The sequence below is a fragment of the Stegostoma tigrinum genome, chromosome 1 (genome assembly GCF_030684315.1).
Source record: "Stegostoma tigrinum isolate sSteTig4 chromosome 1, sSteTig4.hap1, whole genome shotgun sequence".
Classification (NCBI taxonomy): Eukaryota; Metazoa; Chordata; class Chondrichthyes; order Orectolobiformes; family Stegostomatidae; genus Stegostoma; species Stegostoma tigrinum.
This window is the reverse complement of record NC_081354.1, coordinates 3243506-3315063: the sequence shown is the minus strand read 5'-3', so window position 1 is coordinate 3315063 and position 71558 is coordinate 3243506. Positions and strand designations below refer to the sequence as shown.

The window sequence follows — 71558 nt, the reverse complement described above, 5'->3', positions numbered from 1 at the left end:
AGGGTGTTGAGCACAACAATTGCGCTGGTTCTCTCTGAGCAGGCTCTCACTTTCCATCGGGACAGGAGATTGGGCTGGGGGGCTCCGAATGAATGGCCAGATATGCAGTTCATTTTCAATTCTTCCTTTTAGCTCATTTCTAATGGAGGCAGAGAAGCGGAAATTTTGGAAGGAGTGTGGAGAATGAATGCTTCACGTTCCAGGGAGACAGTTGCATATGGTTGGGAGATGTTCTGCAGAAGTATTTGGAGCAGTGAAAGATACAGGGATGTGGGAGGAAGCGGGACAGTGGGGATGCATTTTGGTGATGGTCCTAGCAAAGAGCCAGCACCAATGTGTTGGGCTGAACAGCCTCTGTTGCTGGTTACAGGTTTATCTGCAGCATGGTGACAGCGGTTATGTTTGTTTGCAGATGTCAGAAATCCAAGCCAATCTACAACAAATGCTCTGTGGAGGCAAGAGTCTGAACTTCTGTGACTGATGCCGGTGACAAGTGGCAAAATAATTGTTGGTGCTTTTATTGATGAACAGCGTGGTGCTTTGGTGAAACTTCTTCAACGGCAAGAATTAACCTACAAGAGAACTCTGTCTATTTGCGTCAACACACAAACATGGTGTACCTTCATAAACTGGCAAGAACTGAGCAAATTACTGAGCATCACTTGTTGGATTTGTGGCCTTGAGTTCCTTAGCCAATGCGTGATGTTTAAGAAGATAATATTTCCATAATGCTGAGGCTAACTACAGTCTGCACATCAACTTCAAACAGCAGGCTGACAGGCCAGAACAACCCTAGGCCAGGTTTCCTTTCCTGGTCATGTTGGTCACAGAAGGAGACTCAGTGTGTCTGACCAGCCAATCGAGATTGAAACCAGTTCCCAAACGCTATCTGATCGTTCTGCTAGAAAGCCCACTTTTGAGTTTCTGATGGATGAGCCTGATCTCTTGAGGCCCAAGGTTCGATTTCCAGCTGCCACATGTCATCTGACCTCTGTAGGACAGGTCTTGCTTATCCTGGACTTTGGAGAAAACAGTCAAAGTTCTTACTACAGAATCCTGAAGAGGGAAAATGTTACACAACAGGATCACCAGCAGCCCAGGAGCACTCAAGATGCTGAGCAAGAGAAAATGGAAAAAGGGGAGGCCATTTAGCCCATCAAGCCGCTTCCCTCCAAAATGATCTGTATCTTAACAGTAGCTACAACCCTTTTCCCACCCCCCCGCCCCATTTCCATAGCCCTAAAGAACCTGACCCAACAAAAGATTTGTCAAGGTGTAGAGCTGGATGAACACAGCAGGCCAGGCAGCATCAGAGGAGCAGGAAGGCTGATGTTTCGGGCTTAGGTCCTTCGTCATTTTCTGATTTTCTGAAGAAGTATCTATGCCCAAAATGTCAGACTTCCTGCTCCTCTGATGCTGCCTGGCCTGCTGTGTTCATCCAGCTCTACACCTTGTTATCTCAGATTCTCCAGCATCTGCAGCTCCTACTATGTCTGAAACAGTTTTGTCAATCTTGGTTCTGGTTTTTTTTACAACTATCCTCCAACCAAAGCAACATTTTGGGGGAGACTGAGTGTACCAAGTCAATGAGCCTTCACTGGGACTGGAATGTATTGGAGATGGAATAACTTCTGAGCAAGTAAGGGAACGGGAAAAAGAGGAAGGGAAAAAACAGATAGGAGGATTAGGGTTAGGGGTGCAACAGGATGGAAAACCTGACAGATTAAATGCTGAAGGGATAATTTTGCAAGATAACAAGAGAGTAACAAGTCAAGTGAAGAAATGTAAGAGGGATGCAGGGACTAGAGATGTAAAGGGCAACAGCAAGATCATTACCAACAGCAAACAGAAACACGTTCCCTCTGATGTATCCTATGAAACCTTGAGCAGACCATCCATTAAAACCAGCCCTGGGGAGGTGGGGGGGTGGTGGTGCCAGAGGTGGTAAGGTTTTGTGGAGGAATGGGGTGCTAGGGTTATTGGGGGGAGGTGGGAAAATGAATTTGAGGCCAGAATAGATCAATCCTGACCTTATCGAAATGAAGAGCAGAACTGAAGTGGCTGATTGGCCTCCTTGTGCTGCTAACGTACGTTTGTGTGAACCTTTATCACTCTGGTCTGCTGCTGGTTCCGATGGAGTGCAGCTTTTGTTTGTCCCTGCTCCAGACAGTCAGCTCTCACACAGTCAGCTGTCCCATCAAAGCGCCTGGAGCTTAGCTTCCTGAGCAATGGAGTTGTCTAGTGCGTGGGAATGGGGAGAAAGATTGGAATCTGGCAAGTGAACAAACATATCTCTTCTCTAAAGAGTACTGAGGGATCAAAATGTTTCCAAGCTATCTCAGTTGCCAGAATTGATTTGACACTGCGAAACGGAGGGGGATGTTAGACCAGGTCTGCAGGTGTTGTAAAGAGGAGGGAGACATGGGAGGGTACAGAGCTTCAGTGAGACCATATGAAACAATACTATCTCAGGAGTGAGAGACACAGTGCCAATGATGGAGTGGAGGACTGGGAATGACTAAAGAGGACAGAACAGAAGAAGAGCCAAGCTTTCAGAATAGGGAGGGGGTGTAGGTGCTGGAGGAGGTGACAGAGATAGGGAGAAGGGTGTAGGGGCTGGAGGAGGTGACAGAGATGGGGAGGGGGTATAGGGGCTGGAGGAGGTGACAGAGATAGGGAGAAGGGTGTAGGGGCTGGAGGAGGTGACAGAGATAGGGAGAAGGGTGTAGGGGCTGGAGGAGGTGACAGAGACAGGGAGGGGTGTAGGGGCTGGAGGAGGTGACAGAGATAGGGAGGGGGTGTAGGGGCTAGAGGAAGTGACAGAGATAGGGAGAAGGGTGTAGGGGCTGGAGGAGATTACAGAGATGGGGAGGGGGTGTTGGGGCTGGAGGAGTTTGAAAGCCAGGGTGAGAATTGTAAAGTTGAGGCACAGGGTGTGATGAATCGAGCTGTTTTTCCAGGGCTGCTGACAACAGCCGATTATTTTGAGCGTACATGTGGCGCACTTCAACATCTAACTGTAAGATCGTGGCCTCCTGCAGACAGACAGAACATTACTTCGGTGGGAGTGGGCTGTATGTTCCTGGGGCTTTGGGAGCTGCCTGGTGGGCCTCCCTGCTGCAGGGATCAAGTGGTCTCCCTCTGTAATGAGTTCCTGGGATGGTCTAAGGATGGAGTTGGGTAACTCATTTGGGAAACTGCTGCCATAGTTTCCAGCTCGAATATCCTGCCCTAAATCCTTCAAACATTGCGGGGGTTTCTCACCTCGATCCCAACTGGTGGTTGCTCAGCCTGAGCTCCCTTGTGTGAACACAGGAGTGTAGCTGTCACCTCAATATTTGACTGAAATAACCTCCCTTTGTTTTCAGTCAGTGCCAACCTCTGTCCTCCTTTCACTTACACGCACAGAACGTCCGCTACTCACATTATATCAAACTGAAGACCATGATATCTTACAAAAACAACACAAATGAAGCTGTCAACAAACTTCATGCATTGTCAATATTTATTCATTGGAAAGATATAATTTATTTCTATTAATGTATAATCAATTTGAAGTGAAATAAACTACATCACAATATGTTTGTCATAATATTCCTACAAAATTGATTTATATGTGATGGAGCAGTATTTACACCATGGAACCAGAATCTATTGTGAACGCTGTACTGTTTGCAAAGGCTAGCTCTACAGATATGGTGTTAATGTTCACTCTTGGGTTAGTAATGTCACTGGTAAGAGTGTCATTTACTGAATATCCCCAGTTGCTCTTCAATGTTTTGGTGAGCCATCTTCTTGAACCTGCCAAAGTCTTCTAAACATCGGACATAGGAGCAGCCTTAGACCATTCGGCCCTTTGAGCCTTCTCTGCCATTCATTATGATCATGGCTGATCATCCAACTAAGTCGCCTGTTCTCCCCATAATCCTGGATACCTTAAAAAGCTAAAAATGTATTCTCACATTTTATTATCTTAAATGTATTGATCTCTTTCTCCAGTATATTCAGTAATTTGGCCTCCACAGCATTCTGTGGTACACAATTCCACCAGTTCGTTGTCTTTAGTCTCAGAGTAAAGAGGCACCTATTTAAGACTGAGATGAGGAGGAATCTCTCTTCTTTCAGAGGGTTGGGAGTCTTTGGAACTCCTCGCCACAGAGAGCTGTGGGGGCAGAGTCCTTGTGTCTATTTAAGGCTGAGAGAGAGAAATTCTTGATCATTGGGGAATCATGGGTTATGGGTTAAGGGCAGCAAAGTGGATGTGAGGAATGTCTGATCAACCATGACCCTACTGAATGGCAGTGCAGGCTCAAGGGTTGAGTGGCTTTCGCTTCTTACTTCATATGGTCTTATGTGCTAGAGTGAGCAAATGTTTCCGTAGTTCAGTCACAAATGGTCTACTCTGTATCCTGACACTGTGGGCCCTAGTTCTAGACTCCCCAAAACAGGGAAGCATCTTCCCTGCACTAAGTCCATTCAGGCCCATTAGAATCTAATACATGTCAACCTGATGCTCTCACATCCTTCTAAACTCTAGAGAACACAGGAGCAGTTGGTCTGGGTGCAGTCACGGTGCTGCTCGTAAGGGGCTTCCAGGTTTCAGATCCAGGGACGCTGACACATGTCCAGCATCCAATTGGACAAGGCAATCGAGTTGTTATTTCACTGAAGTGCCTGGTACTTCATTGCCCCCTGCACCATTTTCAGCTCATCCCACCAGTAAGTTACACTGAAGGGTGCTGGAGAAATTCAGACAACTGGTATCGCTCAATAGATAGTGATAATGGGAACTGCAGATGCTGGAGAATTCCAAGATAACAAAATGTGAGGCTGGATGAACACAGCAGGCCCAGCAGCATCTCGGGAGCACAAAAGATGACGTTTCGAGCCTAGACCCTTCATCAGAGAGGGGGATGGGGAGAGGGAACTGGAATAAATAGGGAGAGAGGGGGAGGCGGACCGAAGATGGAGAGTAAAGAAGATAGGTGGAGAGAGTATAGGTAGGGAGGGGATAGGTCAGTCCAGGGAAGACGGACAGGTCAAGGAGGTGGGATGAGGTTAGTAGGTAGATGGGGGTGCAGCTTGGGGTGGGAGGAAGGGATGGGTGAGAGGAAGAACAAGTTAGGGAGGCAGAGACAGGTTGGACTGGTTTTGGGATGCAGTGGGTGGAGGGGAAGAGCTGGGCTGGTTGTGTGGTGCAGTGGGGGGAGGGGACGAACTGGGCTGGTTTAGGGATGCGGTGGGGGAAGGGGAGATTTTGAAACTGGTGAAGTCCACATTGATACCATTAGGCTGCAGGGTTCCCAGGCGGAATATGAGTTGCTGTTCCTGCAACCTTCGGGTGGCATCATTGTGGCACTGCAGGAGGCCCATGATGGACATGTCATCTAAAGAATGGGAGGGGGAGTGGAAATGGTTTGCAACTGGGAGGTGCAGTTGTTTGTTGCGAACTGAGCGGAGGTGTTCTGCAAAGCGGTCTCCAAGCCTCCGCTTGGTTTCCCCAATGTAGAGGAAGCCACACCAGGTACAGTGGATGCAGTATACCACATTGGCAGATGTGCAGGTGAACCTCAGCTTAATGTGGAATGTCATCTTGGGGCCTGGGATAGGGGTGAGGGAGGAGGTGTGAGGGCAAGTGTAGCATTTCCTAAATTTCCTGTTTCATTTCCTGTTCATCCAGCCTCGCATTTTATTATCTTGGTATCGCTCAATATCTCACTGAAGTGTTCAGTTAGTCATCTGGGGGGGTGTGGGTCTCTCTGGCTGGGCCCAGCATTTATTGCCATGTACCTAGTTGCCTCTTGAGAAGGTGGGGGTGAGCTATCTTCTTGACCCGCTGCAGTCCATGTGCTGTAAATAAAGATACAATGCCCTTAGGGAGGGAATTCCAGGATTGTGACCCAGTGACACCAAAGGAACGGTGATATATTTCCAAGTCAGGATGGTGAGAAGATGGTGGTGTCGCCATGTATCTGCTGCCCTTGTCCTTCTAGATGGTAGTGTTTGTGGGTTTGGAAGGTGCTGCCTGAGGATCTTTGGTGAATTTCTGCAGCGCATCTTGTAGATGGTACACACTGCTGAGACTGAGCGTCGGTGGAGGAGGGAGTGGATACTTATAGAATTGGCCCCCTAACTATATCTGTTGAATTTGTGTCTAACAGTGCTAGCTTCCTGTAGTAGATTCCTTCCTACGTTGGAAAAGAAATCATGGCTTCTGTTGAATCGTTTAGTTAGTGGGAAAGGCAACATTTATTTGACCTGCTTGTGAACCAGAGACTTGCACAATTTACAAACTGAAGCTTATTCTACAAGCTAAAATTCTGAGTGCTTTAAAACATTTCAAACTTTAAAACCTAACTGTGTCACACAGCCAAACTCCGATTTCAGTGACAGTCACCATCTGATAAAACAGACAAACCCCTGCACATTTCACTCTGAAGAGGAGTCATCTAGGCTCGAAACGTTAGCTTGCTTTCTCTCCATGGATGTTGCCTGAACCGCTGTGATCTCCAGCTTTTGTCATTTTCTGGCAGATCTCTGTCTTTTCAGTTCTGTGCCTTGATTTGGCTTTGTCACCGAAGTGTAGCAGGAGGCCATTCGGCCCGGTGAGTCTGAGCTGGCTATTTACAAGACCAAAGCAGTTCGCCAACCTCCCAGTCCCCATTTTCCTGTGAATCTTTCCTCATCAAATATTTATTCAACTTCCTTTTAAAGGCTGCTGCAGAAGTTATTTCTACTCCCCCATCAGACTTCACATTCCAAAGTCTAACCACTTGTTGCATAAAGGAGTTTTCCTTCATGTTGCGGCTGGCTCTTTTCCTCGTCATCTCAAATTGTTTTGCTCTGGTATTCAACCCTTCCACCATGAGAAACAATTTCCCTTTGTTTAATACCTGTACCTGGTATATTGTGTGCTGTTTTGGTCTCATTATCTGAGGAGGTATGTTCTGCCTATAGAGGAGTGCATCAGAGGTTCACCAGATGGATTCCTGGGATGGCAGGACTGACGTACAAACACAGGGTGAGTCGGTTAGGACTATACTTTAGAAGAATGAGACAAGATCTCGTAGAATCTCTACAGTGCAGATAAAAGCCATTCAACCCATCGAGTCTGCACCAACTCTCTGAACAGCATCCCACCCAGACCTACACCATCTCTGTAACCCTGCATTTCCCATGGCTAATCCAGCTGGCCTGCACATCCCTGGACATTAGCATGGCCACACAGACAGTGGCCTGAGGATGGAATCAAACCCAGGTCCCTGCCTCTGTGGGGCAGCAGTGTTAACCACTGAGCCACTGTGCCACCCCATAGAAACCCGTAAAATTCAAACGGGATTAGACAGTGTAAACACAGGAGGAATATTCCTGATGGTGAGAGAGGTACAAAACCAGGGTTTACAGTTTAAGGATACGGGGAGGCTGTTTAGAACTGGGATGAGGAGTAATGTCTTCACACAGTGAGTGGGGGACCTGTGGAATTCTCTGCCACAGAGAGCAGTTGAGGCCAAAACACTGAATGCATTCAAGAGGGAGATAGATACAGTTCTTAGGCCTAAAGGGGTCAAAGGATATGGAGGAGAAAGCAGGAACAAGGGACCGCATTGGATGATAAGCCATGATCCTATTGAATGGGGGAGCAGGCTGAAAGGGCCGAATGGCCTACTCTTGCTCCTGGTTTCCATGTTTCTATCTATCAGAGCTGTTGATGTACATGTTGAGCATTGAAACCTGGGGAAAGCCCCTCCCAATGCGGGGTCAGCTCTTACGCTGAGGATAGGAGTATGTGAGCAGCCAGCTCATGTCTGATTGGTTGCCATGTTGAAGTGTATAAAAAACAGGGGTCAATGTGACACTGCGACAAGGTTCATTGAACAAATTAAGTGTCCAAAGATATTTTTAACAATAATCATTTTAAAACCTTTCAAGTTCATTGTCATTGACATCCAAATCAAACAGGGAGCATGGCTTAAACTCCTGAGCATCTTCATGTCGAAAACCATATTGCCTGCTTGACCCTCTGTACCAATGTACACATCGCTGCTAAATCAACCGTGAGATCTTGAGGCTGACTATTGCTTTTCTTTGAATTGTGGTTGAATTATCCTTTACATCCATTTGGAGTGGGAAGACGGGATCTCCATTTAACAGTTCTGGTCGTCCAGTCATAGGAAGGATATCATTAAACTGGAGAGGGTTCAGAAGAGATTTATCAGGATGTTGCCGGGTATGGAAAGTTTGAGTTATAAAGGAAGGTTGGATTGTCTGGGACTATTTTCACTGGAGCGTAGGAGGTTGAGAGGCAACCTGATAGAAGTTTATAAAGAGAGGTAACGATGGAGTTGAGGGTAATGGTTGTCTTTTCCCAAGAATAGGGAATTTCAAGGCTAGGCAGAACATTTTTAAGGTGAGTGGAGAGAGAACTAAAAAATACGTGAGAGGTAACTTTTTTACACAGAGAGTGAGTCATGTGTGGAATGAATTTCCTGAGGAAGTGGTGGATGTGGGTACAGTTACAATGTAAAAGACATTTGGATAAGGGCAGGATTAGGAAATGTTTGAAGGGGTATGTGCCAGGAGCAGGCAGGTGGGACCAGTTTAGTTTGGGAATATGGTTGGCATGGGCCAAAGGATCTGTTTCCATGCTCTATGAGTCTATGAGGGTAGTTCATGAGTGGAATGAAGTATCAGAGTAAGTTTAGGTACAGGCACAGTTACAACATTTAAAAGACATTTGGACAGGAACCTGAATAAGAAAGGGTTAGAGGGATACGGGCTAAACGCAGGCAAGCAGGATTAGTTTAGGTTTGGAAACTTGGTCAGCATGGATGGGTTGGACCGAACAGTCTGTTTCCGAGCTGTATGACTCTATGAGTAATGTCAATATAAGAATTCTTGGTTGAAAGGTAGAAAGTCAACTCAAAAACCAAGAATATAAAAAAAACATGTGTTCTCGGAGCAGAACATTGGATCTCTCTCATATGCCAGGTTGGCATTTTCAAACATTTCTACCAAACCTCCAAGGACAGGGGCAGCAGATGCACGGGAACACCCCCATCCCCTCCACAAGTTCCAAATTGCTCCCCTTCCTGTCTTGGGAATATATAACCATTCCCTCAGTGTCACTGCACCAAAATACTGGAATTCCCTCCCTAAGGGCATTGTGGGTCTATCTACAGCAGGTGGACTGGAGCGGTTCAAGAAGGCAGTTCACCCCCACCTTCTCAAGGGGCAACTAGGGATGGACAATACATAATGTATTGTATATGATGGAGCAGTCTCGTATGGTTATGGTCCCCTTCCTTGAGGAAGTGTGTAGTTACGTTGGAAGCAGATCAGAGAAGTCTCACTGGATTACTAGGAATAGGCCATTCAGCCCATCGAGCCTGCTCCATTAGTTGACACAATCATGGCTGATCTCATTTTTGTTTTAACTCCACTATCGTGCCATCTCTCCAATCCATCATGAATTCCAAACCTGTGTTTCTCCTCCTTAAGTTTATTTGGTGTCCTGGCATTCACCTCACACTGAGGGAGTGAATTCCGCAGATTCTCATGATTTGTGCCAAAGGGTAGCTCAGTGGTTAGCACGGCTGCCTCACAGTGCCCAGGATCTGAGTTCACTGCCCATCTCGGACAATTGTCAGCGAGCAGTTTGCATATTTTCCTTGTGGCTGTGTGCGTGTCTTCCCACAGCCCAAAGATGTGCAGGTTAGGGTGGGTTAGCCATGTTAAATAGTGTCCAGGCATGTGTTAGCCACAGTGAATGTGGAGTTACAGGAATATGGTGGTGGGGGGGTGCATCTGGATGGGATGGTCTCTGGAGGGTAGGTGTGGACTCGATGAGCTGAAAGGCCTCTTTCGACCCTGTAGGAATTCTGTGATTCTTCAGAAAGTCAATTCTCCCCACCTCTATTTGAAATCTGTCACCTCCCTTATACGAAGCCATGACCTCACATTCTAGCTTGCCCCACAAGGGGAATTATCTTCTCTACATCTACTTTGTCAGTCCCCTTAGCATCTTGTAAGCCTCAATTAGATTTCCTCTCATTCTTCTATATTCCTGGGAGTATTGCCCTAAATTCTTCAATCTCTCTTCATAAGACAAGCATTCATCTCTGTAGTTAATCTGTAAACCTTCCCTGAACTGCCTCCAATACAATGATATCCATTCTGAAGTGGGAGGACCAAAACTGCATGCAGTACTCTAAATATCATCTCACTTAGACATTATAAATCAGATCATAATGCACAAATCTCATCCTTCTTAGCAAATGCTTATAAAATAGAAGTTCAGCCTCAGCTCAGAGAAAAACAGGCTACGGTGAAGTGTACTGGAGGGGTTCATATTGCAAGAGGGTTTCGATCAAATAATTCAGGGGAAAGTTTCTCCAGACGGAGCAGATACAAGTTTAATTTAGTTACCAAAATAACCGGAAGATATCTTGTTTGTGAGTCACTGTGATCTGAGAAGGTGATGGATACAGATTCAGTAGACACTAGCAAGTTTTGAGAAGATTTGTAGCTCAGCTTGAGGTTCTGGATATGAGTTTGCTCACTGAGCTGGAAGGTTAGTTTTCAGACGTTTCGTCACCTTTTTTTTAATTTGAAAGAAATATACTTTATTCGTAAAATGTACAAAAAATAAAACATATTTACACACCTACCCAGTCATGCAAGCCGCTCTGGGTTACCCAGGGGGTACATACACCAACTAAAGGAAAAAAACAAAGAAGAAAAAGAAACAAAGCAAAGAAACCGCCCCGGCAGTCGTCACCCCGCACAGTCCCCGCTGGCCCCCTGACCAGTTGGGGAAGGCACCAGCTGGGCCCAGTTACCAGATAGGATTCTTTTCCCTTTTCTGGACGAGGGGGCTCATACGGTGGTCTTTCCCCACCGTGCCTTGGCGGCGGAAGCCCCAAGCTTTAGCGCATCCCTCAGCACGTAGCCCTGGACCTTGGAGTGCGCCAGTCTGCAACACTCGGTCGGGGTCAGTTCTTTCAGCTGGCAGACCAGCAAGTTGCGGGCAGACCAAAGAGCGTCTTTCACCGCATTGATGGTCCTCCAGGCGCAGTTGATGTTGGTCTCGGTGTGCGTCCCCGGAAACAGCCCGTAGAGCACGGAGTCCCGCGTCACGGAGCTGCTCGGGACGAACCTCGACAAATACCACTGCATCCCCCTCCAGACCTCCTGCGCAGAGGCACACTCCAGAAGGAGGTGATCAACAGTCTCGTCCCCCCCGCAGCCACCTCGAGGGCAGCGTGCGGTGGTGCAGAGATTCCGGGCATGCATAAAGGATCTCACTGGCAGAGCCCCTCTCACCGCCAGCCAAGCAATTTCCTTGTGCTTGTTTGAAAGTTCTGGTGATGAGGCATTCTGCCAAACGACTTTGGTTGTCTGCGTGGGGAACCACACGACGAGATCCACCCTCTCCTTTTCCCGAAGGGTCTCGAGGATACTATGTGCTGACCACTGCCTGACGGCCTTGTGGTCAAAGGTGTTTCCTTTCAAAAATTTCTCCACGAAGGGCAGGTGGTACGGAACGGTCCAACTACTCGGAGCGTTCCGCGGCAACGAGGCCAGGCCCATCCTTCACGACACCGGGGACAGGTAGAACCTCAGTAAGTAGTGACACTTGGTGTTTGCGTACTGAGGATCTACGCACAGCTTGATGCAGCCGCACACAAAGGTAGCCGTCAGGGCGAGGGTGGCGTTCAGTACGCCCTTTCTCCCATTTCCCAGGTCTTTGTACATGGTGTCTCTGCGGACCCGGTCCATCCTCGACCCCCAAATGAAGTGGAAGATGGCCCGGGAGACCGCAGCGGTGCAGGTCCAGGGAATAGGCCAGGCCTGCGCCACATACAACAGTACCGAAAGCCCCTCGCACCTGACAACCAGGTTCTTACCCGCGATGGAGAGGGACCGGAGCGTCCACCTGCCCAGCTTCTGCTTCAGTTTGGTGATACGCTCCTCCCAAGTCTTAGTGCACGCCCCAGCTCCACCAAACCAAACACCCAGCACCTTCAGGTAGTCTGTCCTGACGGTGAAGGGGATGAAGGAGCGGTCGTCCCAGTTCCCGAAGAACATGACCTCGCTCTCACCCTGATTGACTTTGGCACCCGAGGCCAGTTCAAACTGGCCGCAGATGTCCAATAGTCTACTCACCGACCGACGATCGGTGCAGAAGACGGCGACATCGTCCATGTACAGGGAGGTCTTGACCTGAAGGCCTCCGCTGCCTGGGATAGTCACGTCCTTCAGGCTCACGTCCTTCCTGATGGATGCGGGGAAGGGCTCCACACAGCACACGAACAAGGCAGGAGAGAGCGGGCAGCCCTGCCTGACTCCAGATCTAACAGGAAAACTGTCTGATTCCCACCCGTTGATCAAGACTGCGCTAAAGATGTTGGCATAGAGCAGCCGGATCCAATTGCAGATGCCCTCCCCGAACCCCAATGTGGAGAGGACGTCCCTCATGTAAGCATGAGAGACCCTGTCGAAGGCCTTCTCCTGGTCCAGGCTGACGAGGCAGGTGTCCACCCGCCTGTCCTGTACGTAGGCAATCGTATCCCTGATGAGCGCGAGGCTCTCAGCGATCTTCCTGCCCGGCACAGCACAGGTTTGGTCAGGGTGAATCACCGACTCCAGGACAGACCTGACCCGGTTGGCTATGACCTTGGCCAGGATTTTGTAGTCCACGTTCAAAAGTGAAATGGGACACCAATTCTTAATTTCTTCCCTCTCCCCCTTCCTCTTGTAAATGAGGGTGATGATGCCCTTCCTCATGGACTGGCACATTTCCCCTGCCCGAAGCGCACTATCGTACACTTCCAGCAGGTCGTGGCCGACCAGGTCCCACAGAGCGGAATACAGCTCGACCGGTAAGCCGTCGCTTCCGGGAGTCCTATTCCTGTCCAAGGACTTGAGGGCTCTGATCAGCTCGTCCAGGGATATCGGCCGGTCCAGCCACTCCCTCGTGCCGTCGTCCAAGACCCCCATGATAGATGACAGGAATGACTCAGAGGTCGTGCTGTCCGTGGGCTTCGTGTCGTACAGTCCGGCATAGAAGGATCTGCTGATCCTCAAAATGTCGGGCCAAGACGACGTCACCGAGCCGTTGTCCTCCTTCAGCCGGCTAAGCACAGAGCTCTCTTTGTGCACCTTCTGAAAGAAGAAACGCGAGCACGTCTCGTCCTGCTCCACGGAGCGGACCCTGGACCGGAAGATTATCCTGGAGGCCTCCGCGGAGAAGAGCGAGGCTTGCTGGCCCCTCACGTCGCAGAGGTTCTCCAGGGCATCGACCCCCATCAACTGTAGAAGGAGCAGGTTCTGCACCCTTTTCTGGAGTCGCGACAGCTTTCCCAGCCTCTCTCTCGCCTTCCGAACACCCTTGAGGACAAAGAACCTCTTGATGTTCTCCTTCACCGTCTCCCACCAGTCGCCCGGAGACTCAAAGAGGGGTTTCACGGTTCTCCAACCGGCGTACTCCCTCTTAAGCTCCTCGACGTTCTCTGGGGTCAACAGAGTCGTGTTGAGCTTCCACGTCCCCTTGCTGGCCGGCTGGTCGTCCTGTAAGTGACAGTCGGCCAACAGGAGGCAGTGGTCAGAGAAGAACACCGGCTCGACGCCGGTGAACCTGACCGAGAACGTCCGTGACACAAACAGGAAGTCTATCCTTGAGCGGATAGACCCGTCTGGCCGCGACCAGGTGTACCTCTGCTGCACTCCGTCTGCAGGGGTGCTGAAGATGTCGAGCAGCTTGGCGTCCTTCACCGTGCCCATCAGGAATCTGGACGTGACGTCCAGTTGACTCCCCCCACCCGCTGTCCCCACGCCGGATCTTCCATCTGCATCAATGATGCAGTTGAAGTCTCCGCCTAGGATGACCGGCCTGGACGTAGCCAGCAGGGGTGGAAGCCGCTGCAGGACGTCCAACCGCTCACTCCGTACCACTGGGGCGTACACGTTGATCAGCCTCAGGGGAGCGTTCCTGTAGGTGACGATAGCCACTAGGAGGCGCCCCCCCCACCCACCACCTCCTGAACTTGAGAGATGGTGAAGTTGTGCCCCCGCAGCAGAATAGCCAGGCCCGAGGAGCGACAGTCGTTACCCCCCGACCAGATCGAAGGCCCACAGGTCCAGGCGCCGGACCATTTCCCGTACCTGCCGAGGTGCGGTATCCTGCAGAAACAGGAGGTCCGCCTTGATGGTGGTCAGGTAGGCCAACGTGGACACACATCTCGCGGTTGACTTGACGCTGCGCACATTAATGCTCGCAATTCGTACCCCCATTGTGGGCAGTGGCCGCAGTACCCTCCCCAAGTCCAAGGTCCAGCCCCTCCATCTGTCCCTTCATGCCCATTGCCCGGGCTAACTGCTGGACGTTCTCTGGGCTCAGGAAACCGTCTGTGCTGCCTTCCGGGTGGCATCCCCCCGTCAGGGGTGCGGAGGCAGGAGGGTCCGGCTCCGGATCAGGCTGGGGACGTGCTGTTTCCTCCTTCCCGCCTGGAAGTTCCGGGGGGCCCTCCAGTGCTCCAGCGGCACTTGACCGGGTGTCGGAGTGAGCCTCAGGACGCCTCCCGTCACCTGGAAGCGGGGTGCTGCTTTCCTTCCCCCTCGAGACCTTTAACTTCTGCTTCGGGTGGGCCCTCTCCGAATCCTCCTCGTCAGAGGAGTTCTTATAGCCCCCTCTGTAGCTGTCTCTTCCCGCCTGATGGTTGCGGTTCCTGGGCCCGTCGACGCACCTTCCTCCTCGCTTTCCGGACTGTAGTCCACTCCCCTGGGTCGCCTGTCGCCGCCTCCATTGGCTCCGGGTTGTCGGGGGGGATCGGAGCCTGCAGGGGTGCTTTGCTGGCCTCGGGCCCATCCTGCAGGGCTGGGCCCTCCTGTACGGCCTGGCCCTCCTGCACATTAGTGGGGTCCTTGCTGGGCCCTGGTGCCTTCCTCTCCTCCGGGGGGGCTGGCCCCGCATTTCCCCTGCCGGCGACCTGGGCGTAGGTGGTACCCCGCCGCGGGCATGCCCTATAGAAGTGGCCCGCTTCCCCGCAAAGGTTGCAGCTTCTCTCTCGTGGGCAATCCTTTGCAAGGTGTCCCTCCTCCCTGCAGTTCCTGCAGATGGTGGCTTTGCAGTCGGCCGCCACGTGACCTGACCTACCACAGGCATGGCAGACTTTAGGTTGCCCTGCATAGTCAGGTAGCCCCTGCTCCCGCCGATCGCGAAGCTGGACGGTGGGTGTGCGACATTCCCGTCTGCGCCCATCCTCAGCGTCACCTTGACCTGCCTCTTACTCGTCCAGATGCCAAAGGGGTCCACGATGTCAGTTAGGTCCCCTTCCACCTTCACATACCTTCCAAGGAAAGTCAGGACATCAACTGCTGGCACATGCGGGTTGTACATGTGTACAGTCACCATACGGCTCCTCTGTGCTGGCATCACAAACAGCGGGACAGCGGTCAATACAGAGAGGGGGCCCTCACCTCCTTTCTCCTTGAAAACCTCCAGGAAGCGCTCGCAAAGCTTGGCACTCCTGAAGGTCACGTTGTAAAAATCTCCTCCGGGGAAATCCTGCAGGCAGTAAATGTCCGCAGCAGCAAACCCACAACAGTCCAACAGGACCCTCTTCACGAAGAAGGTGCGGTCCACAGGTGCACCTTCATCCATCTTCTTTACAGAAACACGGATGGTGTTCCGGACCCCCTGACCTGGGGCACGAGCACTTGCCGCAGCCATCATTGCAGGTTGGCTGCTCCCCTGAACCAGCGTTAGGCCGAAGCCAGCATTAAGATCCACTGGTCGCAAGGGTGCATAGCCAACCCGACGTCCTCCTTTCACCTCCAAGACAGCACTCTCCTCCTCTCGGTCCACAAGAGAGTGGGTCTTTATTGTGTTCGAGATGTAAGCTAGTTCACTGAGCTTGCCGGTTTGTTCCCAGATGTTTCGTCACCATTCTAGGTAACATCATCAGTGAGCCTCCGACGAAGCGCTGGTGTTATGTCTCGCTTTCTATTTATCTGGTTAGGTTTCCTTGGGTTGGTGATGTCATTTCCTGTATTCGTGATGTCATTTCCTGTTCCTTTTCTCAGGGGATGGTAGATTGGCTCCAAATCAATGTGTTTGTTGATGGAGTTCCGGTTGAAATGCCATGCTTCTAGGAATTCTCGTGCGTGTCTCTGTTTGGCTTGTCCTAGGATGGATGTGTTGTCCCAATCAAAGTGGTGTCCTTCCTTATCTGTATGTAAGGATACGAGTGATAGAGCGTCATGTCGTTTTGTGGCTAGTTGATGTTCATGTATCCTGGAAGCTAGCTTTCTGCCAGTTTGTCCAATGTAGTGTTTGTCACAGTTCTTGCAAGGTATTTTGTAGATGACTCTTGTTCCTTTTCTCAGGGGATGGTAGATTGGCTCCAAATCAACGTGTTTGTTTAGAGGAGTTCAGGTTGGAATGCCATGCTTCTAGGAATTCTCGTGCGTGTCTCTGTTTGGCTTGTCCTAGGATGGATGTGTTGTCCCAATCAAAGTGGTGTCCTTCCTTATCTGTATGTAAGGATACGAGTGATAGTGGATCATGTCGTTTTGTGGCTAGTTGATGTTCATGTATCCTGGTAGCTAGCTTTCTGCCAGTTTGTCCAATGTAGTGTTTGTCACAGTTCTTGCAAGGTATTTTGTAGATGACTCTTGTTCCTTTTCTCAGGGGATGGTAGATTGGCTCCAAATCAACGTGTTTGTTTAGAGGAGTTCAGGTTGGAATGCCATGCTTCTAGGAATTCTCGTGCGTGTCTCTGTTTGGCTTGTCCTAGGATGGATGTGTTGTCCCAATCAAAGTGGTGTCCTTCCTTATCTGTATGTAAGGATACGAGTGATAGTGGATCATGTCGTTTTGTGGCTAGTTGATGTTCATGTATCCTGGTGGCTAGCTTTCTGCCAGTTTGTCCAATGTAGTGTTTGTCACAGTTCTTGCAAGGAATTTTGATTGGGACAACACATCCATCCTAGGACAAGCCAAACAGAGACACGCACGAGAATTCCTAGAAGCATGGCATTCCAACCTGAACTCCTCTAAACATACACGTTGATTTGGAGCCAATCTACCATCCCCTGAGAAAAGGAACAAGAGTCATCTACAAAATACCTTGCAAGAACTGTGACAAACACTACATTGGACAAACTCGCAGAAAGCTAGCCACCAGGATACATGAACATCAGCTAGCCACAAAATGACATGACCCACTATCACTCGTATCCTTACATACTGATGAGGAAGGACACCACTTTGATTGGGACAACACATCCATCCTAGGACAAGCCAAACAGAGACACGCACGAGAATTCCTAGAAGCATGGCATTCCAACCGGAATTCCATCAACAAACACATTGATTTGGAGCCAATCTACCATCCCCTGAGAAAAGGAACAGGAAATGACATCACCAACGCAGGAAATGACATCACCAACCCAAGGAAACCTAACCAGATAAATAGAAAGCGGGACATAACACCAGCGCTTCATCGGAGGCTCACTGATGATGTTACCTAGAATGGTGACGAAACGTCTGAAAACTAACCTTCCAGCTCAGCGGGCAAATTCACATTCAGTAGAAACCATCAAAAGAGTATAGGATACATCATATCGGATACAGAGACAAAAGGGTATGGATGACGTAAAGGGAAAGGGACTGGAGAATGGAACAAGGAGATAGCTTTTACAAAGATAGACACGCACATGATGGGCCAAATAGCCTCCTTTGAGATGGTCCATGTTATCACCCATCTTAGCTATAACCCTTCATAACTGAGCAAAAAATAGAAGCGCTCTAGTCGCCTCGTTCTCTGTGCTGAGGACTAATAGAGCCTACACTCCCCATTATAGGATGTTTTTGTTCAGTCAATTGCCTAATTCAGAGCTTCCAGGAACAGTCTCATGGTGACTCACCAATCATTAAGCTCCTTTCTGGCATGACATGCAGAACTGATCTGGGCTTGAGCCACAGGTCAACAGAGAGATCTTCTTTTTACTACCAGCTGTGTGTGTTCTTCGGTCTTCCCTTTGATCATTTGCTACATTACAATCTGGGGTGATTTATGGACAGCGCAGGAGGAGGCTATTCGGCCCATCATTGTTATACTGACTCCTAGAAGGAACTGTCCAATTAGTCCCACACCCCTGCTTTTTGAACCATGCAAACGTTACCTCTTGGTAGTGTAGATCATTGGGTCATACAGCATGGAAACAGGCCCTTCTGTCCATCTGACAGGGTCAATGACCTAGCTGCAGAGAGTGCTGGAACGTGAGCATGGTACACACTGCTCACACTCAGCGCCCTTACAAAGCTTTCCCTTTCGATTTCTGATGATGCCGAGGGAGGCCTCAAACAATCACCTGTCTTATCCCCCGAGGGGAGCTGCCTCTGTTAACAACCCCCCCTCCCATTTCCTTGTTGTCTGCCCTCTAGCCTTTGGATGATTGACACATTGTCCCCTCAAACACTGTCATGCCGCTCTGACATGTGAGGCTTCGCCACAAATGGCAGCTGCTTCCTCAGGTTGTAAATGACCACACATCTCTACCCTCCCTCAACCCCTAGATTCTTCTTTTGCTCATCCTTTCGACTGAAGGTATTTCCCCACCTGAACTATTTCCTTGTTTGTTCAGCTCCTGTTGCCTGCATCTGATTCCACTCCTCCGAAGTGTTTAGGAATGTGTCGCAGCATGAATTGACCCATTAGGGTCACCAGAGGTCATTGTTGTGATTGTACTGTCTCTGACAAATGGATCCACTGTGGCTCTCTCTCCTAAAGTTTAGAAATACCTTACGTTTTCACCGCCAGTCTCTGGCGTTTGAGGATGAAACTTGAAGCTGAGGGGAAATCTTCCAATCTCCTACCCCCAGTGTGCAGACCCAGCACAAGCACACGAGGGGGTGCAAGCAGAGCCCTGGGGTTTTACTGGGAATCAATTGAAATGAACATATGAAAATCAGGATCTTTCTGGGCACTCAGCTCCTGCCCAACTACTGCTGGTGGGGTTAATCTGCTCACAGGGAATTAAATTGAAACAAAAATAGATCTGCCTTTGCATTGCATCTTTCACAATCACAGCCACTGAAGTGCTTTTGGAAGTGTAGTCACTATTGTTATGCCAGAAATGCAGCTGCCCAATCTAAGCACAGCAAGATCCCACAAACTGAAAGATAATAAACAGCGAGGTCATTTGTTTTGAGTATTTGTTGGGGAGATAGTTATTGGTCAAGAGGCTAGGAAGAACTTCTCTACTCTCCCTCAAAATAGTGCCGTGGGATCTTTTATGCTCATCTGACAGGGTCATTAGGACCAGGAGCTAAGGGACGCTATTTCACTGGAGTTCCAGCTTAGGTTCTGGCTAAAGCCTTGTAGGGGACTTGAACCCAAAGTCTCCTGAGTTATAGGCCGGCATTCCTCCACTGAGTCACCCTGGCCAGGTCCACGTTTGTAGATTGAACATGCTAAGGAGCAAGACAACAATATGGAGCAACTCCATAAGAATCCAGTCATTGAGGATTCGGAAGAAAGGTTCTTCTGGAGGAGTGGGAATGCCAAACGTCATGTGCAACCTCCTGTATTTCCCAAAAAGGGTCCAGTGGAAGAAACAGCTCCAACACATGGGAGGGACTGACCCTAAAACCCACAAACTGGACAAGTTGCAGCATCCAATCAGTGAGTGGATCACGCGGAGGCAGGGGCCAATCAGCAGAAAGAGTGGACGGAAGAGTGATCACTCCCCCACCCTCTCAAACACCATCTGTAACCAACCTGCCCAAACCCCCAGGGGCTGTCTGCCACTCCACAAGTGGTCCATTCCACCACAACAAAACCCCCCAACCCCACTGTGGAAGCAGGTTATCGTCACCCCCCCACCCCCCCCAACCCGAGGGGATTCCAGAGAAGGTGGTGATGATGTGATCAGTCACTATATACAGCCACTATAACATTATCCCGTGTGTTTCCTGTTGATGTTCCTGCTGCTCCTTGTTGTGTTTTGTTTCTCATTTCTTATCATTACAAAGGAAATATACAGATTCGTCCACACTTCCAATCTACGTGACAAAAAAAACCTACACCTAGAAATGTCTCTTGTCTGTTTTGAATTTATCTGAGATAAGAGGGAACTCTTTGTGTAGAATGTACTGCACAGAAGTAGCTTATTCTCGGTCAGTGCTCGTGCTCAATCTCTACCTCCATCATGTGCTTCCAGCTTCTCAGCTTCCCTGGCTTACCATCAACAGTCACTTTGTCTGCCTACTTTTCTTTGTCTTTCTGTCTCTGTCTCTCTGGCCTCTGTCACCAACTACATACCCACTTGCCCCCAACCCCCAACCCCTGTACTCAGGGTAAATATTACTGTTGCCCAGATGTGATCAGTTTTGAAGAAGGGTCACTGGACTCAAAACATTAAGTCCGTTTCTCTCACCACAGCTGCTGCCAGTCCCGCTGAGTTTCTCCACCATGTGGTTATTGATCTTCAGGTTAAATGGGGAGAGAGTTCCAGATTTCTGTTCTCATTTGTGTGAGCAAGGTCTTCCGGACATCACCCCTGAGTTGGCTGGTTTGGGTCTGAAGGCTTTGTCCCTTGTTCTGGGATCTCCCATCAGATGAGACAGCTTCTTTTTCTCAAATCCTTGAATCTCCCTGGGTTTAACAGGATAGCACACAATAACCTGCCCTCACAACTTGACCCTTTTAGCCCCAGCTGCCAATCTGTGCTGCACTCCCTGGAACACCCTCCCCAAGAAACAGAGCTCAGAGCACACAAAACTGAACACAGCTGGAGTATGGAATAAATGCAAGAGAACTTCCAATCTCTAAAACAGCTCAATTGGGATAAATGCGAACATTCCATTAACCCTTTAACTTATTCTTTGTTCAATGTAAACCATTTGGCAAGTGCTGTAAATTTTGATGTGGGTGTCATTGGCTGGCCCCAGCATTTATTACCCTTCCCCTTTGAGAAGGTGGGGGTGTACTGCCTTCTTGAACCATTGCAGTCCATGTGCTGTGGGTTGACCCACACTGCCCTTAAGGAAGGAATTCCAGGACTTGACCCAGTGATCCTGAAGGAACGCGAACTATGTCACTGTTCCTTCACCATCATTGGGTCAAGACTTGCAAAGTCTTCCTCAACAGCATTGTGTGTTCTCTGGGGGTATACTCCAAGAACTGAAGAGGTTCAAAAAGGCAGCTCGCCACCGTCTTCCCAAGGGTCAACTAGGGATGAACAACAAATGCTGGCCAGCCAGTGATACCCGCATCCCATAATTGATTAAAAGAAAGATGTTAGGGAAATGGATGGGACGTATAGAGAAAAAACATTTCCTCTGGTGGAAGAGTCTGGGGACAAGAAAATTCACTGACACACTGGAGTTAGAGCTTTCAGGGACGAAATGAGAAAACGTGTTTGCGAGTAAAGTGTGGTGGTGGCAATTTTAGAATTCTCTCCCACAGAGACAGAGCCCAGCAGAGAGACCAGCTCAGCTGGTTTACCTGAGGCAGGATCCAAAGTGGCTGGGTGGGTGGCCGAGACCCGTGGTCCACTCACAGCACTGCAGCCTTATGGCAAGCCTCACCAGATTGGGGAGGGGGTTCACTGAAATGGCAGGGAGGAGGGTTCTTCTAGAGAACAGGGTGGTACTTAACAGGCGTAAAAGACAAAAGTGCTAACCAGTACAAAGCCCCCTCAGTTCGGCACAAAGTCTCCGCTTCAATTGGCTGCCCAGGTCCCTGGAGTGGGACTGAGCTGAGGAGAGACAGAGCCCTGGCCAGTGACACACCAATCAGGCAACACACACTGTCCTGGCTCACAGGGGAAGGGCCATGCTATGGCTCAGAACATATTATACATGGACGTTTAGGGGAAAGGTTACAAACACTGAGATACACACTCACCAGAATTATTTCTTGTGAAAAAAATATTCATTTCACTCAAAGTCTGAGGATATTCATCACAAAGGAGCAGAAAATGTTTTCTTTTACAGGCATGATTAATAGCTTGGCGAGAATGAAATCTGTAAACATCCATTTGGAATAAGGAACCTCTTCACTCTCTTCTATGCTGCTTAATATGGACTCAGCATGTAGCAGAGTCAAGACTTCAAAATTCTCATTCTCCCTATCTCTGTCACCTCCTCCAGCCCCTACACCCCCTCCCTATCTCTGTCACCTCCTCCAGCCCCTACACCCCCTCCCTATCTCTGTAACCTCGTCCAGCCCCTACACACCCTCCCCATCTCAGCCACTTCCTCCAGCCCCTACACCCCCTCCCTATCTCTGTCACCCCCTCCAGCCCCGACACCCCATCCCTATCTCTGTCACCTCCTCCAGCCCCTACACACCCTCCCCATCTCAGTCACTTACTCCAGCCCCTGCACCCCTTCCCTGTCTCTGTCACCTCCTCCAGCCCCTACACCCCCTCCCTGTCTCTGTCACCTCCTCTAGCCCCTACACCCCCTCCCTATCTCTGTCACCTCCTCCAGCCCCTACACCCCCTCCTTGTCTCTGTCACCTCCTCCAGCCCCTACACCCCCTCCCTGTCTCGGTCACCTCCTCCAGCCCCTACACCCCCTCCCTGTCTCTGTCACCTCCTCTGGTTCCACAGCTGTCTACACCCTATACTCCTTTAGATCTACTTAAGCTTCTTAATGTCAGCACTCCCCCGTTGATAGATGTTCCTTCGGTGGCCTGGTCCCTAAGCCTAGGGCCAGACTTATACGCTTAATTGTATGGTCCTGCGGAGTGCTGCCTAACAGAGACCTTAGAGTGCAGGTTCAAAGTTCCTGGAAAGTGGAGTTCCAGGTAGAACAGTAAAGAAGTTATGTGCCTTTATTGGTCAGTGCGTTGAGTATAGGAATTGGGAGGTCGTATTGCAGCTGTACAGGACATTGGTTAGGCCACTTTTTAAAGTATTGCATGAAATTCTGGTCTCCGTGCTATAGGAAGGATGTTGTGAAACTTGAAATGGTTCAGAAAAGATTTTCAAGGATGTTGCCAGGGTTGGAGGGTTTGAGCTACAGGGAGAGGCTGGATAGGCTGGCGTTATTTTCCCTGGAGTATCGGAGGCTGAGGGATGACCTTATAGAAGTTTATAAAATCGAGAGGGGCATAGACATGGTGAACAGCCAAGGTCTTTTCCCCAGGGTGGGAGAACCCAAAGCTAGATGGGAAAGATTTAAGGTGAGAGGGGAAAGATGATAAGTGGGACCTAGGAGGCAACTTTTTCATGCAGAGGGTGGTGTGTGTATGGAATGAGCTGCCAGAGGAAGTGGTGAAGGCTGGTACAATTACAACATTTAAAAGGCATCTGGATGGGTATATGAATAGGAAGGGTTTACAGGGATATGGGCCAAACTGGACTAGGTTAATTTAGGATATCTGGTCAGCAGGGATGAGTTGGACCCAAGAGTCTGTTTTTGTGCTGTGCAGATCTTTGACCTTTGTGGCTATGGAATTCCCTCCAGTAACTTCTCAATCCACAGAGCTAATGTTTTTGTCACCTGCCCTAATAATGGCTGAATGAATCCTGTGAAATGCTTTGCTGCAGTAAAGGCGCTATATAAATATGGTCAGAAATCACACCAGACCAGGCTATTGTCCAATTGGTTTATGTGTAAACAGTAGCTTTTGGAGCTTCAGTCCTTCTTCAGGTGTTAATGAGAGAGAGAGCATCAGACATAACATTTATAAGGGTGACATCACTGATGAGGATGTACTAAGCAAACCTAAGATGCTGTTAAATCTTTAATCAGTTAGAAAGTTTAACTGATTAACATGTATATGCAAATCCCCAAATTCCTCTCAAGCCATGGTCCAGAGAGAGAGAGCCTTTGATCCTGTGCTTATAAATTCTGTGATAATAAAATGTGAGGCTGGATGAACACAGCAGGCCCAGCAGCATCTCAGGAGCACAAAAGCTGACGTTTCCGGCCTAGACCCTTCATCAGGTCTCTGATGGCCCGAAACGTCAGCTTTTGTGCTCCTGAGATGCTGCTTGGCCTGCTGTGTTCATCCAGCCTCACAGTTTATTATCTTGGATTCTCCAGCATCTGCAGTTCCCATTATCTCTTATAAATTCTGTGTCTGGTACTTGGTCTCTCACTAACACCTGAGGAAGGAGCGAGGTTACCAAAGCTTGTGTTTTCAAATAAACCTCTCGGACTCTGACCTGGTGTGGTGTGATTTCTGACCTTGTTCCCCACACTCCCACACGATGGCTACGTGAATACAACCGTATTCAGTTGGTTTGTTTCTGTTTTGCACATCGGAAGTAAATCCTTTCAGAGTCGGCTGTGTTTTCTTCGGTTTGAACATGTACGGCTTGATGCGCTGGACGTGGTTTTTGAAGGGTTTAGAGGGATATGGGCCAAACGGGACTAGGTTTGACGAGCAGCTCCGGGTAATTCCGTGAGCAATCCTGGCTGCGAGTTCGGTCCCCACGTCAGAAGTCCAGCAATGTTTAGGCTTTACCATTCCCGAGTAAGGTGCACGCTGTTTGTTTGGCACACGTGAAGGAAATAAGCAATTTCCATAGTACAGACATGAAGATTACACTCAGAATGTTTACCGATGTAGCAATTTCCGGCGTTAACTATCTGCATGCAAATACCTGGCAAATAAAAGTGGGCAGGGCAGGGAGGACTGCACCCGGGCCAGGTACTCTCCCTGTGTAGTGTAGTGCTTCAGGAACCTAGCACTGTCTGCGTCTCTCCTCCTGCCCATGGCCACCAGCATGCTCCTTCTCCCAGGTAAGGGCTGAGAGTGGGCTGTGTGAGGGGGGCTGGGTTGGTACGGGCTGGCATGGACTGCCTGGTGTTCCCTGGGGGAATGGGGCTCTCTCTCTGCCCACTCTGTGGCTGGGGGAGAGGGCTAGGCTGCTGGATGGAGGCATGTTTGGCATTGTGAGGGAGAGGTCCCGGCCCGAATCGCTTTCCATTTCCCTCGCCATTTAAAAAGAAAATTCTAAACCAGAATAACGAAAGGGTTTCCATAAGAAGGTATTCTCTGGAGAGGGGATCCCTGTCGGTTGGGGAGGGAGGGGGTCGCCGGACGGTTAGGATCCATCTCTATCTCACATTTCACAATTTCGGGCGATCCCGTGTCTGTTTGGCGCAGCCCCACCATAAACGCGGATATATTCGCCCGGGAGAAGACTGAGGGGGGCATGTTCATGTAATCCAGAGTTTAAAGTTTATAATCCCCTCTGCTGTCACAGAGAAATAGGGGGGGGGGGGAAGTCTTTGCATTTATCTAGCGCCTCTCTGGACCCTTGACAAGGAAGGTCTTTGAAAGTATTGTTGCAACTGGAGAGTTCCAAACGCAGCAACCGATTTGTGCGCAGTAAGCTCCCACAGCGTGAATGTGATCAGGGGCTGGGTCGGATTTGGCGATGGTGGGTCAGGGATAGATGTGCTGACTATATTCCCCCCTCCCTGCAATAGCCCCCAGCATTTTGAACGTTCATCCCAGACAGCAGGCACATCCACGGTGCACTGACTTATTCAAAAGATAGCATCTCCAACAGTGCACAATTCCCTCGGGATTAAAGATGATGGGAACTGCAGATGCTGGTTACCTTCCTCTAATTCTGGCTCTTAGTGTCACAGAGTCAAACAGCATGGAAGCAGACCCTTCGGTCGAACCTGTCCATGCCGTCCATAATCCCAAATCTGCCTGCGTTTATCCCATGATCCCTCCAAACATTTCCTATTCATGGACTTATCCAAATGTCTTTTAAACATGGTAACTGTACCCACTCTCACCAGTTCCTCTGGCAGTTCATTCCACACATGAACCACCCTCTGCATAAACAAGAATCGTGCCTTGTGTCATTTTTAAATCTTTTCTCCCCTCACCTTAACAATATGCCCCTAATCTTGAAACCCCCACCCCAGGGAAATGACATCTGTTATTCATCTTATCAATGCCCCTCACTATTTTATAAGCATGTGCCAGTGGTATGTATGTATTCCCTGGAGGCCACTGTCCTCATGCTCCAAAGCAAAGAAGTAATGTAGGTGCTGTGTATGTTAAACCAAGGAATCCAGTGGCTTTTAGTTTATGAGTCAAGGAATGACATTCAATGTGGAAGACTTCTCATGACACAGCCCAAAGATGTGCAGGGTAGGCAGAGAGATAATGGGAACTGCAGATGCTGGAGAATCCAAGATAATAAAGTAAGGAGCTGGATGAACACAGCAGGCCAAGCAGCATCTCAGGAGCAGTTTGGCCATGCTAAATTGCCCATAGTGTTCAGGGGTGTGTAGATTAGGTGGGTTATAGAGGGATGGGTCTGGGTGGGATGCTCTGAGATCAGCGTAGACTTGTTGGGCTGAAGGGCCTGTTTCCACACTGTCGGGATTCTATGATCTATAAGGTCACCTCTCAACCTCTTACATTTCAGCGAAAAAGAAATGTCCCAGACTCTCCTTATAATTTGTAGCACCTCAATTTCCTTCAGATGTCTGAGCTGTTTAAGATCCACAATTCCCTCCCTAAACACCTCCGGCTCTCACCTTCACTCTCTTTCTTCAAGTTGCTCCTGTGAATGTCTTTGTTTTACATTTGGTCACCTGTCCTAATGTTCTTCCTGTGGTTTATATCTTTTTTTTTAGCCTGAAAATTCCCCTGTTCAATGACTGTGGATATTTTACGGCATTAAATGAGCTATTTAAATGTGAATTGTTGTTGTTGCATCAATAATTTACTTCAATTTGAATTTTTGCTTTTTTTTTCCCCCCATAATCATTTTCTTACATTGTTTCAGATTTCAAGTTTCCAGCACTACTAAAATGAGGGACTTAATAGTGACAGGAACGCTGAAAAGGCAAGGCTTAAATTCACCACAAAAATGATCAGCTTTACTCTCCGCACTTTGGGACATCCTGAAGTTGTGGAAGGTGCTAGTTAAATGCAATTTCATAGCTGCTTCAATGCAAAATCAGAATATTGCACATATTGGAAATCTCAACCACAACAAAAAGCCCCAAAAAATGTTGAAATACCCAGCAGGGAGGCAGTGTCTGTGGAGAGGAGGACGTTTTGCAGACAGGGAGAGAGCTAATGTTTCAAGTGGATGACCTTTGTCACTTCATGCTTTCAATTCATTTGAAATAATATTGTTTATCTTATTTCATATTTTGTAAATGCTGATAAGTGCTCCCCTTAGCTACCTTCCTTTGAGAGAGTAGTTTTGAGATCTTTTCCCCATAACCTAGTCATTTTACCATGAGGATTAATGTTTTTTCCACTCTCTCTTCAATATGTGTACATTACCTTGTGAAATGGTGATCAACTTTGCTTACAATGTTCTAGCTCTGCTTTGTCCCATGTGCTGCCAAACCCCTCAATGACTTCTGGTGAACTGGGCCAAATATTCCTGAACTCTATTCATACCTGCAGCTCTTGACTGCTTTGTGTTAGCACTGCTATTGCTACGTTTACTGTTCCATCCAGATCTTTCTTCAGATCTCTCTGGACTCAAGATTGTTTTCTTTTAGATTTATGAAGCATTTTGCACAGCAATGTGTACCTGGTGTGAGCTACTTAGCCTTAAATAGAAGCCTCCATCAGTTACGTTGCCATTCAGTTGCATGACTCATTTATTCAGTCAATTGCAAAATCTATTTGTTCCATCCAATTGCAAAACCCCTGATCTATATCCTCCATCTAAACCAGAGCAGCAGCTACTCCTGTTTCAATTTAACAACTTCCAGATCGAACACTGAGTGCAACAATGTCCGATCATAATCACCACTCTTTTTTTTTAACCTGCACTTGCTATTTCCACCTCCTCCAAACCCATCTTGTTCCATTCCCAGGCCCGTCTGTCCTTCATGATAACTGATCCTGGTCTATCATGGACATTCTTTTTTTGTTCACCACATCTCCTTCTCTTGCTTCCAATTCTGGTGAAAGACTGTTGACATTTGATTGGAGTTTTCCGTTGGCTTTGAGACACTGAGTTTTGAAGTACATGGGTGTTTGTATTCTGTGCGTACCAGCAGCTCGTCTTCCCAAACCCCCATTGGCTGGTACCCTTCTCAGTTTGCCCATTTCCCAGTATCATCCCCAATTCCCCCACTGGCTTGTTACCTTTCCTAATTCCTCATTGGTTGGTGTCAGCATCAAACCCCCATTGGCTGATGCCCTTTGCAATCTCTTATTGGCTGGTGGCCTCCTCCAATTCCTACTTTTACTTCATTGGTCCCAGACGTAAGTGACTTCAGTTCCACTGAGTGACTGGAGAAACAATGCTTTGCTGCTTCAGGCGGAGAAGGTTAAGAGGAAATTTAATAGAGTGCTCAAAGTCATGAAAGATTTTGATGGGGACAGACTGCTTTCAGAGGGTTGGAAGCCAGAGGTCATGGTTTTAAGGTGATTGATAAAAGCAACTGAGGTGAATGCTAATCAGTGTAAGTTCGGGGATAGTGTCAAGCTAACATTCAATAGGAAATAGTGAGATGATGTGTCATGGTAATGTCATTGAGCTAGTAACCCAGAGAACCATGGATCAGCACAGTATTAATCAAATCTGGACCATAACTTCAGTAACTGTGACCCTGAACCTATCATTGATAGTTGTCAAAACCCAAGTGGGTCACGAATGTCCTCGAGGAAAGGAATCTGCCACTTTACCTGATCTGTGTGAGTTTCACTTGACTATAGGGCTGTTCTCTCAGGAGAAGGAGACAACGGGTGGTGGTTTAACCCGAAGGTCACCATGCTTCAGGCGAGGGGGGAGATTGAGAAGGAGAGTCCTTCATGGCAACCTCAGCTGGTGATGGAAATTGAACCCACGCTGTTAGCATTACACTGTTTTTGCAAACCAACCATCCAGCCAACTGAGCTGAACCAATCTCACTGCATGAATCCAGACCCACTGCCATGTGGTTATCTCCTAACTGCCCTCTGAAATGGCTGAGCGAGACACTCAGTTCAATGGGGAAATTAGGGATGGACAAACATCAGCTGGGCCAAATCTCAGGCAAGAATAAAAAACAAGAAAATCCCAGAGCAGGGCATTAGAAGGCAAGAATGAAACTCCCAAGCCTTTGTTGACCACGCTCTATGCAACAGTTTTGTTGCTACTTGTAAGATGTGAAGGGAAAAATGCTGCATTTTTGTTTCAGCAAGGTGTTTGTGGAATGCAGAGCCGCACCCATGGTGAAACATTTACAACCTTCAACAAACAACACAACAACGGGCTCAGATCTGAACTGAACACAAGCAATTGAGAGTTAATGATTATAACATAAGTGGGCAAGAAGGACTTCTGTGGCACACTGGCAGTGTTCCTACCCCTAAACTAGGAGAGCCAGGTTCAAGTCTGCCCTCCTCCTGAACAGGTTGATTCAGGAAACATGTGTAAGGTTGAAAATGATAGTGCTTAGAAGGGCTGTTCTTGTGCAATGGTGGTATTCCTGCCTGAGCTATCAGACCAAAATTCAATCTCACATTCTCCAGCCGTGTGTATTGACAGGTTGAGCAGAAAAGGTTGGGATTATTGTTGATCACATTCCATGGATTAGGCTGTCAATCCCAGGCATTGTAGAATTTAACCCTTCGTTCAATGGACAGCCATAGAAGGCAGTAAGCGTTAGACTGATTGGGTAAGAGAAAGGAGGCTCATGTGAAATCTAAAATCTGGCAAAGCCCAGTTGGCTGGACTGTTCCCTCACTGCAGCATGAGAGCAGTTCTCATTGACAGACATTCACTCCAGGTCTCAGGGTATCGCCGACTGGTGAATGGCCTCACCTGGTGGAACCTTAACGCTGAGTGCTGGCTAGCTCAGTAGCTACAGAGGCATAAATGCCGAATCCTGAAGCTACCCACAGCTGAGGAGCTATTTCCTCGCCACACTATCCAGTAAAGAGTTGGTGCTGGAAGGTAACCACATACTGGTTTCACTGAATATCCATCTAAATTGTGACAGAACCCAGCAAATGACTGCAAAAAGCTTGTGGGATGTGAAAATTACAATTTGGTTATGCAGGGTGATGGCAGACAGAAATTTTCAAAAAGGCTGAGCAATGTAAACCTGCAACTGTCCCCTGACAAGGGGAGCTCTGGGTCTCCATCTTACCGGAAATGAGGGGGGGGAGGGGTTAAAGATTCACATTACCACACAATTTTAAACGTTTCAGCCTGATAGTCCCATTGCAATGCCGAGGGAGCGCCGCACTGTCGGAGGGTCAGTGCCGGAGGGGGCGCCGCACTGTCGGAGGGTCAGTGCTGAGGGGGCGCCGCACTGTCGGAGGGTCAGTGCTGAGGGAGCGCCGCACTGTCGGAGGGTCAGTGCCGGAGGGAGCGCCGCACTGTCGGAGGGTCAGTGCCGGAGGGGGCGCCGCACTGTCGGAGGGTCAGTGCCGGAGGGAGCGCCGCACTGTCGGAGGGTCAGTGCCGGAGGGAGCGCCGCACTGTCGGAGGGTCAGTGCCGGAGGGGGCGCCGCACTGTCGGAGGGTCAGTGCCGGAGGGGGCGCCGCACTGTCGGAGGGTCAGTGCCGGAGCGGGCGCCGCACTGTCGGAGGGTCAGTGCCGGAGCGGGTGCCGCACTGTCGGAGGGTCAGTGCCAGAGGGGGCGCCGCACTGTCGGAGGGTCGTTGCTGAGGGAGTGTGACACTGTCGGAGGGTCTCACAATAAGAACACCTATTTGTGACTTTATTAAAACATACAATGAAACATTGTAAAGCACATTTTGAATCTGAGCTTTAGGAAAAGCTGTTAGTGCAGTTGCCAGAAGAATGGCAGAAGTGGGTATTTTAAGCAGAGTCTGATAGAAGGAAGAGAGGTGGGGTAGGTGAGTGGTTGAAATCCCAGCGTGCATGCACACAGTTGCGCTATTTAATACTGTTGATGCACATGTGGATCGTCGAGTCTGGAGGAGGTGACAGAGACAGGGAGGGGGTGTAGGGGCTGGAGGGGGTGACAGAGATAGGGAGGAGGTGTAGGGGGCTGGAGGGGGTGACAGAGATAGGGAGGGGGTGTAGGGGCTGGAGGGGGTGACAGAGACAGGGAGGGGGTGTAGGGGGCTTGAGGGGGTGACAGAGACAGGGAGGGGGTGTAGGGGCTGGAGGGGGTGACAGAGACAGGGAGGGGGTGAAGGGGGCTGGAGGGGGTGACAGAGACAGGGAGGGGGTGAAGTGGGCTTGAGGGGGTGACAGAGACAGGGAGGGGGTGTAGGGGGCTGGAGGGGGTGACAGAGATAGGGAGCGGGTGTAGGGGTCTGGAGGGGGTTACAGAGATAGGGAGGGAATGTAGGGGTCTGGAGGGGGTTACAGAGATAGGGAGGGAATGTAGGGGCTGGAGGGGGTTACAGAGATAGGGAAGGGTGGAGGGGCTGGAGGGGATTACAGAGACAGGGAGGGGGTGTAGGGGGCTGGAGGGGGTGACAGAGACAGGGAGGGGGTGTAGGGGTATTGAGGGGGTGACAGAGATAGGGAGGGGGTGTAGGGGCTGGCGGGGCTGACAGAGATAGGGGAAGCCATTGGGGATCTGAAAAGGAAAATGAATTTCCAATCATGATTTGTTTCACTGGGAGCTGAGCTCTGCAAGCATAACCATTTTGACTTCACCCTCTCGTCAGTCAGATTTAATGAAGTGCAGTTTTTGAGTGAAAGATGAAAGGATATTTCCTAGAAGTTGAGCAAGCTGAAAGGGTGTACTGGAATTAACCAACATTGAGATGCCTGACTTTCTCCTGCAACTGATGTGTTTTAGAAACTCGAAGATCTTATTATCTCAAGGGCTTAATCATTTTCAGCCAAACGTACACAGCCTGTTAGTATGCAAATAGTTTATATCACGTCAGCACAGAGCTGGGACTGTCACCTCAGGCAATTCTGATTGTTTAGTAACTTTCAAATCTTATGTCTGTCGTGGGAGCGTGCTTTCAGCCTTGCCTCGAAATGCTGCTCCGCCAAACCTGAGAAAGTTCACGGTGGGTTCAGGCCCCGTAGTGTTTTGTTGACTTGGCAAATGAACTGGAGTAGGGGAGCAAGGAGAATTATTTTAATGCGGTCAGTTACTGTAGCCGGGAACCTGCTGCCTGACAGGGAGGAGATTCAGTAATAACTTTCAGAAGGGAAATGGAATAATTGCTGGGAAAGGATAGAAAGGGAGGATTTGAGTGTGGGAATGTTGAGGAGATGTTTGAAAGGTTTGAGACAGGCACAATGGGCCGAATGGCCACTGTCTGGACTGTGTAATTCAGAAAGAAACAATCTGGGATAATCTCAAAATAAGTTCACCTAGTCACCCTTGATCTTGACAAATCTTGTCTATTTTTTTGTCAACAGTGTTTTGTCTGTATCACTTGTGTGATGCTGGAACAGTCATTCCAAGATGTGCTCCCGGACAGCTGACTGGTCAATGCAACAACACAGGTAAAGTACTTCTATTGCCACCTATTTACACTTTGTTCCGTATCCAATTTGTCTCCATGCAGGTTAGTTTGAGAGAAGGATCCATTGCAAACATGTGCTCTATCTGATTGGCTGTCTCTCTCTTCAGTTCTGAAGAACAGTCACTGGGGCTTGAAACATTAACTCTGTTTCTCCCTCTACAGATGCTGCCGGACCTGCTGAGTTTCCCCAGCACTTTGTTTTTATTTCAGATTTCCAGCATCTGCAGTTCTTTGTTTGATTGTAGGGTGTGCTGTGTTTGGGATGGCACACTTGATGTGGGCCCTAGGAGCCTGCTTTAGAGCCCATAGTCTTTGTGTTTGAAGAAGAACAGGGAATTCTTCCTAGTGTCCCTGCTAATAACAATCCCTCAGTAAATCAAATCATTTAACATTACCTCTTCCAAGGTGTGGGAGCCTGCTCTATGCCACCTCCTGCTGCATTTCTGTTGTAATTTTGGACCAGATGAGGTGATGGCCTAGTGGTTTATTGCTAGGCTGTTAACCCAGAGACTCAGGGAATGTTCTGGGGACCCAGGCAGATGATGGAATTTGAATTCAATAAAAGTCTGGAATTAATAGTCTAATGATGACCATGAAACCATCGCCAATTGTTAAGAAAAGCCCATCTGGTTCATGAATGCCCTTTAGGGAAGGAAATTGCCATCCTTACCTGGTCTGGCCTACATGTGACTCCAGGCTGACTGCAATGTAGTTGATACTTAACTTCCTTTTGGGCACTTAGGGATGGGCAATAAATGCTAGCCAAGCCAGCGTTGCCCAAATCCCATGAATGAATGAATTAAAAAGAATTTATATCCCCATCTGTTGACATACCAGTTATGTTTCTTTAAAGTGGACAAAGTACGAAATCCCCGTACTTATGAAAAGGTTCATGGTTTGGAATAAGCAACACTAAATTTTACAATACAATGTTATAATAGTAATATCTATACACACAACGTGTGCTGTAACATCCACAAATAACCAGAGGTAACTCACTGTGACGGAGCACATCAGATTGTCAAGAGCGTCAAGAAAGATCCTATGGATTTCCCAGCAGCTCGCAGGTGTCAGTGACATTATGTGGCACCAAACCTAATTAAAACCTTCACAAGGAACCATGATTCTTTGTTTTCGATCTCCTGGCCTTGAAAGTTCCTCAGGATCCACTCCGTCAACATCTGCTTAAATGACTGCTCATATTCTGGAATTTCACCTTCTTTTCTACGATCAGTGTTTCCTTGGATTCAGAAATTGCCCCCCAGCCCTTGCTCACGCGTACAACGCCAGGTCTTCACAGGCAATTGGTGTCACCAATGGGTGACACAAAGCCCCTGGATGTTTTTCCTGAGCTTTAATCTTGCTGGGCTGTACCAATTCAGTCCCAGAACTTCCTTGGGGCATTTTCCAGAACCCGAACACACAGGAATGGTGTAGTTCAGCCCCTTCTCAACAGTGCAACAGTAGCACTGATTACTATGGACTACGTCTCCGTCTCTCTCTCTCTCTCTCTCTCTCTCTCTCTCTCTCCTTTACACACTGCCTTACGGTCTCTGACTTCAACTGCCTCCCTGAACTGGTTTGAGTGACCTATTGAAATCTGTGCAACAAGCCCATGCTTGTTTCTTGGCAATATTGAATGTAAGTACTATTTTGGAATAGTCAAATGCAGCAACGCCTCCAAACTCTCTGTTGCTTGAATATTGAAATTTTTTTATAGACTGCTGGCTTAAACAGGACAAATTGCATTAAAGAAAAAGAGGATTTTGTTACAATTTCAGACCCGCTAGGTGGAAATAAAAAGTATCTCGGTAGTTTAATGATGCTTGTGTTTTGCTTTGACTTTTTCCTTAAGTCCATGTTTTAAACCTCTAATGTAATTTCAGATATTAAGGATATTTTATTTTAACTTTGCTATGTCATTAAAGCTTATTCTTTATCACAGAGGCGCCAGTTCCAGCTTCTCCAACCCCTGAGGTGAAGCAATCAAAGTGTCCTCTCTCCATGGAAAATTATTGTCTTAATGGAGACTGTGTGTACATTCCACACGAAAACATACACTACTGCAGGTGAGGAACTGTGAAGCACAATGAATGTGTCTAATTCCTCTCAGCGATTACTCACTCGTGCTGAATGGTATGTGCAGCTGCTGTGAAACACATGGGAGGGGAAAAATTCAAATCAGCAAAGTTAATACTTTAGACCTTGATGAGGCCACACCTTGAGTATTGTGTGCGGTTTTGGTCTCCTGGTCTGGGGAAGGACACTCCTGCTGTTGAGGGAGTCCTGCGAATCACCAGACTGATTCCTGGGATGGCAGAACCAGCATATTGAGAAAGATTGGATCCATTGGGCTTGTACTCGCTGGAATTTAGTAGAATGAGGGAGGATTTCATTGAAACACATAAAATCCTCATGAGGTTGGACAGGCTGGATGCAGGAAGACCATTCCCAGTGCTATGGAATTCCAGAACAAGGGGTCACAGCCTAAGAAGAAGGGTTAGACCAATCAGGACTGAGATAAGGGAAGGCCCCTTTACTCAGGAAGTTGTGAACCTGTGGAATTCTCTCCCACAGGAAGCTGTTGGGGCCAGTTCATTAAATATATTCAGGAGGGAGCTGGACATGGCCCTTGTGGCTAAAGGGATCAAGGGGTACAGGGAGAGGGCGGGAATGGGATACTGGGATTGCAAGATCAGCCATGATCATATTAAATGGGGGTGCAGGCTCGAGGGGCTGACAGCCTACTCCTGCACCTATCTTCTATGTTTCTGCGTTAAAATGACAACCGAGAGGCAGGTCAGTCATAGACTGGCATTTTGGTGATCTTAATGCCCAATGCACCAATACCAAGTGTTTCCCAGCAACAACATTGTTTTATTCAACAACACTCCTTCATACTCTGCAGCATTCCCCAGAGGCAGGCAACACAAAGGGTCACCTTCAGGTGAAGTAGCGTAAGAATGTGACACAACTGAAACAGGGTAGACAGACACATGACAATCTTAGATTGAAATTCATAACCTCTGTTCTTGTCTAACAGGATGCTGTCTTAGACACATACAGGACTGTGACATACCTAAAGTTTCCAGAAAGTCTCTCCACCCACTGATGGGAATCACAAATGTGCTCAAGCCGTGCACTTTGAAGATTCCTGAGTTTCACAAATCCAGCCTTCTCTGAGCCAGCATTTCATAACCTGGTGAAGTGAGAAAAGTTGGAGACTGCGGGATCTGTAATTTGTACCGATCCTGTATAAGCATGTTTTGAAAGCAGATGTCGTGCAACATAAGCCGCACTAAACCCCTGGGATGCTTCTCATTTCCATCCATGTCGCCTGAATTTGGAATAAAATCCTCTCTATATGCAAACAGTTGGCACTATATAACCCAGCCGTGTAAAAATTGTAATATTCAGGGAATAGAGAATCCAAAGAGGTTGTCACATTTGACTGTTTCAAAATACTGGTCACTTTCAACATTTCCTCGGAACTAGAGTGAGGCTTGTTGCAAAAATTTTAACTAGCCATTCACAAAGCTCCATGGGAATGGTCCCAAGATTTCCGATTTTGCACTTATTGTGTTAAAATACCTCTAGAGGCACAAGACGCTTATGCACATAGAAGCAAGATGAACCAGGAATTAACTGCACCCATCTGCATTAGTACTGAGGAATGGAACCAAGGATTTCTCTGGTGAGTTGGTGGTGGGTGTGAGGAAGACCTTGTAGTTAATTCTACAATTTTACTCCTTCAGGTGCACAAAAGGATACAGTGGTGCTAGGTGCATGCACTTCGAACTGGTCCAGCAGCCAATGAGCAAACAAGATGTGGCATTGACAGTGGCTCTAACATTCCTTGCTGCCGTGGGCCTGCTGATTGTCTCGTACTTGATCTACATGAGGTATTTATTGACTGCCCAGTCTTCAACATCTAAAGCATGGCAATCCCTTGCTTTATTTAATTGTACAAAGAGAAAAGTTGTAGAATTACACAAGATTTGCAGCACATATGTAGGTCCTTGTCAGAAGTAGTGTTTGCATGCTATATGACCTCCTTTTCACCCTTTATCCCACCCTATCAATATACCTTTTTTCTGCATTCTACCCCATATCAATAGCTAGTTTCCCCTTGAATATATCTACATTAGTCATAGACTTTTAGAAAATAGGAGCAAGAGTAGGCCATTTGGCCCTTCGGGGCTGCTCTGCCTCTCCGTGTGATTATGGCTCATTCTCTATCTCACTACCATGCCCTCTCTTGCTTTCCATCATCCCTTGATACTTTTAACATCTCAAAATTTATTCACCTCAACTATTCCCTGTGAGATCATGTCCCACATTCTGATTTATTGTCGTATGCATTCTCATCACTCTCTGGCTGAAGGAATTTTCTTTGAATTCCTGGTTAGATTTCTCCTGTCATTATCTGATATTGATAGTGTCTGGTTCTGTGGATGAAAATTCTAATTGTAGCATCTGGATCATATCTTTGCGTGTAAAGCCATGCTCACAAAGCTGGTGCACTGAGCTAATATTTTTGATGCTTGCATTTTATTCACGCTTTTACCGTCTTTGAATTGCACAGCGCTTAGAAGGGATGGCTCTGACTTTTGTCCTCATTGTTCCATAATCTATGACATCCACCACCCAGAAGGACAAGGGCAGCAGATACATGTGAACACCACCCCCTGCAAGTTCCCCTCCAAGTCACTCACCCTCCTGACTTGGAAATATATCGCCCATGCCTTCAGTGTCGCTGGGTCAGAATCCTGGCATTCCCTTCCTAAGGGCATTGCGGGTCAACCCAAAGCAGGAGGACTGTAGCAGTTCAATAAGGCAGCTCACTATCGCCCCTGGAGGGCACTTAGGGATGGGCAGTAAGAGTTGACCCAGCCTGTGATGGACCTTTGCTAAGAAATTAATTAAAAATAATGACCAGAAAACTATTTAGCATTTGTTGGTATTGTATATAGGCCTCAGATTAACATTCACGTCAATTAAGATTCACATTAATGGTAGGGCTGATTCCTACATGTGGCCCAGGTGAACAGGAAGATATTAGAATCAGGAAATGGAGCATTCAGGTCTCACACCTGCCCTGCTATCCTTATGATTCATTGCTGATTTCAAATCAATTTACACATCTGTTGATCCTCATCTCCTGATACCCTTCCTGAACAGTACGTACCTGTGTATAGAAACTCAAGTGGTGCGAACATTTTGAGAAGAAAGCTCCAGATTTCTGCTTTCCTTTGTGCTGAAATTGTCTTTCCTGATTTCAGGCCTGAACAGCCTGATTCTAATTTTAAAATAATGTCCCTCTTTTTCTTAATTCTGCTGATCAGATGGGACCCAAATACAACCTTCCAGGGATGGTTGGACTGATGTATGAAGGGAGATTGGATCCGGTTGGGACTATACTCATTGGAGTTTAGAAAAATGAAGGGCACCTCATAGAGACGGTTAAAGTTTTAATGGGATGAGACACGGCTAACACAGGAAGCATGTTCCCGATGATCAGGGAGGCTAGAACTGGGGTCGCAGTCTAGGATATGAGGTAATCCTTTTAGGATTGAGAGTAGGAGAAATGTCTTCACCCAGAGAGTGGTGGAATTCTGAGTCAGAGGAAGCGTTTGAGGCAAAAACATTGCATGCTTTCAAGAAGGAGGTGGATACAGTTTTTAGGGCTAAAGGGATTAAAGGGTGTTGGGGGGAAAAAGTGGAAACAGGGGGCTGAGTTGGATGATCAGCCACGACCCTATTGAATGGAGCAGCAGGCCCGAAGGGCTGAATGGCCTATACCCACTCCTATTCTCTATGCTTTCTTCCATTTGTCTCTCATTGGTAGTGAACCTGTCCTCAACATTCTCTGCTTCAAGAAGAACAATCCCAGTTTCTTGAGTCTTTTCATTTAATCAAAGTCCCTCAGACCTGGAACTATTTTCAGTAAATCTCCCCCAGCCTTGACACGGAATTACACACAGAACTGATGGCAGTGCTGCAGCCAATAACGTATAATGATTCAGCAGAACCTCCTGCCAAATTTTTTCTATTTGACAATTGATGTGAAAAGGTTTTCTCTCAGATCTTGCCTCCACCTCACTCAATCACTGCACACTGACATCATGATTGCTTGCAAGCACAGGTTCCTTACTGAATATATAATATGTTACCAGACTTTTTTTAAATTTACAGGTTTAGGAAGAACAGATCTAAACATCAGTCACAAAACACTAGAGAGACAGATCCAATCAAAACCGAGCCTAAAGAGTTGTTCTTGGGGCAGGACTCATCACCTCCGAATGGAACATTTCACAACTTGCTTCACTGCTAAATACAACCAGTAACTTGAAGAATGTAACATAAACACACTAAAACAAAAGATGTGGGATTTTGGGCTAGTTTCAGCTGCAGATGTGTCAGTATCTTTATCCCCAAGACACCATTTGGATTACTGTAAAAACTAGCCCTTTGTTTCCGAAATGTGTTGTCAGCCCATTTCTCATGAAGAAGTTGACTTCTTCGAGATCTCTTGGATGATCTTGTCCATTCCCCTCCTATCTTGAAGATCTATCTGCTTGAATGAAACAGCTCATCCAAGTTCTTGTTCTTTGTTTGAGCCAAGGTGTTATTCAGTGACAGTAGGAGGGTGGAGGGACATGTACATGTGCCAACATCATTACTTCCCTTTATTACACTTACACAATGGTTGCTTTAAAAGAGGAGCAAGAACACTAAGCAATACCCCCTTTTACTGGGCTGAAATTGGTCTGGGATGCGTGAACAAGCCGAAACTATCAAAAATACATCAATATTTCACTGCAACAGTTAACTAACTTCTCTAAATGTCAGCTTCATTTTCAGTGCACAAAGATCAGAGTACTTTTATGTTTGGAATGGTTTCCTGAAGGACTTGGGTTTTATCTCAAAATTTACCATAGATCAGTCTCCTTTCCTTATTTTGTGACAAGTTCATTTATCTAGGCCCGAAACATCAGCTTTCCTATTCCTAAGATGCTGCTTGGCCTGCTGTGTTCATCCAGCTCTACACCTTGCTATCCTGGATTCTCCAGCATCTGCAGTTCCTATTATCTCAATTATAATAGTTATTTGCAGCTAGATATTTATGATGTATTGTTTCTTGAAAATAATAGACAAATTGCCTTGAACTCCAGCAGAGGGCAATGTTTCGTTAACTGACCTGAATCAGGGATTCAGAATTTGGAGTTTTCAGTTTGACCTGGATCTGTGTGTATTTCTTTTGGCTGAAAGTTTCAGGATTTCAGTGTGAGCCAAAAACAGACCTCAAATACAACTCCATTATCTCTGCAGAATAATTAATATTAACATTTAAGAAATTAAATATGATGTATGTATTTACAACGTTATAGAGGAAATGACTATAGAAAATATAAACTAACTGGACAGTTTTAAAGAGGACATAGGAACAGGGGGATCTTTGCTTAAATCTTTGGCGCTGAAAGGACAAGTTGAGGAGACTGTTAAAAGAACATGGTGGAACCCGGAAGCGCTCTTGCGGCGCAGTGGTAGAGTCCCTTCTTCTGGGCCCAATTGTCTGGGTTCAAGTCCCACCTGCTCCAGAGATGTGTCATAGCATTTCTGTACAGGTTGGTCAAAATAACTACAGGATCCTGGCCTTTATAAAGAGTGACATGAAGTATAAAATGAAGTAACTTCTGCCAGAGTTTGTTAAACATTGTGTTGATCTCAGTTGGGTATTGTCTAATGTCTGGACACCATGATTCCGGGAGTAATGAAGATCTACCACAGGGGATTTACTAGAGCAGTACCAATGCTCAGGGACCTCAATGAAGGGGGTTTCATTAGATTTCCACGGTGTTAAAGTATCTTCACAAATCAAACAGAAAATTGTTTCTGGTGGTAGAGAGACGTAGGTTTGAAGTGATTGACCAAAGAACCAGAGGAGAGGTGGAGAATGTTTCTTTTGGAATTGGGCATGTGCTGCTGAAAGAATAGTTGCGTGCATGTTCAATCTAAAGGGAAATGGATAAAAGTTAACAAGTTTTGGGAAAGAGCAGGAGAATGGGTCTAATAGCATAACTCTTCCAAAGAGCTGGCACACTGATGTTGGCTGACTGGTTTCCCTCTATGTTGTACCATCCTCTAATTATAAAGGCGCAGTTTTGTAATTGATGTTTCTGTTGGGGAGCTACATTTTCTCGGATCATGGGTTAATCAGCATTAGAGAGTTTGTAAATCAGTCTCTGATCCAGACTCTGAACCAGTGTAATTCACCCAACGATTACTGAAACAGCCAAACAATGTGTTTCACTTGTTTGTGGTGCATTGAACTTGGAGCAACAATCAATATTTTCTTGACTGATTTGGAGCCAAAGAGTAGAAGGATCAGACCGGATCAGCCATAATCTTATTAAATGCCAGTGTAGACTCAGTGTAGGCATTCTCCTAAATCATATGTTATTGCTGGTATAAGCTGTTCACTAGATCTAATTGGAGCGAATAATAACAATTCCCAGTGCCATTGTGGTGCTATGGTGTGACCTACACTGGGCTGAATGACTGAAAAATCAACTTAAAACACAATACTGTGCAAATAATGAAGCTGTTTCGATCTAAAGACTGGAGTAAAGTTGCAATTATGGCAAAATGTATGCAATATTTTTAAGCTGCGGTCATTCTAATATCTCAGAACAGAGGATTGTGGAGGTTCTGTCTTTGAGTATGTTTAAGATATTGATAGATTTGTGATTCCCACTGGCGTATAGAGCTATAGGGATGAATCGGATAAAAGGCACTGAAGTGTTCTATCAATCATGGCCATATTGATCGAGAGGGTGAACCTGATGGGCTGAATGGCCTCCTCCTGTTCCTACTTTTCTAAGTAATAACATTCGCCGCCTTGGATCTTGTACACTGGAGGATCATATCTGATCTCTTCGATTATTGTTGCCAAAAAGAATTTTTAACTGTGGTGCTTTAAATCTTAGTTGATATTTATGGATATATTTTGGTGCTGAGTTTTTTTTATTGTTTCTCAGAGACTACTGACTACATGGAGTTACAGAATATTTTGAAAGCTGAGGTAGATAGACTCCTGATCAACAAGAGGTCAGTGTTGTCATGGAGAGGTGAGAACGTAGACTGGAGGGCTCAATCCGATCAGCCTTGATCTTATTGAATTGTTGGGCAGACTCGAGGGGCTGAATGGCCTGCTCCTAGTTTGTATATAAATATGACATTGCTGTGGGCACTGAGGGAACTAAAGGAGGAGTTGCTTGGTTATAATTCTCAGGTTAGTGTGATGTGAGTTGGCTTGAAGGATCACTTCAGATCTGGTTGCCAATTGCAACACAGGATGTGCATCTTGAAGATCAGAGAGGTGGAGATATTCAGATCATATGGCTGTCATTCTCTCTAACTAGACTACTGATGGGCGGAATCAAAGACTTAACATCATTCTGTCACAGGTGTATGAGAAACTGCCTAACACCTGTCTCTAAAGCAATCACCAGTGTTTAACAGTGTCTCTTCATTAACTTGAATAGCTCACATTGCCATCCTAGTTCTAGTGCCTTCCTTTGTCACTGCCTTACCTTCAAGTCCAGATCTTCTTGGGGATCTTTTAGTTTTCTATCTCGAATTGCGAAGTAATCTGTTAGTGCATTGCTTCCAGTTGGAGTTAAGGTGGGCTTGAGGCAAAGGAGAGAGACAGCCAAGGTTGGTGGCCTGGATCCGGAGTGTTGTGGGGCGTTGTCAGGGACCATTCCTGCTCCACGTACCCTGCGAGGAATACTCCTCTCTGCCTGCCCTCACCCTGCTGTAGCTGCCAGTTATCCCCAGTACGGAGAAGCCAGGCTGACCTCAGTTAAATACCTGCGGAGCAGGTTAAACCTGATCTTTGACAACATGCTTTAAAATGCCAACCAGGCTCCCATCCCGCAAGGGGAAGGGTCAGAACTCAACAGGTTGCTAATAACATTCAGCATTTTTGGGAAATATAAACCCCAATCAAACTCAATCCCACCCCCTCACTGGTATGAAAGTGGGACGTTTGGACTCAAATAAAGACAGTTGCTGTGTGTTCCTGTGTTTCCATTCTGACAGCTTATATTGAGTCAAGCTATTTGTGTGCTGGGGGGAGCAGAGCTGAGGACATGTGAGATCTCAATGAACCTGTGCCCAGTACACTCCTTCCTCGGTCACTGAGCAATTTATTAACATGTGAGAGGATGGTGAGGCTGGAAGAAACTATAGAGTTTCTCCAGGCCTAGGCTCACCTTTCAAAGATCGTCAGCTGCTGCATGGATCTTGTAGTGTGACAGGAATATTTCCTGATTTTTTTTTTAAAACATTAAATCATTTAACTTCCACACTGCATCATTGGTATTCCTGTCTGCAAGATTCATCAACACTGTATAATCAAAGTGACATTCTGTTAATTCAATGGAAGAGCATAAAGTCTTGCACAACCAAAACTATTCCACCTAATTTATTGTAAACATTAGTAAAGTGTATGATATGAACATTAAAACTCTCTTTATTATGATTATAGAAATTGAATCAATCTATGTACAGTTTTTTTGTTGTAATATTTCTGTATTGAATTTTTCAGTTAAAGTATTATTTGTTAAATAAATTTATTTTAAAATCTGAATGTGGTGGTGTCTGTCTAATCTGTATAATCATGGATAGTCTTTTCAGAATCACTGATCGGATACAGAACCTTCATGGGTCAGTCTGACTCTTAGATCCAGGTTATAGTGGCCAGGTTCTGAGGAAGGATCACTAGATCCGAAACGTTAACTCTGATTTTCTCTTCACAGATGTTGCCAGGCCTACTGAGCTTTTCCAGCAACTTCTGTTTTTGTTCCTGGTTTACAGGATCCGCATTTCTTTCAGTTTTTATTATGATCAGGGAAGACTGAACAGACTGGACTCCTTTCCTCTAGAAAAGCGAAGGCCAAAGTGTGACTTCATCATAAGACGATAAGAAACAGGATAGGCCATTCAGCCCCTCAAGTCTGTTCCACCATGCAACAGGATCATGGCTGATCCAACATTCCTCACATCCAATTTTCTGTAACCCTTGATTCTCTGACTGACTGATCAAGAATGTATCCCAGGTGTTTGAAGTTTTTTTTATTCATAGAATGCCTACAGTGTGGAAACAGGCCCTTCGGCCCAACAAGACCACACTGACCCTCAGAACATCCCACCTAGATCCATCCCCTTATAACCCACCTAATCTACACACCCCTGAGCACAATGGGCAATTTAGCATGGCCGATCCACCTAGCCTGCACATCTTTGGATTGTGGGAGGAAACCGGAGCAACTGGAGGAAACCCACGCAGACACGGAGAGAATGAGCAAACTCCACACACGGACAGTCGCCCGAGGGTGGAATTGAACCTGGGTCCCTGGCACTGTGAGGCTGCAGTGCTAACCATTGAGTCAACGTGCTGCCCTAAGTTTGCAGAGGAATGGTTTCCACTTGAGAGAAGTCCAAACCTGGTAATATAAAATTATCTGAAATCAATGGGAACATTCAGGAGAAAGGCCTTCACCCAGAGGGGAGTGAGAATGGGGAACTTGCTGTGGGGTAATTAGGGATGTGGCAATTAATGCTGCTTGGCCAGCGATGTCCTCATCCTGTGAATGAATAAAGTTTGTGTCTGCAGGTGGCGGCTAATGATCCTCTGGATGTGGATGGTGGTGGGATAGTAGGTAAGGACAAGGGGGCCAAATGGCCTGTTCCTGAGCTGTATATTTCTATAGATACTGTGGTAGGGAAGAGAGGGAGTGAGGGCGGGAGTGTGGGAGATGGGTCAGATCTGGCTGAGGGCCCTGTCAACTACGGAGCTGGGGAATCCTCAGTTGAGGGACAAGGTGGACATTTTGGAGGCTCCCTTGTCGAAGTTGGCACCATTAGAACAGATGTGATGGAATGGGTGGAACTGGGCGAAGGGAATAGTGTTTACAGGAAGCAGGGTGTGAGGATTACAGTCCATGTAACCAAGGAAGTTAGTTGGTTTGTCGTGGATATTAGGACCAGCCTATTCCTAGAAATAGAAACATAATGCAGAGGAAGGGGAGGGAGCAGTCAGGGATAGACCAGGTGTAAATGAAGGTGGGTTGGAAATTGAAAGCGAAATTGATACTTTTCCAAATCCATAGCTGTTTTCGAAATACAGGAGAAAGAGTTATGGCTGGGGACTGGAGTAGGGCTGGAGCAAGGAGTGATCCACGTACCCCACAAAGAGACAGGCATAGCTGGGGCCCATGCGGGTACCCATGGCCACCCCCTCTGACCTGAAGAAAGTGAGAGGAATTAAAGGAAAAATTGTTCAGAGTAAGGATGAATTCAGCCAATCAGAGGAGAGTGGTGGTGGATGGAGACAGTTCTGGCCTTTATTCCAGGAAGAAGTGGAGAATCCTGAGACCATCCTGGTGGGAGATGGATGTATAAAGGGGCTGCATACTCATGGGAAAGAGGAGGTGGCTGGAACCGACAAACTGGAAATTCTAAATCTGGCATGAAGTGTAAGTGGGAAGGGACTGGATTTGGGGAGAAAAAAGGTAATCGAGGTAGGAAGAGATGAGTTCTGTGGGGCAGGAGCAAGCAGAAACAATGGGTCTAGGTAAGTAGATGCGAACTGTGTGGGGTCGGGAGCTCGGAGGCAGAGGGGGAGGTCATCACCAGAAGGAATGAGAGTAGTGACCATGGTTGATACAATGGCCTGGTGTTCCATTGCGAGTTCATGATCCAGAGGGAGATCGGAGGAAGCATGTGAGAGCTGGTGCTCAGTCTCTGCAATGTAGAGGTCAGTACGCCAGACTAAAGCAGCATCACCAACATCCCTGTCATTAGAAATAATCTGTGGTCCTTCATTGAGTAGCATGTGTTATATGGGGTCATATTGAGCAATAAAGCTGTAATAATCTCGTATGGGGAATCATGCAGCAAATTGGGCATGCAGTTTAACCAGGCCCTGATGCCCTTCCCTGAGTACTTTAGCCTAAGTTATAATTGCCTCATTTGTTTATTTCATTACTGACCCACTTGACTGCCTCTTATGATGCTGTAGTAACCATTTGCAATGGTTTTGACGCTCGTAAAATTTATGTAGTCATTTTCATCATGTCCTACATTTCCCTTTAAATTGCTTTCAATGTGTTCGGCTAAATTTTGCTCTGTACGTAAGAGAGGATGTAAATCTCTCATTAAAGCTGAATGATTTATGATAACCATTCAGTGAAAGAATTTCCCCTTTGGCATTATATGTAAAGCGAAATAAACAGGCGACAGCAGGAGACCAACAAGCCCAGGCCTATAACTTGTTGTAACAATAGACCAATAACTTAGCACCATGAAAATAACTTTTCTATCACTCTTGGAAACTCTTTGGGCAGAATAATAGAAATTCCCTCACAGTATTTTTTCTAACTCCTCTCTCTCTGATTGTTATTTGCATCAAAAGGAAAATGGAAGAGAATTGATCAGCAGAAGGTCATTCATCTATAAAGTTTGTTCTATCCAAGAGACCAGAAATAAATAGCAATAATAATGACCTCTTAATTTATCAGAATTTCCTGAGGAAGGTGATTAAATGCAAGTGAAACTTCAAAGACCTTAAAAGTGAGAAGTTGCTCCAGGTGATATGGTCACATTTTCAATTATAAGTCATGCTTGATTTAGAGCTGAATTTAACCTTCAGTCTCACTTCTAGTTAAATTACTATCCAACTCTCCTCAAAATAGATTAGTTATTGCAGCATTAAATCATTCGAAAGGAAGTTTTCAACCCCTTCCAGAATTGCAGTGGAGTTGATGATTCTACATACATGTCCTCTAGCTTCACACTCACAGCTGAAAGTTAAACAATCTATCTCTCTGTTATTATCCAAGCCTTTTATCATTCTGTATCTTTTTTGGCTTTTCTTGATTTGAGTTGTGAAAATCCACCACTAAAATGTGTTGAAAGTTTGGAATTCTAGTAATCATTGTTTATTTATAATTGATATTCTAATCATCAATGAGTTTAAAAAGTGTTTATATTTATGATTAGGTAAAACTGAGATTTATCAGAAACCCATGAACAAATTAAAAATAAACACAAACTGTTTTACTTTTTGACTACATACCTCAATTACAGTGCATTTTCCATATAAGATCCCATTTACCTTTTCCTAGCCTATCTGCTTACTTCATGAATGTTTTTGACCATTGTTAGAAAAGTAATTAGTACAGTTAAACGACATACTCTTTGCAAAATAAGTTTGACAACGAGTAAAAGGGCAGAGGAATTCAGGGGCTCAAATCCAAAATTGTCGAAAGTGGCAACATCAATTAAATAAAACCATTAAATAGCCAATACATCAATGAAGTTTATTTCTAGGAGAAGTTAGAAAGAGTTAGAAAGCAGAGAAGGCACTTTATGTTAAACTTACACCAAGACTTTGTTAGACCACACTTGGAGGACAGCAAACAGAGAACATGTTAAAGTAAGAATACTGAAGGAGGTGCAAAAGAAAAAAGATTTACTGGAATTGTGAAGTTTTAACTACCAAGAAAGATTGAGCAAGTTGGGGTTTATTTCTGTTGAAAAGCGAAAATTAAAATTTGGAAGGAGTTTGATGGCTTGGATGTGGGGAACGTGTTTCCACCTGTAAGGATGAACCAGAATCATGAGCCATAAATATAAGAAATTGACTGATAAATCCAGCAGAAATTCAGGAGAACCTGTTTGACCCTGAGAGTGTCGACTATATGCAACAGCATACTGCTGAGGCAGACTGCAGAGGGGCATTTAGCAACAAGTTAAATAGGAATATGAAAGAAAAAGGAACAGAAGGATGTATTGATTAGGTGAGGTGTATGTGAGGGGGGGAGTGTAAACACTGGTATAGACCTGTTAAACTGATGGGCTGATTTCTGTGTTGTAATTGCTGTGCAATGCAATCGATCATGTCACTTGATCACTTCTATGACTGTTATAACAATATGAGATAAACTCAGTTTCCTATTAATAATCAACTGTACACATTACCAATCCTCTGACAACACCATGTCTTTATCAGCGCTGTCTGCTTTCTACTGTTCACCCATATGTCTCACCATCTAGCAGCTTTCCTAGAATTTACATTTCTGTATAAATTCAACCAAGAAAAATCTGATGCATTTTGTAATTTATCGAAATTCCTCCCAGGTGGGATGACACTGACAAGTGTATGTTCACGTTAAACCCTGGGATGTCACTAGGAGCCTTTGATGAGTTCCCACTGGTATACCTGGGGATAAAGTGCATTTTATTAGCACCACACTTTGTGATCATTAGAGAGATGACATGCAGAATATTCAAGACATTCTCCAAACTGGAAGCAGCAGAAGTATTAGTAGTGCACTAAAAAAGAGTTACAGTATTTCCAGCAGTAGGGAATGGGTAAGGTGTCTGTTTCTGAGCAGTTTTTGTCATAGAACATACAACCCCAGCTTGATGTAATGGATAACAAAGTGTGAAGCTGGATGAACACAGAGATTCTTTTCAATAGGTTCCAAACAAGTTTCATACTTTTGAGGGCAAATTTATTTTGACCATGGATGTTGTATCCAGAAATTAAATTCATATAGTTGACACAAAGTTCCACTCGATTCTGTTTTGCAGCATTGATTGAGAGATAGGATGGTCGGGTACTCTGGTCTACATTCAATAGGGTGTGTGAAATCCTGTGTGGACACCTGAACAGGCAGATGGGCTGGGATTCATTTGAGACACCACCTTAGTTAGTGACTCTCTAAGTATGGTATTTCAGGATGTGAATAAATCCCTTCAATGTTCCTTTCCTGCTTTGATCTGGAAGAGATTCTTTGGTAACCAGGGTGAATCAATATAATAATTAGTCATATTTATGGCCTGGGCTAATGATTAATCTAAAGTATTTTTTTAAATGGCCTGTGCTGACACATGCCCTGGGGATAGAAGTATAAGGAGACAGAATGAAGCCTTTTATCTGCTTAGGAAATCCCATCAAACTATACTAGTTTGGAAATGTAGATATTATTGCAATGCAGTGATAGTGGAAGCCAATTTATACACAGTAAGCTCCCCAGTGCCAGAATAATCTGAATATCTATTCCTCTGTCATAACTCACTCGGAGAAAACAAGAACTGCAGATGTTGGAGTCAGAACACAGTGTGGAGCTGGAGGAATACAGCAGGCCAGGCAGCATCAGAGGGAACACAGTGTGGAGCTGGAGGAACACAATATGCCCGGCAGCATCAGAGATGACACAGTGTGGAGCTGGAGGAACACAGCAGGACAGGCAGCATTAGAGGGAACACAGTGTGGAGCTGGAGGAACACAGCAGGCCAGGCATCAGAGGAGCAGGAAAGCTGATGTTTTGGTTTGGGACCCTTCTTCTGAACCGAAGAGGTTGCCCCAAAATGTTAACTTTCCTGCTCCTCTGATGCTGCCTGGCCTGCTGTTCCTCCAGCTCCACACTGTGTTCCCTCTGATGCTGCCTGGCCTGCTGTGTTCCTCCAGCTCCACACTGTGTTCTCTCTGATGCTGCTTGTCCTGCTGTGTTCCTCCAGCTCCACACTGTGTTCCCTTTGATACTGCCTGTCCTGCTGTGTTCCTCCAGCTCCACACTGTGTTCTCTCTGATGCTGCCGGGCCTATTGTGTTCCTCCACCTCCACACTGTGTTCCCTTTGATACTGCCTGGCCTGCTGTGTTCCTCCAGCTCCACACTGTGTTCCCTTTGATGCTGCCTGTCCTGCTGTGTTCCTCCAGCTCCACACTGTGTTATTTCTGATGCTGCCTGTCCTGCTGTGTTCCTCCAGGTCCACACTGTGTTCTCTCTGTTTGTGTGTTGTTAGTTGAATGACAAATATTGGCCAGAAGAGATATCCCTTGATCTTTTTCAAAATATTGCCATATTTGGGATCTTTTACTTTTGTGTGATGGGGCAGACAGGATTTAAATCTTATCTAAAGTAGATAACCATTGAATCAGTCAGCTGTCTAGATTTTGTACTCAATTGTCTGAAACGGGTCTCAACCTATGACCGAACAGGTAAAATATCTACCAGGTTGTGTTGAGATTTTCAAAGAAGCTAATCATAAAGTTGGGAGTGCGCTATTCAAAGAATGGGCTTGTTTGTTCTTTCAAGCTTTCAAACCTACAGGCCTTAAAAACAAAACAGAAAACCTCAACTGCCAAGTTGTACAGAAACACATGCTGAAAAGTTTTGTATTTACATTTGGCTGACAAAGTCACAGCTGGTATTCTACCAACTGGAGGGGCTGCTCCCCAATCTCTGGTTCCCATTTTCGGTCCTCACACTCCTCACCTTTAATGGCCTCTTGGCTGGAGAGGCGTGGGGCTGGGAGGTGAAATTCCCAATGGATCTGCCCCTCACCTCTGGAGATGAGATGTGAGAGTTGGAAAGTGCCCACCTCTGCACCTATCTGTCAGTACGATGAGGTTTTCCGTGGCCAGGGGTCTGAAGTGAGGGGTGAACACAAGGTTTATTGTTCGATGAGCTGCTGTTTTCAGAGTGGGCAGCAACAGTCGGTTGTCATGTTTCACCATGCAATTGATCCTGGCTTGATGGTTTGAAGGGCAAGCTCTCAGCAGTAATTGTACAAAGTTTCCTCCACTTACTGATATCTGTCTTTAGTTCACCAAGAAGTGAGATGGGGGTCAATGTCTCCTGGTTGGGACTGTTAGGAAAGGGTCCAAATTTTCCTGCCCACTTTGGGTAGCATCACAGATTTGTGTTAGGGTGAGGCTGTGTGGGGCAGGACTGACGTCACTGGGGTTTTAAGTGACAGCGTGTTTAAATGGGAGGAGGTGCTGCAGATAAGTGCACACCTGCGGGAGCACAGCACTCTCCTCTAGGATTCACCAGCAGCAGGAGTGAAGGGATCACCTCGGCAACTTGTCCCTGAGATCATTGAATGAAACATGAAGAAATTACCAGCTTTGTCTCAGTTGTTGCTGGTTGTGGTAATTGCTGGTAAGAAATGTGTTTTCCTTAAACTTTGTACATTAGGTTCAGAAAGATAAGATACCTGTTAAACATGCATATGCAGCAAAATGGAAACATATTATAAACTTGTTTTTCTTTGCACAGAGTGAGCTGTGTTGTTATTTCACTTTAGAATTCAACAGGTCTGAACTGTTCACAGTTGTGATCACAACTTTATTTGAGGTTCAAATCTGTTGTAGCTTTCAAAACACAATTGCTGTCAGCTTCTGCTCAGCACCGAAGGTTTCTGTAAAGTCTCAATCTTTCCTGTTTAAAAACCAACAGGTAGTTGTTAGCATCTGATTCACCTCTGAAGTGGAATCTGGCTCCTGATGTCATCATCAGGGCCAAACTGATTTGTGTCTGGGACGCGTTTTCAATGCGTTAACTGTTCAAACGTTAATCTCTCTGTTGCAGTCAGTCTCAGGACAGTGGGAGGTTCTGCTGAAGATCAGAATGATCTGTCAGTGCCCCCTAGCACTCCAACTTCATCTCCCGCAGTAACCTTCCCCAGTGACACGGAACAACTGGCCCATAGCTCCAGAGAGGATTATGAGGATTATGAAGATGATGATTATGTGGACGAATATGACGAATTGACATCTGAGGAATTGGAAGATGGAGTGTTGCCAGTGAAAGGTTTGTACATTCCTTTATAATCTCCAACCCTCCCCTCCCCCCCATTAAGTCAGAGTTTCAGAAATTATACCTAGACTTTATTGTGCTTTCTGTGTCTAAGATAAATTGTTCAATATGCCCAATGTGTATGTAACGTAATCAATAACATAGGAAGTGAATGTTACACTCAATTCTCTCTTGAACCCTAATGGCCCCAAAATGCGAGTGTTGTAAATGAATCAATAGCTCACTGGAATGTATTGATTTAGACTTTCAGCTCAGGGTTCTGAATTAACCTAATGCGGTGACAACAGGTTAGATATCCCAGTGACCTCCATCAGTATCTGCAGTGTGTCTCAGTCCAATGATTTAAATGTAGTTTATAAAAGGTACCTTTTGCAAAACTGTTTAGTCCTGGAACTGAAGTTGTAACCACACCAACAGTGAATGGTATGAATTGGATTTGGTTTGACACCAGCGTGAATTTAATCGGTTACATACTGGACCAGTCCAATTGGTGGGATGCCACTGGTTTGATTCCATTTCAAGTGTATAACCAGGTGTCCATTTCTGGGTTCTTGTTCATACATGGGGAAATGATCTGCAGTACACTGGATTAGTGGTTTTAAATTGCCTTTTGGACTTTCTCAAACAGCTCAAACTTTGAACTACTTGGAAAGCAGCTTGGCACTGCAATCTGAGAAGGTAATTCTGCATTCCTGTCTGACTCTGTAACGGCAGGTTACTTGAAATGACGGGTGTGTAATAAAAAAACAGAAAATGTTGGAAATACTCCAGTGAGCTAGGCAACAATTGCACAGAGAGCAATGTTGTTGAGGTATGTTTCTGATCAATAATCGTTCATTAGCAGTGCAGAGAGTGAGCTTTGACTAGTAGTGACAGTGTAACAGATAGGATCCATTATAATGGGATTGAAGTGAAGTGGTATGTAAGGATTTTGTGGATTTTTACCAGGCATAATTCAGGGGGTTCTGAACATCTGACCAAAGTAGAAGCTGGGAGTTCATCAATGTGGTGCAAAATTCCAAACAAATTTAATCAAATAATGATATGCTGCAGTTCCTGTCAGCGTGAGATAAAACCAGCAAAAGCTGGAAGTGCTCAAACAGTCAAGCAGCCCCATTCAGAAGAGGAAACCAATTAAGGTCAATGACCTTTCAATGGATAATCTAAACTGAAGGAACTGCTGGTTTAAAGCCAGCTCATTTCTAACGAGCTTTCACTTATCACTGCTAAAGACAACAATGAGAATAAAGCCAGGAATGTATTGCTTCATCTTAAACTGTTTTACTGAATCTAAGGAAGGGTCTGAGGAAGCGTCTGAATCTGAGGAAGGGTCACCAGGCCCGAAACATTAACTCTGTTTTTTCCTTCATAGATGCTGCCAGGCCTGCTGAGCTTTTCCAGCAACTTGTGTTTTTGTTACTGAATCCAGGCTTTGTGAGAGTAATGATTCCAGCAGTACACTGCTCTTTCACTTTTAGTCACAAGGTGGAACTCTCCAGTATGGACACAGCGAATCTGACTCATGTTTCATTTTTGTTTTGTTTTGGTTTAGCCATTTCCATCTCTCTCTCTCTCTCTCTCTCTCTCTCTCCACTTGTCTGCCTGCCTGTCTCTCCGTCTCTCTCTCTCTGTCCCTCTGTGTTCTTCAATAACATCTTACTTTTAGAGTTCCGATTCTGGTCACAAGCTGGAAATTAATCCTGAAATTACTCTTACAGTTCTGACAATTTGTCAAGTTGTACCCAAGTATCTTCCCAAAGCTACTGGCAAATTGCAGTCCCGTGGATGGCGAAACAGGCTCGAGGGACTGAATGGCCCACTCCTCTTCTTTGTCTCTAACAGGCTACAAAACACAAAACACACTCAGTTTGAAGACCTAACATTAATGTTTTCACTTCATTTCACCATTTACTCCTTGGCATCAGGAACCTGTGATCACAGGAGCAGATCACAAGAATGTGATGTTTACCAGGGCAAAGAAATCACCTGGGTGTGGGGAGATTTATTGATCACATTTCGTTGCTTTAGTGAAAGCAGAATCATATGGACACACCCTCAAAAAACATTAATGTAAATCCTGTTAAGAACAGATAATTGCTTCTCAACACCAGTGGCAGTCCAGGAGTCAGAAACTGTTACTTGAGGTGAACCATTTATATAATAAAGTTAGAAACATGATACATGTGCAGATAAACACTCCTGTGTGGAAATATATTGTCTATATTGTGAATGTAAATGTATAGACAGTAAAAAAAGATAATGTGTTTATGTTCTTCGAAAAGCATTAGATAAAGGAAGAATGCTGTTGTTAAACTGGGTGGGGACATGGATCAGAGGGTGTGAAGAATGCTTTGAAATGTCATCCGTTCATTTTTGCTTCCAGTCCAGCCAATTGTTAAACCCAAGAACAAAACTGGAAAGAAAAAGGGCCCAAGACAATTTAGGAATAAGGGAAAGAGGAAGAGGTCTGGAATAAAGAAGCAGAATGATCCATGCAAGAATGAGTACAAGGATTACTGTATTCATGGGAAATGTATTTTCTTGAAAGAACTCAACAAGACATCATGTGTGTAAGTGAATCACTCTGCAGTGGGACCTTTCCAGTTACCAGGCATGTTTTATAATTTCCATCACTCCACTAATGGGAGCAATACCTTTAGCTGACTAAGCTTAAGGATTTCCTCTCTGAACCTTTCCATCTCTCTCTCTCTCTCTCCCTCTCTCTCTCCGTTTGTCTGCCTGTCTATCTCTCTGTCTCTCTCTCTCTCTGTCCCTCTGTGTCTGTCTCTCTCTCTCTCTCTGTCTCTTTCAGTCTCTGTCTGTGTCTGTCCGTTTCTCTGCCTCTTCTCTCAGTCTTTCTCTCTCTGTTTCTCTGTCTCCCTCTCTCTCTCTGTCTCTGTCTCCAACTGTCTGCCTGTCTGTCTCTCTGTCTCTGTCTCTCTCTCTCTCTCTGTCCCTCTGTGTCTGTCTCTCTCTCTCTCTGTCTCTTTCAGTCTCTGACTGTGTCTGTCCGTTTCTCTGTCTCTTCTCTCAGTCTTTCTCTCTCTGTTTCTCTGTCTCCCTCTCTCTCTCTGTCTGTCTCTCTTTCTGTCTCTGCTTCTCCTTTTCGGGATGTTTCTTAAAATTGACTTCTTTGATCAAGCTTTTGCATTTTCCTTCACCATCCTTTCAAAAATGTCAATGTTTTTTGATAAATCTCTCGATCCTTGGAACATTATATTATCTTAAATTTGGCTACTTATAAAGGGAGGAGAATGCTGGCTGCCACATCCACTGTTCCCTTTATTTGTGGATCCCCATAACTGGCAAAATTGATTTTGAAACAGATTGTTGTAATCTTTATGTTCTTGTCATCATATAGAGGCTATTTTTCCCACATTGAAAGAAGTTATTCAAATAGTCCCAATGGCCATATCTCTTCCTGAAACTATGTAAATTGTTCCAGACTGTGACTCCCGTTCTATGGTGACATTTTGTAATGTCACTGAAGTAGCAATCCAGGACCCCAGACTTAGATAATGAAGTGTGAGGGCTGGATGAACACAGCAGGCCCAGCAGCATCTCAGGAGCACAAAAGCTGACGTTTCGGGTCTAGACCCTTCTTCAGAAAAGGGGGAGGGGGTGGGGGTTCTGGAATAAATAGGGAGAGAGGGGGAGGTAGACCAAAGATGGAGAGAAAAGAAGATAGGTGGAGAGGAGAGTATAGGTGGGGAGGTAGGGAGGGGGCTTAGAGACTGCTTTGAGTCCCACCATCACAGTTGGTGGGATTTGAATTCAATGAAAGAAAATCTGGGGTTAAAAACTAGTCTAATGTTGACCAGGTGTCGATTGTTTTAAAGACCCATCACTCCTGCCCTTCAGGGAGGGAAACCTGCCACCTTTTTACCCCGTCTGACCTACATGTGACTCCAGGCACACAGCAAGTGCCTAGCAAGCCACTCAGTTCGAGAGAAATTAGACTTGGCCTAGCGTATCGAAACCTTTTTAAAAAAATTATTGTCATTGAATCCCTACAGCAGGCCATTCAGCCCATTGAGTCCACAGGGACTCTCTGAAGAAAATCCTAGCCCAGGCCCTACTCTATCCCAGTAACCCTGTACTTCCAATGGCCAACCTACCTGACCTGCACATCTTTGGACTGTGGGAGGAAAACCACGCAGACACAGGGAGAACGCACAAACTCCACAGAGACAGTTGCCCGAGGGTATGATCAATCTCTGGTCACTCGGCATTGTGAGGCAGCAGTGCTAACCACTGAGCCACCGTACTGCCCTTAAATCCTGCCATTGGGACATGAGAAGAGAGAAACAACATAAACTTGTATGCTCAGACTTTCCTGACAATTGCACGTTCTCAGTCTGCTACCATCCTCAAATATTTTATGTGGCTTCTCCAGTGCCCCAGTAGCTGTTTTATTTTTACAGATGTAGAGTCTAGGACCGTACACAAGGCTCTAGATTTAGTTATGGTGTGGTTGTAAATATAGTATCTCACTGCAGCTGTAGGATATTCTGGCTGAAGTTTTACTCATTTTGTTTTTAACTTTAGAAATTTTATTCACATGTAGATGCCTTCCTGGATACCAAAATGAACGCTGTGGGATAAAGACATTGTATACTGGAACAGCCGAGGAGCGGATTAATAGTCTCTCTGTCATCTTGGTGGTCGCAGCGGGAATGCTACTCCTCTTTGTGGTAGCTGCTGTGACTATTGTAGCAACAATGAGGTGAGTATGGCTCAAGAGGATCAGCTTTGGTGTCAGAAATTGTCTATTGGTGTCTACAGTTTCCATCGCTTGTAATTACCATATCACTGTCAATGCAATTACTCTATTGTATGCCACGGCTGTTATAATGCCTTATTTCCATAATCAACAAAAATATTTCCTTGTTTAATGACTGTTTACCCAGTGGCACCAGCACTGAGCTGTTTCATACTTGTCCCTGGTACGAAATGTAACCAATTTAGGCGGCACGGTGACTCAGTGATTAGCACGGCTGCCTCACAGCGCCAGGGACCCGGGTTCGATTCTACCCTCGGGCGGCTGTCTGTGCGGAGTTTGCACGTTCTCCCCGTGTCTGCGTGAGCTCCCTCCGGGTGCTCTGGTTTCCTCCCACAGTCCAAAGATGTGCAGGTTAGGATGGGTTGGCCGTGGGAAATTACCCATAGTGTCCAGGCATGTGTAGGCTAGATGGGTGAACCATATGGAGGGGGATTACCCATGCAGTGTTACAGGGGTAGGGCAGGGCAATGGGGCTGGAGCTGGGGCTGGGCGGGGTATTCTCCAGAGGGGTTGTGTGTGGACTCAATGGACCAAAAGGCCTGCCTCCATGTTATAGGGATTATTTGAATTAGAGGGGTTTCACAAGGTTTAGGCACACAAATTAATCTTCAATGAGGCACCATTGACTTGCATTCAGTCAAGGTTAACTATGAGTCAACGGGTGTGAACACAACTATTTCTCAATAATAGAGAGCATTGGAGGCAATGCTGCAAGTGATGACTTTGAAACTGATGTTAACAGACTTGGTTAATGGCTACTATCACTACATGCTAATTATAACTAAATGCTCACTTCATACATGTAAAAGCAAAATATTGAGGAGGCTGGAAATCTGAAACAAGCACTAGAGAAACTCAGCAAGTCTGGCAGAAACTGTGGAGAGAGGAACAGAGTTAATGTTTCAGGTCTGGCGACTCTGCTTCAGGATAGTAAGGGCCTGGAAGGAAGCTGAGACTAATAAGGCATGGCCAGGGGAGGGAGGAGTATGGAGGAGAACTGGAAGCCAGGCGTCATGGTCTGAAGCGATGGAACTCCAAATTGAGTCCTACAGGCTGTAAAATTGCTAAGCGGAAAATGAGGTGTGGTTCCTCCAGGTGGTGTAGCCTATCACTGAATCTGTTCTTTTGACTATTAACACCTTTCGATGCTGGCAAGGTTTCTGCATATGAATATCTGAAGGAAATAAAACTTGCCTGGTTCACTACATTTCAGATTATAGATGGGAGGGAGGTTTAGTTGCAAACAATACAGTGAACAGTGTGTGTTCAGGCATCTACATGAATACTGATCCATGTTATATTACACTCTACACAAACCTCGATTTCAGCCTATCAATGTGCCTCCTCATTCCACTCTCTCTTGTGGGTTAAATACCTCTTTTGTATTCATCACTGCATTTATAGAAGCTAGGAGCCAGCCATTCTACCCTTTGAGCCTGCTTCCTCATTCAGTCTGATCCTCTATCTCAATGGTACATTCCTGTTTTCTCCCCATATGCCTTAATGCCCATAAAATCTACAAATGTCATAGAATCCCTACAGTGTGTTAGCAAGCCATTCGGCCCACACCACCCCTCCAAAGACCGATCCCTGGGGCCCTCCATTTCCCCATGGCTAACCCACCTAACCTGCACATCCTTGGGCACAGTTGGCAATTTAACCTGGCCAATACGCCCTTACCTGCACATCACTGGGCTGCGGATGGAAACCAGAGGAAACCCACAGAGACACGGGGAAAATGTGTAAACTCCACACGGACAGTCACCGGAAGGTGGGATCGAACCTGGGTCCCTAGCGCTGAGAGGCAGCAGTGCTAACTACTGAGCCACCAAACATATCTATCTCTTTCTTGAATATACCCAGTGACTTCTAATTTCTAATAACACCTTTTTTTCAGGATTCGGAGAAAAATGCAGACAGAGCATAATGTATTGAGTGAAGAAAAACAAAAGCTGAGAACAGAGAATGCAAGTGTAGTTTAAAAATGTAAGTTAAACTACTTCGGTGCTTATTTACATGAGAAGTTAGACTTTGTGAGTTTCTTAACACTAGTTGAAAAATGAATTATATCTGCATTCAGTTAATTTTAAATGGATTTGTCAAATCTACAAATCAACCTCTGTGGAATAGAATTTTTGAAATCAAATCACGTGTTTACACTCTTGAGTTTAAACTTACTTTCAGATGTAGTCTGAAATTTCCAGACTTTTGAATTTCTTCACGATGAGTATCCTGGTTGAGATTGAGAAATGTCAAGCTCTTGTGATATGTTTCTTTCAAAATGTAAAAACATTTCCCTGGCTGTTTTTTCCTTGCTTTATTTTTAATGTCATTTTGAATGCAAAGTTTGGAAGTTGTCATGAGAAGGTAGTTTGAAGGATCCCAGTTGGTTCCTCAAAAATCTCTTTCTTTCTGGCCAAGAAATGCATTGCCGATACTCCTGGGACATGGGTGCAAGATGGCTGTAGGCACATATATTCCCTTCTGTGTGCTATCTGCCATCTTGGTACTGGGTTTAGTTCCTGAAATGCAGGCCAGGTAGCATCGGAGAGAACACAGTGTGGAGCTGGAGGAACACAGCAGGCCAGGCAGCATCAGAGGGAACACAGTGTGGAGCTGGAGGAACACAGCAGGCCAGGCAGCATCAGAGAGAATACAGTGTGCAGTTGGAGGAATACAGCATGCCAGGCAGCATCAGAGGAGCAGGAAAGCTGAAGTTTGAGGTTGGGACCGTTCTTCAGAAAATCAGCTGCCTGGCCTGCTGCGCTCCTCCAGCTCCACACTGTGTTCTCTCTGACTCCAGCATCTGCTGTTCTTACTATGTCAGTGGGAAATGATCTAGTTTTGAATGTATTGCCTGAAGCATATATTGTATTGACTCACCGATACTAATTATGGTTAAACTTGTATTTGCAGGAAGGACTGCATCAGACGTTTCTAACCTGAAGAAATCGTCCAATATATCAGTCTTCCACATCTATTATAAGATGTCCACTTCTCCTTCCAACTCCTGTTTAATGGCTGTTTTTGATGTCTACAGTTACTTAGAGCAGCGTATGAAACCCAAAACTCAATGATATAGCTAACATATGAGATGAACTAAAGAGTAGCAACTTGATTTATATAGCATGGCTTGAAATTATGTAATGTCCTATGACCCCAGACCCTTCTATCTGGCAAAAGAAATTGGCACTGATTCAAGGAAGGAGATAAAGAGAAAGATGAAGATACCATAGTCTTGCCAGACCATGGGGCTGTTCTCTCATTACACAGAGACACAACTGGCGATGGTTTAAGCTGAGGGTCACCATACCTCAGGAGAAGGGAGTTCTTCGTGGTAACCTCAGCCGGTAGTGGGAATTGAACGCCTGCTGTTGGTGTTACTCCTTATCACAAACCAACTGGCCTGCCTAGTGAGCTAATGGCTGGGAAGAGTCTTTGGAAAATGTGTCATTTTCTTTTTCAAGTGCTTTCAAGGAAGCAGAGAGAGTTTGTCAGTGAGGAACAGAACTTGACTGAAGGTGGGGTGAGGGGAAGAGCTTTGCAGAAAGGGGCAGAGTCAGAGAAATCCAGCATTCCTGATGGTAGGGAATGCTGCAGGTTCCAGGGATACATTAGGGAAAGCCACTGAAAGCACCAATGACAATTTTCAATGTCAGTCTGTATTGGATTGATCTAACAAACACAGAGGGGTCATATTCTAATAACGCTTCATGGTACAATGCTTTGGCTCGAGATTGAGCCAGAGGCAGAGTTTGGACTGGGGATGTATCAAAATCATTGAAGGGAGTTTCAGCAGCAAACCGGCTGGGTGAGGAATGGATAATGTTACAGATAATGTCAGTAATGGGCAGCAGGCGGCTGTGAAAATTTGGTATCACCACATTGGCAAAAAGGACTTTATTGTGTAAGTGTTATCAGCTAAAGACAAAATGTAGTCTTGTAGCTTTCTGCAATGCATTTGAGGTCCTTCCGTGGAATTATCATCAAATGTGGTGCACATCCGCATAAGCTCTATCCTACCTTACCCTCAGGCAAGGATCACTTAAGGAAATCCTGGGTTCCCCACCATCCCTGTCTCCCTTGCTTTCAAGGGCCACTGAAGCCAACATTAATACCTATACAAATAAAAACCAAAAGAACTGCGGATGCTGTAAATCAGGAACAAAAACAAAGTTGCTGGAAAAGCTCAGCAGGTCTGGCAGCATCTCTGAAGGAGAAAGCAGAGTTAATGTTTCAGATCCGGTTCTGAGGAAGGGCCATGGGACCCGAAACGTTAACTCTGTTTTCCCCTTCACAGATGGCGCCAGAGCTGCTGAGCTCTTCCAGAAGCTTTGCTTTTGTTGTTGTTAATATCTGTACAACCGTGTTGAAACTTCATGCACACAGCACAGATTGGGGACAATCCTTCAGTTCCCAGCTTCACCCTGCTGAGCCTTCAGCAGCCCTCCTTCTTATTTCTTGGATTGCTAAAGGATAAGTGTGGAATTGTATCAAAGATTACTTCAGGTTTATTAACGTATCAGTATTTATTTGTTATTTAAAGTTATTTATATACTTTTTTTATGAATTCCAAGTAATGAAAATATTGTGAAACAAAATGGTCAATAAAGGAGACGTTGAAGAAATCACTGTCCTTTAATTAATGGAGGATCACTGCTTTTCTTAAAAGCTTTGTAACACCACAGATTTCTCTCTCTCCCTCAACATTCTTCATGACTCAGGTAGAATCCAATGTCTATTTAAAGAACACGTTGCAAAACAGAAACTTAAACTTCAATATGAAACTGAAATCCAGTGGAAACCTTTCTAAAGAGGTTTGAAATTTCAGTGTCTCTCTTGCTGCTCAGAATGACATTACTGAAAGTGAACCTTTCCCCTTGTCACTCATGGAGCATTGAAATAATCCATTGTTTTCCCACAATAGTCACACTTACTGTCAGGTCAAAATCACTCAAACAAATACAGTGGCAGGAAATGCTGTAGATGCTGGGAATCTGAAAGAAAAACAGTAAGTGTTAGGAGGAAAATCTCAATGGTCTGGAATCACTTGCAATGAGAGAAATTAAATTAATGACTCAAGTCCAATATGATTCTTCTGCGAAACTCAAAGAATTCAAAGTCACATTACAGTATGAGTGATGTAAATGGGTTAGCTGATTAAACAGCCCTTTGCAGTGAGGTTAGATTTCTCCTTCTCACTGTTGGCTCATATTTCACCTCCTCTTGGCCTGTGTTGGCAACTTGTGAAGGATCCATCAAGGTACTTCTTCCTGCACCCCCCACCACCCCCCCCGCCCCCCCCACCACTCCCGAAGCGAGCTCCTCCTCGACCTCTCCATTTAATATGTACTTCTGAAGGCTTTTCTGTCCTGGTCATCATCTTGCCCCCAACCCCTCACCTCTGACAGACCCAGTAGGTCACAAAATCACTGCATCACTGTCCAGAACTTCATTCTATTTACACCAATCCTTTAATAGCAGCTTCAGATGAAAATTCCCATACAACTAGTTGGACCTCAACAGAGCACTGACAATAACAGTGTAAGACAAGTAGAATGAAGTACTCTTCCAACTTGTCAAACCTCATTCCCAACAAATGAGTGAAGAAACAGGAGAAGGTTATTCACTGAATTGCTATAGTGCAGAATGAGGCCATTCAGACCATCAAGTCTGCATCAGGTCTCTCAGCATTTTGCCTTTCTGTTAATGATCTAACTTTTCTCTGTAAACCTGCTCATTGTTTCCATTCAAATAATCAATAACGCCCAGTTTGGGTTCCACCAGGACCATTCAGTACATCCTGACCCCATCACAGCCTTGGTTCAAACATGGACAAAACTGCTGAATTCCGAGGGTGAGGTGAGAGTGACAGCCCTTGACAGCAATGCTGCATTCGACCGAGTGTGGCATCAAGGAACACCGGCAAAATTGCAGGCAATAAGAATGAGGGGAATTGTCTCTGATAGCACTTAGATTGTAATTGTTGGACGTCAGTCATCTCAGCTCCTGATCATCTCAACAGGGGTCCCTCAGGGTAGTGTCCTCGGCCCAACCTTCTTCAGCTGCTTCATCAATGACCTTCCCTCCATCATAAGGTCAGAAGTGGGGACGTTCACCGATGATTTCACAAAGCTCAGCAGCATTCGCAACTCCTTAGATAATATCCAGGCTTGGGCTGTCAATAGGGTCAGACAAATACCAGACAATGACCACCTTCGCTATTGTCCCTTTACTTTCAATGGTATTACTATCACTGAAAACCCCACTATCAACATCCTGGGGGTTACCATTGACCAGAAACTGAAATGGATAATAAAGTGTGAAGCTAGATGAACACAGCAGGCCAAGCAGCATCTCAGGACCATCTGCAGTTCCCATTATCTCAGAAACTGAAATGGACTAGCCTTTTATACTCTGTTACTACAAGAGCAGGCCAGATCCTGTTGACTATTGACAAGGCACAAGTCAGGAGTTGGATGGAACGCTCCCCACTTGCCTGGATGGGGGCAGCCCCAACAACACTCAAGAAGCTCCACACCATCCAGGACAAAGCAGCCGCTTGATTGGCACCACATCCACAAACATCCCACTCCCTCCACCACCGACACTCAGTAGCAGCAGTGTGTACTGTCTGCAGGGTGCACTGCAGAAATTCACCAAAGATCCTCAGGCAACACCTTCCAAACCCACGACCATTTCCATCTAGAAGGACAGGGACAGCAGGTACATGGGAACACCACCCCCTGCAAGTTTCTCTCCGAGCCACTCACCATCCCGACTGAGGAATATATCGCCGTTCTCTCAGTGTCGCTGGGTCAAAATCCTGGAATTCCAAACAGGCATTGCGGGCTCCCTACAGCGCATGGACTGCGGCTGTTCCAGGAAACAGCTCACCATCACTTGAACCAATATCTTGCATCCCAAATGTAACAGTAAAGCAAGGTGTTAATGGAAAGAAAGATCTTGTAACAGTCTCTAGCACGAGGTACAAAGCATTTGATAAACTAATGGGACAAAAGTTAGACAGGTTAGGAGGAAGTGATGGCTGCAGTCTGAGGGGTTTAAAGAAAGTGGCTGCAGAGGTAAGAGGAGGCGCTGGTCAAATTATTCAGAATCCACCTGATCCCAGGAGGGACCAGCGATTTGAAAAGCTGCTGATGTAACTTCTCTGTACAAGCAAGGATAGAGACAGAAAGCAGGAAACTACAGCTAGTTAGTCTATGATCTGCCTTTGGAAAAATGCTAGAATCTTTTTTAAGGAAGAAGGCAGGACATTTATATAGCTTAACATAATCAAACACAGTCATCATGGTTTTCTGAAAGCAAAGTTATGTTTGGCAAATTTGCTGGACTTGATGAGGATATAACAAGTAGAGTTGATAAAGAGGAACTGATAGATAAAATGTATTTGGATTTCCAAAAGGCATTCGGTAAGAGACGGTGTAAAATGTTATTGCATAGATTATAGCTCACAGCATTGGGTCTAATGTACTAAGGTGGATAAGAGATTGGTTAACATATAAATGATAGAGCGTCAGAATTTGGGTGAAATAACTCTACAGAGGGTTGTATCTCATGGACAAGTTCCCCATTTATTTACACAGGGAGAGTCTTTAACACAGATCCAGCTCCCTCAGAGCCATCTCAGAGTGAGCACAACCTCTGACACTGCTGTTTATATCTGTCAGCCAGGGTTCCCTGATTGGATCAGATTAATAGCTCCAATCAGGGAACTCACATTGTATGAGGTCCACTTGGCTGATCTTGTTACAATCACTACAATTGGGATTTTAACAGGTTGGAAACATGCAATTGGTGGTTTGACACATGGATCATAGAGTCAACGAATCATAGAGTTGTACAGCATGGAAATAGACCCTTTGGTCCAATTCGGTCCTAGGGGCTTAATTATTTACTATTTATATTAATGACTTGGAGAAGGCACAGAGTGCAATGTGTCCAAATTTATTGATGATACAAAATGGGTGGGATGAGGACATAAAAATCTGTACAGGGATATAGATATGTTGAAGGAATGGGCAAAATCTTGGCAGATGGAGTTTAATGTGGGAAAATGTGAGTTCATGTACTTTGGTAGGTAGAATCAAAAGGCAGACGATTATTTAAATCAGGAGAGATTCCAAAAAAACATGTAGAGTAGAGAGATTTGACTGTTCCTGTGCATGAAACATAAAAAATTATCAAATTGGATTTTGCCCTTCATTATGAAAGGGGTTTGGAGCTAAGAAAACAGGAAATTCTTGTTACAACAGTACAGAGTGTTGGTGAGGCCACACTTGGAGCATTGTGTACAGTTTTGGTCCCTGTCTTTGAGAAAGACAGGCATTGGAGGCTATTCAAATAAAAAGATTTACTAAACTGAAACAAAAACAAAAATTGCCGGAAAAGCTCAGCAGGCCTAGCAGCATCCTTGGAGAGAAAGCAGCATTGGCATTTTGGGCCCTTTCTGAAGAACTCTGCTTTCTCTCCACAGATGCTGTCAGACCTGCTGAATTTTCCTGCAATCTCTGTCTTTATTTCCGAATTTCAGCATCTGCAGTTCCTTGCATATTTTCATTCGGCTGATTCCTGGGATGAAGGAGTTCATTTGTCAAGAGCGAATGAACAGATTATGTTAGACTTGTTATGTTTAGAAGACTGAGGGATGATATTATTGAAACATATAAAGTTCTGAAGGGGCTTGACAGGGTAGACATTGAGAAGATGTTTCCACTAATGAGGCAATCTCAGGCTCAGGGGCATAGTTACAGAATAAGGGACTCATTTAAAACTGTGATGTGAAGGAATTTCTTCTCCCAGAGGGTAGTGAATGTCTGGAATTCCCCACTGCAGAGAGCTGTGAAAGTAGATCACAGAAAGCATCTGTAAATGAAGTAGGTAGATTTTGGGAATATTGGGGATCTGAGGACAATGAGGAGCTGGTATGAAAGTGGACAAAGGTCTGGGGCAGATCAGCCAGATCTTGTAAGATGGTAGGGTAGGCTTAAGATACTGAATGGCCTATTCCTTCTCCTATTTCTTATGTTCATTTATGCCATGGTAAGGTGTGGCAAGGCTTGTGCTTAGCTGATGCCAGTCTCTGTGAACAAAGGTCGCAGTTCATGGTACCCTGAGATATTGTTGACTGTTGAGCAAGAAAGACACCCAAGAGAAGCGCTAGCAGCAGGTCGCTGCTTGGACTTTCAAATCAGGAATCATCTGTCTCGTGTTTCACTGGGTCCCTGAGAAATCAGCAATTTGTATGCAAATGGTCAGAAATTACACGATACCAGGATATAGTCCAACAAGTTGATGTGAAATCACAAGTTTTTGGAGTCTCGCTCCTTCCTCAGGTGTCAGTGCTGCTTCACCTGATACCTGATGAACTAGCAGAGTTCCGAAAGCTTGTGTTTTCAAATAAGCCTGTTGGAATATAACCTGGTGAGGTGTGATTTCTGACCCTCGTCCACCCCAGTCCAACACCGGCACCTCCGCATCATGTACGCAAATGGGGGTGAGATAGGTTGCAATGCGATGAACTATTCCTGCTCACTGGTGGGAATCTCATTCAGACCATTAAAACCTGGTGTGAAAAATGACACATTTTCTTTCCATGATGTTTTCATTCTCAACATGTTTTCCCAATGGTCTCTTCATTCCCAATATCATACACAGGCTGAGAACCCTCAGCCCTGCACTTTCCCACCTTTCTCGCTCCCATAACACCAGAAACAGGGGGATGGTGGGAGGGTTCTTCCCCAGCATTAGGGAACAGGTTTTAACCCAGTTCTGAGGAAGGGTCACCAGACCTGAATTGTTAACACTGATATTTTTCTTCACAGATGCTGCCAGACCTGCTGAGCTTTTCCAGCAACTTCTGTTTGTGTTCCTGATTTACAGCATCCGCAGTTCTTTCAGTTTCTTTTTTAGGAAACAACTTGTTGTTTTCCCACATAAATGATGGTTCTGTTTATTAAGTTGTGGTGGAAGATGAGGATGTTCTGTAGCAGCGAGCATCCTGTAATTTGTTCAAACTGTGCACCCTGTTGTTGACGGGTGGGGTGTCTTTTAAAGCCAAGTGTGGGTTGCACCCATGACAAATTTTAACACACTGTCTCACCTCAGCCAGGAGCTGTTAAATCAATCAGTCAATCAGTAAGACAGGGCAAGATGTGACTCAAACGATGGAATAATCCACAGACCACTGACATGTGTATGTTTTAGATTAGGTTTTGCTTTTAATGAATAAAAGGGGATTAGCAAAGAAAGCAACAGAGGGATGTTTGTGACCTTCAAAAGGGGATTAGATTATTTAAACCTATTTAAAAGATAGGTTATTCAAAATGGAGCAATTTGCAGGGCTGCAGGGAAAAGGCAGCAGAGTGGGTCATTGTACAGTCAGTGTGTGTAAACATTAAGAAAGTGAATGTTTTTACAGAAAACTCACTTCAGTAATCTTTATTGTTCTTGCATGTGGGAGTGTGATCACCAAGGAGCATAACTGATCCATTTACACATTATTAAAATTCAAACAGCAAGATAGAAATGGCACAGAGACCTCGGGATCATTGCTTTAACCAGAAAAGAATTTGGAAACATATTAGTCAAAGTTCTTAAGACTCTCATCTGAGTTTATTGCTGCTGTTATTTAAACACTTTCTTCCTGTACAGCATTATGTCACAATCAGTATTTATTTCACAATTCCTCATCATCACCACTGTCCTCACTGACCCACATCATATCCACAGCTTGTCCCTCTCTCATTCCTTAAAACCTGATATACCTCGTTCATCAAACTTATAGTCACTTCTCTTGATGTTGCTACACACTCACTCTTGCACACACACATTCACACAATCACTCTCACACACACATTCACATACACATTCTTCCACTTTAACACTAAGGCATACTCACACTCACTGTCTCACAAATTCTCTCACTTTAACACCAACATGCTCTCACACACACATTCACTTACACTTTCTCTCATTTTAGACAAGCACACTCTTACGCACACATTCATACACTCACTTTTACACACACATGTTCACACACTCACTCTCACACACACATTCACACACACTCTCACGCACATACATTCACACATCCACTTTCACACACACACACATTCACACACACTCGCACACGCACATATTCACACACTCATTCTGACACACATTCACACACATATTCACACACTCACTCCTGCACACACATTTATACACTCACTCACACACACGTTGTCTCACTTTAACACCAGCACATACTCACACTTACTGTCACAGACGCATTCACACACACACATGCTCACTTTAGCACTAACACAATCACACAGACTCTCACATTAATAGTAATACACGCTCACTCTCACATTAACACTAACATACACCCACACTCACTCTCACACACACTCTCATATTAACACTAACACACATTCGCACACACTCACACTAACACATTCCCCCTGTAGCAATAACATTCTATTGATCTTGCTCACCACTTGCTGCCCTTCAAATTAACTTTTTGTGATTCTAATGCATGTAGACCCTGATCCCTCCATATCTCTGAGTTCTGCAAACTCTCTATGTTTAAATAATAAGGTGTTTTTTATTTGTCCTGCTAAAATGGACAATTTCACACTTTCCCAAATTAGCCAGATTTTTGCTCATTCAGTGAACCCACTAATATCTTTTTTTATAAGCTGCCTGTGTCCTTTTCACATTTTACCCTTCCATCTGTGTGTATCCAGATTTTGGCAATGATCCCTTCCATCCCTTTATCAAAGTCATTTTACATAAATGGAAATAGTAGAGGTCTCAGGGCTGATACCTGCAACACACAACATGTTATATGTTTCCAATATCCCAAAAATGGCCCATTTGGGTCTTCTCTCTGTTTTCTGTTAGCCAGCGAATCTTCCAAGAGTCTCAATGCGTTACCTCTATGCAACGTGTTTTTAACCTTTGTTGAGGTACCTTATCAAACACCTTCTGGAGATCTCAATACAAGACATTCACTGGTCCACATTTACCTGCAGCATGTGTTAATTCTAAGCAATGAAAATTCTTGTTATTGTAGGATCAGCAGTTGGGTGGGGGGAAGGGGGAATCTTCCCTGCCTGAGGCTACCCTTGCAATGTAACATCTGCTCTTCAATCTCAACAAACCAGGGTTGCAGAATGAAAACTCCAGAGAGTCACAGCAGCTGCTGAGAGAGAAAGATGAACCACGTTGGCAGGATACCCACTGTATTAGTGAAGGAAGATCAGGCTCGGGCTGTTTTTTACAGGAGGTTGAGGGGTGTCCAGATAGAATTATAGTGAGGTTTGATAGAATTGATGGAGAGGAGGTGCTTCCAATTGTGGAAAAGAGCAGGGCTAGGAGACACAGAGCAAAAAGACAAGAATAAATCCAACTGGGCATTCAGGAGAAATGCCTTTGCACGGAACACTGTGAGAGGGTTAAACAGCGGGTGCTTAAGGTGAATAGTGTTATTGCTGTTAATGGGAAGTTGGATAAACACATGGGCACAAGGAGGGGAAGGAACAGAAGGATCTGGGGCTGTGGAGGGTGGTAGGTACTAATGTGGAGCAGAAACATGCTGTTACATAGAGAGCCCCTCTGCTGTCTGGTGGGGGCGTCAGATTAAAGAGAGCCTTGTGGTATTCAGGGCCATCCCTGGGTGAATCACATTGCAATGATGCCAAACCCCACCTAGATGCAGGCTTATGCCGCAAACCTTCTCAAAGTTCCTGCCTGGGCAAGGAGAGGAAAAGATTAAAGTGTTTATCACAGGCAGGTAGTGAGGCAACAGAATGACATTCAAACACTCAACATGTCCTGTGCTGAAAGGGTTGAAAAAGTCAGCTGTTTATTTTTGCCACACCCTGGTGACCTTTGCAATACCTAATCAATATTTAACCCGTGGAAGCGTTTGGATTTACGTGCTTTGAAAGAAAAAAGAATCTTTGAAGAGTTTCAGTATGACTTGCTCTGGAGAAAGCGAAGTGACAATTTCTGTGCTGAGCCGCATTGTTGTGTGCAGAGGTCCGTCCCTGTAACACAGTTTGTTATACTGCCAAAAGGAAATTCTGTAATTTGACAGGTTCGAGCACGAGATACAGGCTGGAGGAATGTCAGGAATTACTCGAGTCATTCGAAGGAGCTACAAGACTGAGCAAACAGAGGGAGAGTCTCCAGGGAATATTCCACTCAATGTGTCTGAAAGACAGCTTGTAAAGAGTGCTTTTCAAAACAGATAAGCACAATGATTTAGTCATTAGCATCTTTCCTAGGAGCCCATACTACTCATTTCCGCTCAAATTGAGGCATGTGATGTACTGCTAGTTACTTTGTTTAATTAACTTCCAGCAAAAAGATCCATCAACACTGCAATACTGTAAATAGATAAACTTGCATTTATTTAGCACCATTCAGGACTATAGTGTTTTACAGCTGAGCTCCTCTCCTGTTGGAGGCCCACGGGATGTGGTGTTGACCAAGGATAGGAAGATTGTAAGTGCTACAGCCTTGCCTAAAGGCAGCATTCTATCAAGGGAAGACCCCAGCAAATAATGTTTGTGCTGGGAACTTTTTGTAACCATTAACCCAGGACAAAATTAACCGGCATTTGAAAGAAAGAAAATCTTGCATTTACCTAGCACCTTCCACAACAGATGTCTCGAAACATTTTATGGTCAATGAAGCGTTTTTGACATGTCATAGGAAATGTAGAAGCTAGTTTGGGTACAGCAAGCTCCCACAAAAAACACCATGATAACAGCAAGATCATTGTTTTAGTTTTGTTGTTGATTAATGGATGAATATTGGTGTGGAAACCAGGCAGAACTCCCTGCTTTTTCTTGAAAACATGCCATGGATATATCCCCAAAACAGGTAGATGGGACTCAATATCATGTTCATGCGTACTTGCTGGATCTTCCTGTGAAAATCTCATGGTCTGCTTCCAGAGTATCGAACACTGAAATGTTCTAACTCCGCCTACACTATGATATTTATAATTGATTATGTGCAGCTCCGTGATATCTTTGCAGCTTTGTTTCAGAGTCCTAATGCCTTTGTCAGATTTTGGCGGGGGTTCATGATCACATTTACTTAGTAAGGAATTTTCAAAAAGATTATTGAGTTTTTTAAGAAGCAGCAGGTTAGATACAATGCATTATCCAGTTCGACAAAGGAAGTTAATACAGGACCTGCGACAGATGAGAATACTGATTTCAAAGCGATTCTGTGGAATGGAGGAGCAGAGCGAGTGATTTGGATTGTTGAAGTATTCATCCTTGATGTCTTGTGGTCTTTGATAGTAACAGTCCCTGGAGAGGGCTGGATCATTCCCCTGCATCTTTTCTTTTTGCCTCTCTTTCCCTTCCCTCTCTCTCTCTCTCTCTTTCTGTCCTCCCTCACTCTCTCTCTCTATCTTTCTATCCCTTACCCTCCCTCCACTCCCTCCCTCAGACTTTGTTTTCCCCTTTCCCTCTCTCTTCATCTCTCTCTCTCTCTCTTTCCCTTTCCCTCTCTCCCTCCCACCCCCTCTCCTCCACTCTCTCTTTCCATCCATCTCTCTCTCTCCCTTTCTCTCTGTCTCCTTCTCTCTTTCTGTTTCCCTTTCCCATCTCTCTCTCTCTCTTGCACCCCCTTGTTTCCCTTTCCCACTTCTCTCTCACTGTCTTGCTATTCCTCTCTCCTTTTCTCTCTCCCCCCTCTCTTTCCCTTTCCCCCTTCGCCTCTCTCTCCCTCCCCCTTTCTTTCCCTTCCCCTCTCTCGCTCCGTCCCCCTCCCCCTCTCCCTTTCTCACTGCCTATCCCGGTCGTGCATCTCATTCTGGGGAGTCTCTGCTGTGTGAATCATCTGTCAGCCAGTGACCATGTCCAGCTGACTCAGGTCATCAGAGTTCCTCACGTGCCTTCATTCAAAGGTAAGTTATCCTTCCTCCTTAGACTAAAACATCCTATTTTTCTGGACACTCTGATTATCAGGGCAGAGATAATGGGAACTGCAGATGCTGGAGAATCCAAGATAACAAAGTGTGGAGCTGGATGAACACAGCAGGCCCAGCAGCATCTCAGGAGCACAAAAGCTGACGTTTCGGGCCTAGACCCTTCATCAGCCCACCAGCCCAGCTCGTCCCCTCCCCCCACTGCTTCCCAAAACCAGCCCAGCTCGACCCCACCTCCTTGACCTGTCCATCCTTCCCGGACTGACATATCCCCTCCCCACCTCCCCACCTCCACTCTCCTCTCCACCTATCTTCTCCTCTATCCATCTTTGGTCCGCCTCCCCCTCTCTCCCTATTCATATCAGAACCCTCTCCCCATCCCCCTTTTCTGATGAAGGGTCTCAGCCCGAAACGTCAGCTTTTGTGCTCCTGAGATGCTGCTTGGCCTGCTGTGTTCATCCAGCTCCACACTTTGTTATCTAATATCACGGCAGCATGGTTCTTGCTAAATCATTAACATCTATCCAATAGAACAATTATGACCTTTGTGATTCTAATAACCTTTCATTTATTTCCTTTTATGATATTTCTCAAACGCTGTTAATATTTGTAGAAAGGTAGTTACTGTTGTAACACTCAGGCTAGACAGAAAATATGTGATATAAAATACTAAAGAAAATCAGCTTTAAAGAGAGCCCCAATTTCTAA

The 71558-nt window shown here is 45.6% G+C and overlaps 3 protein-coding genes across 3 annotated transcripts in view; all 3 read left to right on the top strand.

Annotated features, from left to right (window-relative positions):
* Positions 1-1210, top strand: part of LOC125458944 (epigen-like) — a 17167-nt gene extending 15957 nt beyond the window's left edge. The window contains exon 5 of the mRNA XM_048544804.2: positions 413-1210. Coding sequence (XP_048400761.1) covers positions 413-467 — 55 coding nt within the window. The 3' untranslated portion in view covers positions 468-1210. The remainder of the gene's footprint in view (positions 1-412) is intronic.
* A 23442-nt stretch (positions 1211-24652) lies between these two features.
* Positions 24653-42964, top strand: LOC125460863 (proepiregulin-like). Its single transcript, XM_048549044.2, has 5 exons — positions 24653-24766; positions 32318-32404; positions 34370-34493; positions 36180-36326; positions 38620-42964. The coding sequence occupies exons 1-5, from the start codon at positions 24739-24741 to the stop codon at positions 38756-38758; spliced, it is 525 nt and encodes a 174-aa protein (XP_048405001.1). The 5' UTR covers positions 24653-24738; the 3' UTR covers positions 38759-42964.
* Positions 42965-50314: 7350 nt separating this feature from the next.
* Positions 50315-60498, top strand: LOC125455182 (proheparin-binding EGF-like growth factor). The gene is made up of 6 exons (XM_048536904.2): positions 50315-50448; positions 50878-51099; positions 53489-53675; positions 55673-55831; positions 57786-57874; positions 58805-60498. The coding sequence occupies exons 1-5, from the start codon at positions 50397-50399 to the stop codon at positions 57868-57870; spliced, it is 705 nt and encodes a 234-aa protein (XP_048392861.1). The 5' UTR covers positions 50315-50396; the 3' UTR covers positions 57871-57874; positions 58805-60498.
* The last annotated feature ends 11060 nt before the right edge of the window (positions 60499-71558 follow it).

Bases quoted from the DNA above. Each gene is read 5' to 3' on its own strand.
- LOC125455182 (XM_048536904.2), top strand. From the start codon at position 50,397: ATGAAGAAATTACCAGCTTTGTCTCAGTTGTTGCTGGTTGTGGTAATT. The intron at 50,449-50,877 runs GTAAGAAATGTG...TCTCTGTTGCAG, and splicing joins GCTGGTTGTGGTAATTGCTG to TCAGTCTCAGGACAGTGGGA. The intron at 51,100-53,488 runs GTTTGTACATTC...TTTTGCTTCCAG, and splicing joins TGGAGTGTTGCCAGTGAAAG to TCCAGCCAATTGTTAAACCC.
- LOC125460863 (XM_048549044.2), top strand. From the start codon at position 24,739: ATGGCCACCAGCATGCTCCTTCTCCCAG. The intron at 24,767-32,317 runs GTAAGGGCTGAG...TTTTGTCAACAG, and splicing joins CAGCATGCTCCTTCTCCCAG to TGTTTTGTCTGTATCACTTG. The intron at 32,405-34,369 runs GTAAAGTACTTC...TCTTTATCACAG, and splicing joins TGGTCAATGCAACAACACAG to AGGCGCCAGTTCCAGCTTCT.